The sequence below is a fragment of the Zea mays genome, chromosome 2 (genome assembly GCF_902167145.1).
Source record: "Zea mays cultivar B73 chromosome 2, Zm-B73-REFERENCE-NAM-5.0, whole genome shotgun sequence".
NCBI lineage: Eukaryota > Viridiplantae > Streptophyta > Magnoliopsida > Poales > Poaceae > Zea > Zea mays.
The window spans coordinates 18733270-18805358 of record NC_050097.1 but is presented as its reverse complement, the minus strand read 5'-3'; the positions used below and the strand labels follow the sequence as shown (position 1 = coordinate 18805358).

Sequence of the window (72089 nt, the reverse complement as noted above, 5' to 3'; positions counted from 1 at the left end):
AACCTAGTCCTCGTTGAGGTGGTCACAAAGACCGAGTCTCTTTCAACCCTTTCCCTCTCTCAAACGGTCACTTAGACCGAGTGAGCTTTCTCCTTAATTCTCACGGGTAACTTAGACTGAACTCTTCACCTTCGGGTAACCCTGGTCTGGCGCACCGGACTGTCCGGTGTGCCATCGGACAGTGTCCAGTGCACCAGGGGCCGTACAGACTGAACTCTTCACCTTCAGATTTCTCAGGCGCCACTCTGCTATAATTCACCGGACTGTCTGGTGTGCCACCGGACTGTCCGGTGTGCCAGCGGAGCAACGACTATCTGTAATACCCAATTTGTAAGAAAATATAAAAGGAGAAAAATATTCCTTCATCTATATGTGTGTGCTATCTCTATTCCCCATCACCTGTGAGCACCCCACTTAAACAAATAAATAGTTAAAAGACACTAAAATAAATTATGCATCATGCTGAAGTTTTATTTTGTGTGCATTTGGTAACAATAAATAATGTTAATAGAAATATATTAGTAGCCAATTTGGAAATAAATATCTAATTAGAAACTCTAGAATTTGAGAAAGAGAAACATTAGTTAGCACAGAATAAAATCTTAAAAATAAATAAACTCATCTCATACCATGTTTAAGTGGAAAATTAATTTGGAGACAAATTTGTCACATAATTCGAATTTAAATTCAAATTGGAGTTTGAATTGGGAAAGAAGAAAAAAGGGAAAAGAAATTAGAAAAAAAGAAAATAGTTCTCTGCTCCGGGGCCGATTTCTCCCCCTCCCTCGGCCCATCACGGCCAGTCGAACCACTGCGGCCCATCTCCGTGCCACGTCTATGACTTATGGGGCCCGCTCCCTCGGGTCTTCTCCCACCTCCCGCGATGCTCAACAGAACGCCGTGGGCGCCGTCGGGGAGTCCGCGCATGTATCGCTGGCGACCAATGGAATCCGCGATTCGACCTTCTAAGTGACCAACCGAGATCCTAGTTGCATGCCCCTATTTAAGCACCAGTCGAAGCGTTGCCCTCGCTCCATCTTCAGCCAACCAAGATTCACCGTCAAACTTGGAGCGTCTGCTCGCGCCGCCGGTGGCAGTCTCTGCGTGGGTGTCGACTAGGTCTCGGTGATGCTTGTGGGTCTTCGTCGGGACCACGGGAACTCGCGCAGGAAATTGCCTGATTTCGGGGCCATCCGGAGAACCCACCATTGCTCGCCGGTGGGCGAGCTTTGCTCTGTTATCGCCCTACGCCATGGCCGCGTCCTCTGCTGCATCGAAACACGATAAGAATTCCCTGGACCGACTCGCCCATGCGCCTGCGTCGTGTTGCACCCAGTCGATTTGGGAATCGTGTAGCCGTGCGCCGAGATAGGGTAGCTCACCGGCGTGCGCCGCCATGTGTGTGCGCTCCGCCGCCGCGTCTGGCTTTGGGGAAGGAAGCAACAGCTGGTCCGTTGGATTCATGATGTAGGGATGGGATTAGATCTAGGGAAGGAATCACCATGGTCCGTCCGATCGGAGATCAAAGGCCACGGCTGGATCTCGCCTTAATTAAATCTGGGCGGTCGATCCTGGATTGGGCGACCGTGAGCTCACTCCGTTTCGGCTTAGGTTAGTTTAATCTGGACCACTAATTTGTAATCGGGCGGCCAGCGGGCAGCGATACCCTTTCGGCTGACACTTTCACAAAAGAGCCCCTGCCCTTTTCGGTAAACAGCCCACCATCCTACGCGGTGAGGACTGGGTCTGGGATTTATTTCGAGTTAGCCCCTGTGATTTCTAATAATTATGCGCCCAGTCCAGAACTCTGTGAAAGTATGAAAAATAATTTAGAAAATGTATTTCTAGTGCCAAAATAATTCTAGAACTTAAATAATTCATAGAAAATTTATCTTAGCTCCTTTTTAATCCATTCCAGCTGCATTAAATTCATATTAATATGGTTTATCACCTAGAAACTTTATTTTGTTATGAAACCTAAACTAAAATTATATACTTAGTTTCTTTTGTACTCCACTCCTAAATCTTTTGGAAATTCATAACTCAAAATACATAACTCCAAAATTAATGATTATTTTTCCTATGATCTTATTTTAATATGTAGATTATTAATATGTATGTTGTATACATGTTTGGTCTGATGTTAATTTTGTCTATACCATGTTTGTTTGTATTGCTACGACTAGCAGTGAGGTCACGAGTAACCTGAGGATCATCCTGGTACCTGGAATCTCAAGTCCCAGGCAAGTTGTGCCCTTGACCACTTTTGACCCAATAATGTTCTTTAATACCATTTATTCATGCATAGGTTAATTTTGATGGGACCCGATAGGTCACCCTAGATTGTTTATCTCATTACCTTGTTTACCCCTGAATCCCTGGAGTAGTTTTGCTATTGCTTTACATGGTTTTGGGATAATCATTTATTATATCTATGTTCCAATTACTTTGTTATTCTATTTATGTTCATGTCAAGATCATTAATGTTAATTGGAACATAGAGCTTAACTTGAGTAACACGTGCCACCACAAGGGATTAATGGGATGCCCTTGGCTGACTAATTAGGAAAGCTAGTAGAAGACTACCTTACCCGGAAGGGGCAAGGGCAGTAGGGGAGTTGCATGCAAGAAGGTTCTCGGGTTGATTTAGCTGCGATGGCGGTCAGATGGGGGATTCTTGCAAGTGCTCTTCCCATAAACTGTAGCGGGTTTTCGGAAGCTAGTGGAACTTTGTAAAGGCCTCGTAGTGTTGCCCTACCTCGCCTCCTAGGTAGAGGTGTATGGGAGTCGCGACCCCTTGGCAGATGTGTAACATGACTTGTGGGTAAAGGGTACAACCTCTGCAGAGTGTAAAACTGGTATACTAGCCGAGCTCACGGTCATGAGCAACTCAGGACTCTCTGATGATTAATTTATGGAACTAAATTCAATTTGTCATATGCATTGCATCGCAGGTGATGTTGTTACTTTTGTTCTACTACTTAATTGGGTTGGTAATTACTTATACTTAGTAACTGCTAATAAAATTTTGACCAACTTTAAAAGCAATGCTCAGCTCTAACCATCCTCTTTGGTAAGCCTTACACTTCGTGAGCTCTCACCTTTGGTGAGTTCATGCACATTATTCCCCACAACTTGTTGAGCTATGAACATATGTGAGCTCACTCTTGCTGTCTCACACCCCCCACAGGTCAAGAACATGTACCACAGGATGAGGCGCATGGAGGATGCTGCGATATGTTCGTGAGAGGTCTAGGCCATCGTCTTCCAGTCAACTTTGGGTTGCTGGATCGTTTCCTCATATGATGTAATTATTTAATTATTTTTGTACAGAACTCCTGTTATATAGTAAAGATGTGACATTCGATCCTGTGCCACTATGCATCATATGTGTGAGACTTGGTCCCAGCACACCTGGTGTTTATGTTCGTGTCCGGGTCTTGGTGCCCCGAAACCCGGGTGTGACACTATCGAGCGCAACGGTCAACTCCAACGGTCGCCTACAAATGTGAACAGTGCGCGGACAGTTCGCACAGAGTCAGAGCAGCGCTAGAAGGCGCACCGGACAATGAATAGTACCTGTCTGATGCGGCACCGGACTGTCCAGTGCCCCAAGATGTCAGAGCTCCAACGGTCGAAACCATCACAACCCTAACGGTTGGGTGACGTGGCTGGCGCACCGGACAATGTCCGGTGACGCACCGGACTGTCCGGTGCGCCTATCGATAGACAGCCTCCCCAACGGTTGGTTTGGTGGTTGGGGCTATAAATACCCTCCAACCATCACCACTCCAAGTATCCAAGTTTTTCATACATCTCATTCAATACAAGAGCTAGTGCAATCAATACAAGACACAATTCAATAGAATCAAAGCCTCTCCATGTCCCAAATACACTCCAAACAAATAGTGACTAGAGAGAGTGTTTTGCTCGTGTACTTTGAGCTCTTGTTCTTGGATCGCTTTCTTCTTCCCCATTCTTGTTCTTCAAGCACTTGTAGTCAAAGCAAGAGACACCAAGTTGTGGTGGTCCTTGTGAGGGGTCTAAGTGACCGTTTGAGAGAGGGAAAGGGTTGAAAGAGACCCGGTCTTTTGTGACCACCTCAACGGGGATTAGGTTCTTTGGAACCGAACCTCGGTAAAACAAATCACCGTGTCATCCGCTATATTTCTTTGGTTGATTTGTTTTCTCCTCTGTTTCGGACTCAATTTTATTTTTAACGCTAACCCCGGCTTGTAGTTGTGTTTAAAGTTGTAAATTTCAGTTTTCGCTTATTCACCCCCCCCCTCAAGGCGACTTTCAATTGGTATCACAGCCCGGTACTTCATTAGAGTCTAACCACTTGAAGTGATGTCGGGAGGATCCGCCAAGAGGGAGATGGAAACGGCCACAAGCCAGGGGAAGGCTCCATCAAGGGAGTCCGACGCTAAGGGAAGGGAGGACTCACCTCCCCGTGTCAAGTCGCATCAGAGTGGCGACGAGAAGAAAAAGATGAAGAAAGTGGTCTACTACGAGACCGATTCTTCATCGCCATCCACCTCCGGCTCCGACGCTCCGTCCATCACTTCTAAGCGCCATGAGCGCAAGAAGTTTAGTAAGATCCCCCTACGTTGTCCCCGTATTTCCAAACGCACTCCTTTACTTTCTGTCCCATTCGGCAAACCACCGGTTTTTACGGTGAAGATTATTGTATGTGGAGTGACAAAATGAGGCATCACCTAACCTCACTCCACGCAAGCATATGGGATATTGTTGAGTTTGGAGTGCAGGTACCATCCGTAGGGGATGAAGGCTACGACTCGGATGAGGTCGCTCAAATCCAGCACTTCAACTTCCAAGCCACTACTATACTCCTCGCCTCTCTATGTCGAGAGGAGTATAATAAGGTGCAAGGGCTAAAGAATGCCAAAGAGATTTGGGACGTACTAAAGACCACGCATGAAGGGGATGAGGTGACAAAGATCACCAAGCGGGAGACGATCGAGGGGGAGCTCGGTCGATTCATCCTCAACCAAGGAGAGGAGCCACAAGCAATGTACAACCGGCTCAAGACCTTGGTCAACCAAGTGCGCAACCTCGGGAGCACCAAATGGGATGACCATGAAATGGTCAAGGTTATTCTAAGATCACTTGTTTTTCGTAATCCTACACAAGTTCAATTAATTCGTGGTGATCCTAGATATAAGCTAATGTCTCCCAAGGACGCACCTCCACACCTGAGGTGCAACCTGTCGCATTCAAAGTGACAGAAGAAAGCGAAGAGTCTACATCAAGTAGGCTCCCCATCGACGCCTCCAAGCTTGACAACGAGGAAATGGCGCTCATCATCAAGAGCTTCCGCTAAATCCTCAAGCAAAGGAGGGGGGAAGGATTACAAACCCTGCTCCAAGAAAGTGTGCTACAAATGTGGTAAGCCCGGTCATTTTATTGCTAAATGTCCATTATCTAGTGATAGTGACAGGGGCGACGACAAAAAGGGAAAGAGGAAGGAAAAGAAAAGATACTACAAGAAGAAGGGCGACGATGCCCATGTATGCCAGGAATGGGACTCCGATGAGAGCTCCACCAACTCCTCCACCGACGAGGACGCCGCCAACATCTCCATTAACAAGGGCCTCATGGCAAAGGACGACAAAAAGAAGAAGGTAAAATCTAGAGCCTCCACTAAATATACAACATCTAGTGATGAGGGTAGCTCTAGTGAAGATGAGGATGATTTGCTTAGTCTTTTTGCCAACCTTAACATGCAACAAAAGGAAAAAATAAATGTGATAGGAGTTATTCATGAGAAGGATGAACTCTTGGATAGCCAAGAGGAATTCCTTATTAAGGAAAACAAAAGCATGTTAAGGTGAAAAATGCTTATGCTCAGGAAATAGAGAAATGTGAAAAATTAACTAGTGAGCTTAGCATTTGCCATGACACTATCTCCAACCTTAGAATTGAAAATGCTAATTTGATCGCTAAAGTTGAAAAGAGAAATGTTTGTGATGATTCAATTGCCAATCTTAAAAATGATAATTCTAGTTTAATTGCTAAGATTGACAAATTGAATGAATCAATTTCTAGCCTTAAGATTGAGAATGATAAATTAATTTCTAAGGCTAAGGATTTAAATGTTTGTAATGTTTCTATTTCCAATCTTAGAAATGAGAACGCCATTTTGCATGTTAAGATTGGTGAATTAAAATCTTGCAAACCTTCTACATCTAGTGTTGATCATGTTTCTATTTGTACTAGATGTAGAGATATTAATGTTGATGCTATTCATGATCACCTAGCTTTAATTAAAGAACAAAATGATCACATAGCTCAACTAACCGCAAAGATTAATGAGCATGAAATTGAAAATGAAAAAAATTAAATTTGCTAGAAGCATGCTCTATAATGGGAGACGCCCTGGCATTAAGGATAGCATTGGTTTCCAACAGGGAAGCAATGTCAAAATTAACGCCCCCAAAAGATTGTCAAACTTTGTAAAGGGCAAGGCTCCCATGGCTCAGGATAACGAGGGTTATATTTTATATCTTGTTGGTTATCCCGAGCATAAAAATAGGAGAATTCATTCTAGGAAGTCTCATTCTGGTTCTCATCATGCTTTTACGTATAAGAATGAGACATCGAGTTCTAGGCATTCTACCCATGTTAAAATGCCTAAAAAGAAATCTCCTTTTGCATCAAATGAGCCTAATGTTTCATTTAAAACCTTTGATGCATCTTATGTGCTTACTAACTGAAGCGCCCCAGATCCTCTGGGACTCAAATGTGATACAATTACTAGTCCCAGGAGGCTAGTAAACACATTTATACATCAGATGATTCCAGATCTGCTTAAACGAGACAAACCTATTAAGGTGGCGACCAACTTTAATAGTTGGTCCACAACTTGGGACATATCATCAGAGTGAGGCTGAAGCAGCCCGAGATACGCAGCGAAGCAAATCAGCGGTCCAACAGCCACAGGCAAGGTTGGGAACAGTCTTAACTCTTACCTGATCTCCTTTTTCTGAAAAACAACAAATAAGCAAGGGTGAGTACAAACGTACTCAGCAGCCCACCTTCATCCGTGGAATGGGGAAATCAGATATAATGCATGGAATATGTGGAGCTCAGGATATTTTGCAGAAACAACAATATTTTATGCAGGGTTATTTTGTAAAACATTTTACATTTTATACTGGTTTTCATTTTCAAAAACAGCTACTAGACTTCCCGTCCACCATAGCTCACGACTCAACCGCCGGACCTTTTAAAAACCACTTTTCTCGAACGCACCTCTTTTTTTGAAAAAAAACACTAATTGTCATACCACACCAGACTCGTCCATTCCTGTGGACACAGACTATTCGAATAGGTTTGAACTCTGCGCAGAGGGGTACACTTTACCCACAAGTCCGGTTTCTGCGATCTCACCGTCGTGAGACCCGAATGCCGAATCTCTTTCTTACCTCGCACGTCCTTACCTTAACGGTTATACCGGAAGGAGTCATGTCACTGCCATGTCCAAACCGGACAAAACATTCCCCCTCCTTATCCTCCCGGTGCTCCCTAGCCTTCATAACCCTGGGGTTTGGACCGTACGAGTTCAAATTGAGTGACTGTCCATACAGTCTCGAGTGGTTGTACTTATCATGAGTACAGGTAGTGAAGGATGACAAACTGGTCCTTATATGAGGGAACAATCCTTCTGCTCACACCTAAACCAGCTGAGCCATCACCTTAGGCCCTCCCCTAAACCAGGGAGTCCCTGATCATCCCTACTCAAAGATGATAAGGGTGAAAACCCTTCATCATACATATTTTGAAAATCATTTTCTTTTGAAAACACACACACATTTTCTCAAATCATTTGTAAATATATAAAGGATTGATTGTGGCAAGCGACTCAGTGGCCAAAATAACTTGTCTCAAAATCATATCATGCATAAAATAACAGGCTGAGGGTTGTGGTTGAAAAATCATAGGTAATTTATGCATCAAAGGGATCCAGTGAGCTTGTTGTGCTTATCCGGCGAAGGGGGAAGGGGAGCTCGTGGAACTGGCTTCTAGCTCCACTGCATGGCGTAGACTTGCAGATCTGGCCTCCACGAGACGGCATGAACGCTCCGATAACTATGCAACATGAACAAGCAAACATACAAACCAGCAAAAATACCAACAAATATTTAGTATAGTGGTCAGAATAGCAATATATGGATGCGTAGAGTCTTGAGTAGAATCTGTGTCATGTGGTGTTGAGATACTACTAGTGGTGGAGCGAAGGTGCTTACCAGGGGGTGAACTGGAGGAGAAGCAACACTATACGTGTAGCCGGCAGAGCGGAGTAACTGAGTGGGTGGGGTGTTTGCCTTGGCTAAGGGTGTTGAGTGTGTGTGGAGAGGGAGAGGGTAGCTGGGTGTATTTATAGCTGGGTGTATGTGGTGTAGCACAGTGAAGTTTACTGTTGGTGAGAATAGTGACGAATAAATCGTCTGACTTAGTATGAACAGGAGAGTTATAGGCAGAATATGGGACAAGAGTATTTTGGGAGTTTTCTGGAACATGAACCATGCTTAAGGGATTACATGGTTGGATATGGAATAGTTTGATAAGAATTTAGAAACAAGAATTATTGGAATCGGAGTTTGGGAGCCTGGTTCGAAGGAATCTCAAAGTTAAGCGTGCTCAACTTGGAGAAACCTGGGATGGGTTACCAGATGGGAAGTTCCCTACTAGAAGGAAAATCACAGTCATTGGAGTTCGTATAACTGGAATATGGGTCTGGCTGGTCTTAGGTGGACTGGACAACATGATGGATGAGTGGTTGAAAATCGGGGTGATCGTATGATCGACGAATAGTAACGACGAAAAGTTATTATAGGTATCATCGATAAATAGTAACGATGATGAATAGTAACTGTAAATAGCAACGATGATGAATAGTGTCGGTGAATAGTACCGATGAATAGTAACAATGGTGAATAGTAACGCTAAATAGTAATGGTGAAACGATCGAATGATCGGACGAACGAACGATCAGAATTTCGGCAGCATAACGGCAGGACAAAGATTATCTGGACGAACGATGAATAGGGACTATGAACGAACGATAAACGATGAATAGGAACTATGAACGATCGAATGATCGAACGAACGATCAAAATTTCGGTAGCATAACGGCAGGAAAAAGATTATTTGGACGAACGAACGGACGAACGGTCAAACGATCGGACGAACGAACCATGAACGATCGGACGAAAGATCGAACGATCGGACGAACGAACGAACAAACTAAGAACAGGTGGACGAACGATCGAAGAACGATCGAACGATCCTTGTGCTAGTGTGTGCTTGTGTGGGAAGTGGAGTGGGCGTGTGGGGGGAGTGAGAGAGTTGCCATGAAATGGCTTGGGGTGGGATGAGAGGAGGCCCTTGCCCCTCTATTTATAGCCATGGTGAGGGGATTAGGGGGAGGGATGAGAGGATTAGTGGGAGGATGAGAGGATTAGTGGGAGTTAGCATGGATTTGTCTTATATGAGTGTAATTAGCTTGTAGAGCTCAACGTATGACACCGGAGGCATACGTATACGTATGAGCATGAGAAAAGTTATGAAGAAAATATTTGTAGGGACTTGAAAAATGTTTCTGAAGGTATTTCTCAAGAGGAAAATATCTAGAGATATATCAGTGGAATATTTGGGCAGTATTTCTGGAAAGAACTTGAAGGGGATCACTAGGGAAATATCTGGGCAGTATTTCTAGAAACAATTTGAGGGGGATCACTGGGAAATATTTGTAGGATATTTGAGGAGGATTTTGGAGAGAATATAGACCACTATATTTTATTTGCTGATATCAACTCGCAAACAAACATTTTGAAATGAATTTTGAAATTCATTTTGAATTTAGAGCGAGTTTGAGAAAATTTCAGGATTTGAATTTTTGGGATGCTACAAATCTACCCCACTTAAAATGAATCTCGTCCTCGAGATTCGGCTTAGAAGGCTTATGGGTATAGCTTTACTTGAGCTACATATCTTCACTTTGCAGACTCTTCGAGGAGATGGAACTTCAACAAAATCTTGCCTTTCAGGAGCATCCGGTTGCTGATTGCAAACGCTGATTCTGGCTACTCAAAGATCATCTTCAGGCTTCTGGCTTTCGCTTGACAGCTAGCTTATTGAGGAAGCATCGATGCCAACACACAAACTTTTCTCTTGCGAATTCCCACATGGATTCCTTCCTTGATTATTCTTCTGGTGCTTCATCAACAAAACTTGGGTGACCACTTCTCATCCAGAAACTTATATGCTTGAATGATCTGGTCCTCCACAAGCTTGCTACAGGCCTTCTTCTTTTTCTCCATAGCAGGAACCTTACTGGAACACTACCCCACTTAAAAGAATGAGGGTAGAACTCTTGAATCTTGGGGATTTGGACTCCTTGAAGTACCTCATAACAAGGGTGTTACAGGGCCTTCTTCTGCTATTGCTGCTTGAACAGGCTGCAGAGAGATGACTGACACAGGGTTGATTCTGGGAGAACCTTCTTCTTATCTTCTCTTCACTATTTTCTTTTCTCTTCTCACTTTTCACTGTCCATTTCTTTCTCTTTGCTCTTCCCACTGGAGGATTCTATCGAAGGGTATTACCATCATACATATGAGGAAACCGAAGACTATGAACCATGTACAACAGTCTTCAACCCAAGAATCACCAAGCATTGTGATCTTAGGGGCGAGGGAGTGGAAAAAGGAGTTGCTTGCGATTTGGCAGAGGGGATTTTATCGGGAGTGTTTTGCTTTGAGCGAGATGGTAGTTGAGGGAGTTGGTGCAGAAGTTTTATAGGCGAGCAGTATGCGAGGTGGTGCTCGGGTGCGGAGTGGCGGTGATGGAGTAGGTGCTACATGACAGTGGGTGTGATGGAGGGAGGGATGGTGTTGCTGGCGGTAATGGTGGTGGGTGCACTGCAAAAGGGGGCATGTGGTGGTGGTTGGAGGTGGGGCACGCGTGTGGGGGCACGAGTGAGTGGTGGGGTCAATGACCCTGATGTTTGTGGTCTCTAGTTCCAAGAATCTTTGCCTCTTTGTATGGTAATAACTCCTTCTGTCCTCTTTTCCTGTTTACTTTGACTCAAGGGCAGTGCTTTGATTCTCACGGTCGGTCCTTTTGACTGAGCGACTAGACTGGTTTCTTCTGTAGCTTATTCCAGGCTTCATGGGTGAGCTTTCCGGTTTCTTCTTGGGTAAGGTGCTTTTCTCTTGAGATGGGTTAAGATGAGAATGGAAGCATAAGGTGAGAATTAGCTCTAATTTGTGATCTATGTTTTTAGAGAAAACCTTTCTTAAAAAGAAAGAAAACACACAAGTTCAGCAATGATAAGCACAAACAAATCAAATGCTTTGAATAAGGGAAGAATAGAGTTTATCCAAAGCACAGACTACTCAGATTCGGGGGCTAAGCATAACTACTATTGCTCGGCTCCTGAATTGAGAACTATGCTAACCGGGACTTATGAGCACTAACGTTAAAGCATCACATATGCACTCAAAAGGGGAGAAAACATCAAGCGAAATTCATTTTGAAATGCTCTAGGGGGGCACACAATTTGAGTTTTGCAAAACACGAGTCTACACGACTACCTCTCATACATGTAGGGCTCTGGCCAAAGTGAAGAAAAACTTCACTACCCAATGCATGCAGAGGACTGGGCATAACTAACTCAGATCTGGTAGCTTCTCTTCTAGCGAGCCTGACACACAACTTCAATATGAGACATCTCCTGGATGGGTCAAGAGGGAGCTGATGTTGATGACTTCTTCTGGCGGCGACTGAGATGGCAAGACCAGGTCAAACTCTTCTTCAAACGGAACTGGCTCTTGTAGTTCCTTAGAGGGCGACGGTGCTGGTGGGGTGCTTGCAGCTTCTTCCTTGATCTCACGGGATGGTGTTGGAATCTTCTTCATGGTGAGGGGCTCAAACAACTCTGGCGGGGGATCTTGGGAGGACTCGGGGTGCTCTTGCTTATTCGTAGCCTGAGGGAAGACTAGAATTCCTTCCAAGACTATGGCTCCTTTTGGTAGTTCCCAAGTCTTCTTTTCTCCTCTGATAGAGACCGGGTGACCTTCAAGAATCTGAGGATCTTTAGCTCTCTTAGGTTGAACTGGGTTGGATGAAGCGGGCTCTTGGATCCGCAGGGCTCTATGTTGGTTACGGGTTACCAAGTAGGCCTCCATCAACTTCTGGACGTGCTCATCCTTGGCTTGCTTCAGGGCTTGAACAGCAATGACTTCACGACTTTCCAAGGCAGTTGTACGGGCTTGAGCTGTGGTGAGATCCACATGGAGTTGACGGTTGAGCTTCTCTGCATCTTCTGCTCGGGCAATCATCTCACGGTGGTGCCGAGCCAAGAAATCATATTGTGCATCCAGGGTGAGCAGGTATGCAGTGAGGTACACGACTATGGGGTCATCCTCAAGCAGCTGCTGCTCTTCCAATGCACGCATCCTGGCCATTCAAACTGGATGGTTTCTCTAAAAGGGTGGAAAGAATCTGAGCGGGGTGTCGGCCACTTCTTCTTCATAGATCTGACACAGGGCCCTCAATGCCTTGTGGGCGACGACTTGGCAAGTGTCTCTGAATCTGTGCCCAGCAGCAGTGACAATCCATTCCACATGGTGCGGACTGGATCCAATGTATACAGTCACGACACACTTCTATGTGCCATGCTCGACGAATTCACGACCATCATACTCTGGCTGGCTTCTAATTCCGAGGCGAATTGTGCATGCTCTCAGCAACTTGGGGAAACCATCTTCGTTCTGGCAAAAGCTGGTTTGGCAACGAACCTCCATCTGACTTCTGAGAGAAGAAAGGCGGAAAGCATTTTTGAAATGAAGGGATGAGAACAAGAATTTTTTTAAGAAAATAGTTTTGACTCAAAAACTTTTGGATCGGGCTAAGGGTTACGTCCTGCGACCAACCTAACAGCTCTGATACCACCTAAAGTGTCCCAGATCCTCTGGGACTCAAATGTGATACAATTACTAGTCCCAGGAGGCTAGTAAACACATTTATACATCAGATGATTCCAGATCTGCTTAAACGAGATAAACCTATGAAGGTGGCGACCAACTTTAAGAGTTGGTCCACAACTCGGGACATATCATCAGAGTGGGGCTGAAGCAGCCCGATATACGCAGTGAAGCAAATCAGCGGTCCAACAGCCACAGGCAAGGTTGGGAACAGTCGTAACTCTTACCCGATCTCCTTTTTCTGAAAACAACAAATAAGCAAGGGTGAGTACAAACGTACTCAGCAGCCCACCTTCACCCGCGGAATGGGGAAATCAGATATAATGCATGGAATATGTGGAGCTCAGGATATTTTGCAGAAACATCAGTATTTTATGCAGTGTTATTTTGTAAAATATTTTATATTTTTCAAAGTGCATCCTCTCCTGAAAAAGCAGGAAGTTTTTCAAAATAGAACAAAATCCCTTGGACTAAACCATCCAGATATCTCAGCAGTTTCCCACTGGTTTTCATTTTCAAAAACAGCTACTAGACTTCGCGTCCACCATAGCTCACGGCTCAACCGCCGGACCTTTTAAAAACCACTTTTCTCGAATGCACCTCTTTTTTTAAAAAACAAAACACTAATTGCCATACCACACCAGACTCGTCCATTCCTGTGGACACAGACTATTCGAATAGGTTTGAACTCTGTGCAGAGGGGTACACTTTACCCACTAGTCCGGTTTCTGCGATCTCACCGTCGTGAGACCCGAATGCTGAATCTCTTTCTTTCCTCGCATGTTCTTACCTTAACGGTTATACCGGAAGGAGTCAGGCCACCGCCATGTCCAACCCGGACAAAACATTCCCCTCCTTATCCTCCCGGTGCTCCCCAGCCTTCATAACCCTAGGGTTTGGACCAAATGAGTTCAGATTGAGTGACTGCCCATACAGTCTCGAGTGGTTGTACTTATCATGAGTACATGTAGTGAAGGATGACAAACCAGTCCTTATATGAGGGGACAATCCTTCTGCTCACACCTAAACCAGCTGAGCCATCACCTTAGCCCCCCCCTAAACCAGGGAGTCCCTGATCATCCCTACTCAAAGGTGATAAGGGTGAAAACCCTTCATCATACATATTTTGAAAAGCATTTTCTTTTGAAAACTCACACCTTTTCTCAAATCATTTGTAAATATATATAAATGATTGATTGCGGCAAGCGGCTGGGTGGCCATAATAACTTGTCTCAAAATCATATCATGCATAAAATAACAGGCTGAGGGTTGTGGTTGAAAAATCATAGGTAATTTATGCATCAAAGGGATCCAGTGAGCTTGTTGTGCTTATCCGGCGAAGGGGGAAGGGGAGCTCACGGAACTGGCTTCTAGCTCCACTGTCTGGCGTAGACTTGCAGATCTGGCCTCCACGAGACGGCACGAACGCTTCGATAACTATGCAACATGAACAAGCAAACATACAAACCAGCAAGTATACCGACAAATATTTAGTATAGTGGTCAGAATAACGATATATGGATGGGTAGAGTCTTGAGTAGAATCTGTGTCATGTGGTGTTGAGATACTACTAGTGGTGGAGCGAAGGTGCTTACCAGGGGGTGAACTGGAGGCGAAGCAACACTATGCGTGTAGCCGGCAGAGCGGAGTAACTGAGTGGGTGGGGTGTTTGCCTTGGCTAAGAGTGTTGAGTGTGTGTGGAGAGGGAGAGGGTAGCTGGGTGTATTTATAGCTGGGTGTATGTGGTGTAGCACAGTGAAGTTCACTGTTAGTGAGAATAGTGACGAATGAATCGTCTGAATTAGTATGAACAGGAGAGTTATAGGCAGAATATGGGACAAGAGTATTTTGGGAGTTTTCTGGGACATGAACCATGCTTAAGGGATGACATGATTGGATAGGGAATAGTTTGATAAGAATTTAGAAACAAGAATTATTGGAATCGGAGTTTGGGAGCCTGGTTCGAAGGAATCTCAAAGTTAAGCGTGCTCAACTTGGAGAAACCTGAGATGGGTGACCAGATGGGAAGTTCCCTACTGGAAAGAAAATCACAGTCACTAGAGTTCGTATAACTGGAATATGGGTCTGGCTGGTCTTAGGTGGACTGGACAACATGATGGATGAGTGGTTGAAATTTGGGGCGATGAATAGGAACTATGAACGAACGGACGAACGATCGAATGATCGGACGAACGAACGATCGGAATTTCGGCATCATAACGGCAGGACAAATATTATCTGGACGAACGATTAATAGGGACTATGAACGAACGATAAACGATGAATAGAAACTATGAACGAACGATGAATGATCGAATGATCGAACGAACGATCGAAATTTCGGCAGCATGACGGCAGGAAAAAGATTATTTGGACGAACGAACCTTGAACGATCGGACGAACGATCGAACGATCGGACGAACGAACGAACAAACTAAGAACAGGTGGACGAACGATCGAAGAACGACCGAACGATCCTTATGCTAGTGTGTGCTTGTGTGGGAAGTGGAGTGGGCGTGTGGGGGGGGAGTGAGAGAGTTGCCATGAAATGGCTTGGGGTGGGATGAGAGGAGGCCCTTGCCCCTCTATTTATAGCCATGGTGGGGGGATTAGGGGGAGGGATGAGAGGATTAGTGGGAGATTAGCATGGATTTGTCTTATATGAGTGTAATTAGCTTGTAGAGCTCAACGTATGACACCGGAGGCATACGTATACATATGAGCATGAGAAAAGTTATGAAGAAAATATTTGTAGGGACTTGAAAAATGTTTCTGAAGGTATTTCTCAAGAGGAAAATATCTGGAGATATATCAGTGGAATATTTGGGCAGTATTTCTGGAAAGAACTTGAAGGGGATCACTAGGGAAATATCTGCGCAGTATTTCTGGAAACAATTTGAGGGGGATCACTTGGGAAATATTTGTAGGATATTTGAGGAGGATTTTGGAGAGAATATAGACCACTATATTTTATTTGTTGATATCAACTCGCAAACAAACATTTTGAAATGAAATTTGAAATTCATTTTGAATTTAGAGCGAGTTTGAGAAAATTTCAGGATTTGAATTTTTGGGATGCTACACGCACCGGACAGTGTCCGGTGTGCCCATCGACAGACAGCCTCCTCAAAGCAAGAGACACCAAGTTGTGGTGGTCCTTGTGAGGGGTCTAAGTGAGCCGTTTGATTAAGGAGAAAGCTCACTCGGTCTAAGTGATCGTTTGAGAGAGGGAAAGGGTTGAAAGAGACCCGGTCTTTGTGACCACCTCAACGGGGATTAGGTTCTTTGGAACCAAACCTCGGTAAAGCAAATCACCGTGTCATCCGCTATATTTCTTTGGTTGATTTGTTTTCCCCTCTCTTTCGGACTCGGTTTTATTTCTAACGCTAACACTGGTTTGTAGTTGTGTTTAAAGTTGTAAATTTCAGTTTTCGCCTATCCACCCCCCCTCTAGGCGACTTTCAATAAGCTCCATCTGTCGTCCATCTCCAGAGAATGGAGTCCCTCATGCCCGACATAAGATGAATATCCTAGGTTCTGATCCAAAGGGAGACAAGCTCCTGTAACTGAGCCATAGTGGTGATTCGACCACACAGGGCATTGATCCAGTGGTTATCACGGAGCTCCTTATAGATCGATCCATTTTTTCCTCCTGGACAACGCAAAGAGACTATGTGCTAAGTGACGTGGTGCTTCTCCATGAAGCCATGTGTCATGCTAGAACCAACATTTTTGACCATCTCCAATGGTAATTTTTGTTGATGCATTAAAAAGTGCCCGATCAATGTTGTCTATCGAGGTGCCCATGCTAACCCAAGGTTTGGTATCATCCACCCATTCCTACCACAATCAGCGAAGGCGTAAAGCTCTGCCAAAATTTTCAAGGTCCAGAATCCCTAGCCCGGCTAGGTCTTTTGACCTTGTGACCATTTTCCAATTTACTAGGCAATGACCCATTAACATTTTATTCCCCCCTTCCAAAGGAAATATATTCTGATTTTGTCGATTCGCTTGCGTGCCCAGACTACGAGTGGGAACACCGTCAAATGATATGTTGGCATAGATGAGAGGACCAAAGAGACAAGAGTGAGACGACCAGCTCTATTTAGCCACTTTCCCTTCCAACCATGAAGTCTTTATGCAATTCGTTCGATGAGCGGTTGAATGTGCATTTTCCGAAGAGGGTGTTCGATGAGCGGTTGAATGTGCATTTTCCGAAGAGGGTGTAGTATGGATGTAGTATGGAGATGTAGGTCGTCAGTCCATGGTCTTAAAGATTATGGCTTATGGTTTCCAAAAGTTGGACTCCGTTCTGACATTGAAGGAGTTGTCAGATCTCCAGGAAGTGATGCGTGACAAGGAATTAAACATCCACTAATACAAACTTCATACATAGATGAGTTTGACACGGAACTCGGCCACCCGTATGACATAGCTTGATAAAAACAAAAGCTTTTATTTCACACAATTTCAGTTTGACACACAGTTTCAATTCTCCACTTGCTTCCTTTTATTTGGAGTAAGTTTCCTTTTTAGTGCAAATTTTGGGCCTTCCCCTGGGTCTGAGACAGTTGAGAAGGCTGACACACTTGTTGGGGCTACATCCAATGCACTTGTTGTTGGAGCACTTGGTGTTGCAGCACTGGAGGTGGTTGCTACATCATGGCCTATGCTACTGATACTAGCACAAGGTGGCTGCAAGGAAAAGCAGTCACTACCAAAATATATTATGCACTTTCATATGAGATGAAGCAAGCATGATTGGCCTTTCAAATAGTCGCTGAGACACATCTTGGGAAGGTTGTTGGGAAGGTTATTATGCACTTTCTATATATTCTACAAATAAGGTCCTACTTCAAACTCACGAGATAAACTTTAGCGGCTTTTTAGCTACTTTTAGCCATTTGGTGATCTAAACAAGAGAGCTAATGGTGGGGTGATAAAATTTAGCACATATTATCTCATAAGCTATTCAAGGGGTGCTAAAAGGAGCTAAACGTGGGCCAGAAAACCCATTTTCCACCCATACCCTCCAACCCCATTCTCTCTCTCCGCATTAGGGGCATGAATGTCTTTTTATTCCAATGTACTAAACTTTATTAGAGTAGTCCATGTTGGATCTTTTATGGGCCTGGCCCATTTATTGAATAAACTCTATGGTGTGTAGTGGTGGAGAATACCAATAGTACCATATTGGAAGTCCAAGGGTCTTTTGTCTTGACTTATATGGTGGGAATTATTCCACCTAACTTGAGAAGTCAAGAAACGGACAAGGGCGTGCCACACGCACGCGCGCGCGCCGCTGCCGGCCGGGCCGGGCTCGGGCCGTGGCGTGGCGAGGCAGGCAGGCGAGCGGGCATGGCGAGCGGGCGTGGTTGTGTTAATTTTTAGCACTCACTATCCGCGTAAACCTTTCAGTTGCCTGTCTCTTCGTCAGCTGCATGCGAGACACTTGTCCTTCAGTTGCCTGTCCCTTGGCGTGCAGCATGCGATCCTTCTCCTTTAGCTTTCCTCTGCGAGAGGTTAAATAGAGGAGAACCCCTGACACTTGGTACACGAGAACAGAACCATTTCAGAGTCACAACTACACGAGAACAGAACCATTTCAGAGTCATAACCCAGCCGCAAGTGAGAGTGTTCCCATCTCGTGACTCTGCGCGCACAGAGAAGCGAGAGGGCAGGTGCCTCCGGAGCCCTTGCCGTTCGAGACCTTGCACGGGGGATCGATAATTAGGTTTTTGGGGAGCGTCTACGCGACTGCCCAAAACGTCTTCTTCCTGGCGACATGACAAGGGAAGCTGGACAAGGATCTGGATCATCAGAGCGTATGGGAGGGTATGATCAGTTTTGCGTTCTTCATATTACATATGTTTCATATATTCACATTTGCTGTTTCATATGTAGTCATGTATTTATCTCATTTGTTCTGTCATTTTTTATAATATGTTATATCTGTTTGTTTTAGTTTTACAGTCATGCTGTTTATATTGCTATCTACTTATTTTTAGTTGTCCCGTAATAATTCATGAACCATGTTTACATACTTATTATATTTATATGATTCATATGCTCTATGTTCTCTTGATCCATATTGGTATGGATCAATTTGAGATCACGATTTCTATGGTTAATTATTTGTTATATGTCATCATCATAATGTTAATTTATGGAATTAAAATAATACAGAAAATGTCTATAATTCTAACATTCCAAAAAACCTAATGTTAGCCATTTTTCTGCCAGAGGTTTTGCTGTTGTGCTAAAGCCTGATCCTTTTGATGGTAAAAACTTCTTGATATGGAAAGCTAAGATGGAATTGTGGCTTACTGCAATGTCTTGTTTTCATGCCGCTGAGGGCAAGCCTGTCAACTTACCTCCTGAGAATGAGGCTAAGTTTAAGGCTGAAGACAACCTCTTTCGAGGAGCAGTAATTAGCGCACTGGATACTAAATTCCAGAAAAGCTATATCGTCCTTCCTACAGGGAAAGAGTTGTGGGATGCACTTGTTGGAAAGTTTGGAGTAACTAACGCTGGTAGCGAGCTGTATCTCATGGAGCAGCTGTATGACTACAAGATGGTTGAGAACCGATCTGTAGTGGAACAGGCTCATGAATTTCAGGCACTAGCTAAGGAACTTGAACTCTTTCCTTGTCCTTTGCCTGACAAGTTTGTGGCTGGCGGTATAATCGCCAAGTCGCCACCTTCTTGGAAGGACTTTGCTACCTCTCTCAAACATAAGAGACAAGGGTTCAATGTGGAAGAGCTCATTGGTACTCTTGATGTCGAGGAAAGGGCTAGAACAAAGGACAGTGGAAAAGGTGTTGAGACCTCTACTGCTAATGTGGTGCAGAAGAAAAACTTCCGCAAGTTTAACAAGAAGAAAAACCAGAACAAACCAGAGAACGCAAATAAACCTGTTCAAACAGCACAGTTTAAAAAGAAGAACAACAATAACAAGGGAAAGGGAGGATGCTTTGTCTGTGGCAGTGATCAACATTGGGCAAGAGAGTGCCCTGATCGCAAGTTCACTCAAGACAAGAAATCAGCTAATGTTGTAACCACTGAAACTGAAGATGGAACATCTGGGTATAGTAATTCTTTACCATTTGTTCTTTCAGTCTGTAATTCACCTGAGTGGTGGATGGACAGTGGTGCAAACATTCATGTGTGTGCTGATGCCTCTATGTTCACTTCCTACCAGGTCAGGAGGTCTGGCGCCTTGTTAATGGGAAATGGGTCGCGTGCTCATGTTCTTGGTGTTGGTACGGTCATTCTGAAGTTTACTTCGGGAAAGACGGTGCCATTGAAGAGCGTGCAGCATGTGCCCTCTATCAAGAAGAATCTCGTTAGTGCTTCGATGCTATGTCGAGATGGATACAAAGTTGTTCTTGAGTCTAATAAATGTGTTGTGTCGAAACATGGTATTTTTGTTGGTAAATGATATGACTGCGGAGGCTTGTTCCACTTATCACTGCATGATGTGTGTAATAAAATGGTGAGTTCTATTGATTTTTCTGATGAGTCAGATTTATGGCATTCACGTTTTTTGTCATGTAAGCTTTGGCTGTCTTATGCGGTTAGCAAATATAAATTTAATTCCTAAATTTAACTTGGTCAAAAAGTCTAAGTGCCATGTGTGTGTTGAATCAAAACAACCCCGCAAGCCTCACAAGGCTGCTAAGGCGAGGAGTTTGACACCTCTAGAACTTGTTCATTCTGATCTGTGTGAAATGAATGGAATTTTGACCAAAGGTGGTAAAAGATACTTTCTCACTTTTATAGATGACTCCACTAGATTCTGTTATGTGTATCTCTTAAAAACAAAAGATGAAGTGTTCAATTATTTTAAGGCCTATAAAGCTGAATTTGAGAACCAACTTGAGAGGAAAATAAAACGTTTAAGGTCCGATCGAGGTGGAGAATATTTCTCTAATGTGTTCGATGAGTTCTGCGTGGAACATGGTATTATTCATGAGAGGACACCGCCATTCTCACCACAATCCAATGGGATTGCTGAAAGGAAAAACTGCACTCTAACAGATTTGGTGAATGCCATGTTGAGTACAACGGGATTATCCAAGGCATGGTGGGGTGAGGCGATTTTGACGGCATGTCATGTCCTGAATAGAGTTCCAACAAAGAACAAAGATATCACACCATTTGAGGAATGTGAAAAGAGAAGATTAAATCTCTCATATTTACGCACTTGGGGTTGCTTGGCTAAAGTGAATGTGCCAATCAACAAAAAGCGTAAACTTGGGCCTAAAACTGTTGACTGTAAATTCCTTGGGTACTCTTTTCACAACACTGGGTATAGGTTCTTAATTATAAAATCTGATGTGCCTGATATGTATGTTGATACTATCATGGAATCAAGAGACACAACATTTTTTGAGAATGAGTTTCCCATGAAGAATACACCTAGTGATACAAGTCATGAGACTATAATTCCCCATGAGCACGAACTGTCGATTCCTATAGATCATGCTGAGGATTCTCACGTGCACATCCCTGAGAAGGATGACACTATAGTCACTTGAAAGAGCAAGAGACAGAGGGTTGCAAAATCCTTTGGTAATGACTTTATAGTGTACCTTGTGGAAGACACACCAACTACCATTAGTGAGGCATATTCCTCTCCTGATGCTGACTTATGGAAGGAAACAGTAAGGAGTGAGATGGAATGTATTATGTCTAATGGAACTTGGGAGGTCGTTGACCGTCCTTATGGTTGTCAACCTATAGGCTGCAAATGGATCTTCAAGAAAAAGCTTAGGCCTGATGGTACAATCGAGAGGTACAAGGCAAGGCTTGTGGCCAAAGGATATACCCAAAAGAAGGGTGAAGATTTCTTTGATACCTACTCACCAGTGGCTCGATTGACTACAATCCACACATTAATAGCCGTGGCAGCCTCTTATGGTCTTATCATACATCAGATGGATGTTAAGACAACTTTCCTTAATGGAGAGTTGGATGAGGAGATCTATATGGATCAACCAGAAGGGTTCATCGCGGATGGTCAAGAGAACAAGGTGTGTAGGTTGATAAAATCATTGTATGGCCTAAAACAAGCACCTAAGCAATGACATGAAAAGTTTGATAATACTCTTATAGCTGCTGGTTTTGTTGTAAATGAATCTGACACATGTGTGTATTATCAGTATGGTGGGGGTGAGTCTGTTATGCTATGCCTTTATGTTGATGACATCTTGATCTTTGGATCAAATCTCAATGTGATTGAGGAAGTTAAAAATCTTCTATCGAGCAATTTGGAAATGAAAGATTTGGGAGAAGCTGATGTCATTCTAAACATCAAGCTTGTTAGAGAAGCTGATGGTGGGGTAACTTTGTTACAATCCCATTATGTGGAAAAGGTATTGAGTCGCTTTGGTTTTAGTGACTGTGATCCTGCTCCAACACCATATGACCCTAGTGTGCTATTGAGAAAGAATCGGAGAATAGCAAGGGATCAATTGACATACTCCCAGATCATTGGCTCGCTCATGTACCTTGCAAGTGCAACAAGGCCAGACATCTCTTATGCTGTGAGTAAGCTAAGTCGGTTTGTGTCGAAACCAGGAGATGATCATTGGCGTGCTCTTGAGAGAGTGTTGCGGTATTTGAAAGGTACTATGACATACAATATTCATTATACCGGAAACCCAAAAGTGTTGGAAGGCTATTGTGATGCCAACTGGATTTCTAATGCTGATGAGCTTTATGCCACAAGCGGATATGTGTTTCTGTTTGGAGGTGGCGCTGTTTCCTGGAAGTCTTGCAAGCAGACTATCTTAACGAAGTCTACAATGGAAGCAGAACTCGCAGCATTAGACACTGCTGGGGCTGAGGCCGAGTGGCTACGTGATTTCCTATTGGATTTACCGGTAGTTGAAAAACCGATACCAGCTATTTCCATGAACTGTGACAACCAAACTGTGATTACAAAGGTTAACAGTTCTAGGAATAACATGAAGTCTACAAGGCATGTTAAGAGGAGATTGAAACCTGTCAGAAAGCTGAAAAACTCCGGAGTTATAACTGTGGATTATGTCCACACATCGAATAATCTGGCAGATCAATTCACTAAGGGTCTGTCACGCAATGTGATAGAAAGTGCATCGAGAGAAATGGGTATGAGACCCATGTGAAATCTACTGTAGTGGTAACCTGCTCTATGTGATCGAAGATCCCGTGAAGTAGAGTGGAGAAACAAGCTAGGAGTAGGTTGTGAGGAAAGATCCCTTCTTTAACTCATTTCTGATGCACATCTTTCCTATCTGTAAGGCAGGATGGTTTTTACCTTAATGTATTCCAAGAGTCCTATAAAGGTGAGATGTTGTCCTACAGAACATCTTTTGAGGAATACACCTATATGAGTCAGGCTGCTGGTCACAGTCTATGGGACTTGGGTAATCTCTAAATACTCATGAAAGGCACTGAAGTGTGACTTATATGCTTCTAAATAGCGGGAATACCCTTTTGCAGCCTAGTATCAGCAAAGGATTTGAGTGAATCTCACTTCGCACAAAACTATCAATTTAAGGCTTAGTCCATTGTTCAGTTGTGAATGGGTGAAACTCTTATTCTAGATGGATGTTCAACTTAACGGTCTCCATCAAAACACTGGTATATCAAAGGATTGTGATTCTAATACTTCATCGTTACAAACCCTAGAGTTTGGTGGGGATTGTTGGATCTTTTATGGGCCTGTCCCATTTATTGAATAAACTCTATGGTGTGTAGTGGTGGAGAATACCAATAGTACCATATTGGAAGTCCAAGGGTCTTTTGTCTTGACTTATATGGTGGGAATTATTCCACCTAACTTGAGAAGTCAAGAAACGGACAAGGGCGTGCCACACGCGCGCGCGCGCCGCCGCCGGCCCGGCCGGGCTCGAGCCGTGGCGAGGCAAGGCAGGCAGGCAGGCAGGCGTGGTTGTGTTAATTTTTAGCACTCACTATCCGCGTAAAACTTTCAGTTGCCTGTCTCTTCATCAGCTGCATGCGAGACTCTTGTCTTTCAGCTGCCTGTCCCTTGGCGTGCAGCATGTGACCCTTCTCCTTCAGCTTCCCTCTGCGAGAGGTTAAATAGAGGAGAACCCCTGGCACTTGGTACACGAGAACGGAACCATTTCAAAGTCACAACCTAGTCGCAAGTGAGAGTGTTCCCATCTCGTGACTCTGCGTGCATAGAGAAGCGAGAGGGCAGGTGCCTCCGGAGCCCTTGCCGTTCGAGACCTTGCACGGGGGATCGGCAATTAGGTTTTCGGGAAGCATCTACGCGACTGCCCAGAACGTCTTCTTCCTGGCAACATGACAAGGGAAGCTGGACAAGGATCTGGATCATAAGAGCGTATGGAAGGGTATGATCAGTTTATTTCCTTACTGTTTTGCGTTCTGCAGATTACATGTTTCATATATTCATCTCTGCTGTTTTATATGTAGTCATGTATTTATCTCATCTGTTCTGTCATTTTATAATATGTTATATCTGTTTGTTTAGTTTTACAGTCATGCTGTTTATATTGTTATCTACTTATTTTTAGTTGTCCCATAATAATTCATGAACCATATTTACATACTTATTATATTTATATGATTCATATGCTCTATGTTCTCTTGATCCATATTGGTATGGATCAATTTGAGATCACGATTCTATGGTTAATTATTTGTTATATGTTATCATCGTAATGTTAATTTATGGAATTAAAATAATACGAAAAATGCTTATAACTCTAACAGTCCAAACACCCAAAGAGCTAAACTTTATCACTTCAATTTATATGACTAAAGTTTAGCAAGAAGCTAAAGTTTATCCCGTGAGATTGAAACAGACCTTAAAGCGGTTGCTGGAAATCGACGAGGTACGCATGTCCGATTAACATTACTATATATCGAATTCACCAGACCGTCTAACTGGTAAGGAAGTCGAGCGGCTCTCATTTTGCAGAGCTGAACCGAGAAGGCCGGCACTGCGCCATGTGTTCGTTTCGTCTCACTAGAGTTGTTGTGTCTTTTTCCTTGATCATGTTCGAGATGGGTTTAGATAGATCATTAGAAAGCTAGAAAAACAAAGGCCCAACTAACACAGATTCATAGTAGCTATAGAAAGCACAGTTGCTATTTTCTTTTCCTGTATCTTTTTGTTTCTGAGTGTCTCCTTCATGGCCTATAAAATCTAAACAAAAACCGATGCCTCAGTTTCAACAGGAAACATGTAACGACCATAGTCTTTGTATTTGTCGTCGTTTTGATGTTGGCAATAATATATATCAACAATAATGTGACTATGGTTTAACTGAGTGTTGATATCTCTACAACAAAAAGTTATGTAACCTATGTTCCAAATATATCTACTAGCCTATAACCAAATTAGGAAAGGAAAGCATGTAACCAAGAAAACACAATATAATTGTGAAAGCATAAAGTGCGATAGAGATACAAACTTACATTTACATGTTAGTATTTTTACCAAGGTATCAAGAAGTGTGCAAGATTCTCCTTAATCCTCGTTGGGGCACCACTCAAGGGAATGTTCACGCGAGGACCAAGATCCTGGTAAGGTAACTTCATAGATAGGCATAGTTCTTCTCCACGTGTGAGAGGTGCTTTGGTCCTAGCCTTTCCAGAATGATCCCTATCGTCTCCACTGTCGAGTTCCTAGATGAAGCTTTGTGGGCCTCCTTCCCTCCAGTACGTGGTGGCAGCCACACCATAAATACAGTTAATGTGATATCGTAAGACTTAAAATCTCTCCTGGTATAACTATTATAATGGTGCATGCAAGAACCAAGGGGTAGAGGTGTCTATTCCTCACCTGTAAATTTGTAATCATTACACAAAATCTATATCAATCGCTAAAAATAGCGATCTAATCAACCTAAGTATTTTGTAAAGCACCTAGGTGATCACCAAGCATTTCTTTAAGCACTTCTGGGTCTATAGTTATTATGTTTGAGTCTCGACTCATTTGCTATATTTCTTAGCTCTCATACTTCTCAAATTGACAGTTTGGGGTCTATTAAGCCTAATTACTCTATAATTTACCTATATAAGATTACAGTAAACCTCTACTAATCATAAGTTAATCAGGTTTAATATATTTATTTTATTGTTTAATCTTTATCTATATAATTATATTTATACTTTATCCGTCTTAAAATATTATTTGTCTTTAGATTAGATATACGTTTATTAGTTAATATATGAATGTTTTTTTGTATCATTCCAATGAATGGAACGAAAAAAAGCTAAAAAAACTATATTTTGAAACGGAAAGTACTTGTCATTAACATCATGTGACAGGAACTGAACTTTAACCAAACACCGCCGAAGGCAACCAGCCCAACCTTCACGCACCGCATTTCCCAAGGGAACCATACCAGAGCGGCAGAGCCTTCCCCTCCGCTCCCCAGTCCCACCCGCACCCTAGCCCTCAGCAAACCCTAACCGCTCGTCGCCATGAAGGACACCTCGTAAGTTGCTTCTCCTTCCTTCTGTCGTGTCGTCTTCTGTGCAGTTCGTTTGTGGCTTGCAGGGGGTAGTGACTGTCTGACTGATTTCTATGCGTGTGGTTTTTTGTTTTTTCCGACGAAGGTTCAAGGCCACCGGCGCCAAGCGCAAGAAGGTCGGCGGCGCCAAGCGCGGGCTCACCCCCTTCTTCGCGTTTTTGTAAGCCCTACAGTCCCTCTTCCCATCCTTTCGCGTCTCCAGATCTACACCATACCTTTTCAATCTTTTTAGGATTTTGTTGAATTTTCTGTGTTGTTGTTGCTAGGGCTGAGTTTAGGCCGCAGTACCTGGAGAAGCACCCTGAGCTCAAGGGCGTAAAGGAGGTAAGTTGCTTCTTCTCACCCTAGGCATGTAGCTGGGTTTCGCTTAGGTGGCTGGTATATGCCTTTGCTCGTCGGTGACTTTGCTTATAGGTGAGCAAGGCGGCTGGGGAGAAGTGGCGCTCTATGTCGGATGAGGTATACAGATGCTTGAAATGTTTATATAGTTTCTCATATTAGTTAGTATGTATCCTTCCTGTAAAAGGGAAGACAAATATTTTTGTCTCAAGCTGTTTGTTGTTTGCCTTGTTTAGGAGAAGGCGAAGTATGGCGGTAGCAAGAAGCAGGATGGCAAAGCAAGCAAGAAGGTACTCCATCCGTTCACAAATATATGACGCCGTTGTTTTTTTTTCCCAAAACTTTAATATTTCGTCTTATTAAAAAAACCGCAAGTTATCATTTATTGTGTTGTGATTTGTTTAATCACTTGAGGTCATTTGAGCGTGACTTAAAATTTTACATATTTGAATAAGACGAGTGAACGGAAGGAATAACTTACTAGGTTTTCGCTAATTAACGGGAACATGATGTATCTTGCAAGTGGTTACCTCCTGCACCATCACATCCTTCCATGATGGAATCCGGTACTCAGATGAATTAAGGGATTGTGCATGAGCTGGCTGCTGCTGCTAACATGGCCATCTTTACATGGCCTCATCCTCCCATAATGGAATCTTAGTAGTTGGAGGCAAGACCTACACACATACTATCTGTTGCTTGTTAGTTGTCAGTTGTCACCATGTCCATTGTAATACAATATGATTTGCGGAGTTGCTTTCCTTTTCTTACCTTGTGGATTCTCACCTCCCAATTCTGGCAAATCTGCACTATTCAATGCCATTGAACCTGGATTTGGCTCCAATATCATAGGAAATTAATGTGCGTCTGTCGTTTTTCTGTTAGCAGTTATGGTGGTCATGGAGATTTAATGTACCGTTACCCCCCATCCCCCCGCCGCGCGCGCGCACTCACCCACCCACAGTGGAATTCGTGTAGTTGGGCAAAGCAACCACTCATGCATGTGCTTTTGCAAGTTTCTACTTGTTTGTTGTGTTGTTATACATTACAATTAGGGGTGTCAGTTTTTTCCTTTGATTTCGGTTCTCATATTCCAATATTCCAAATCACTGTCTGAGTACCCATGACTGCACGCTCCATCTAGTGCTGCTGCACCTGGGTTGGCTCCAATAGCATGGGACCTAACTAACGTGCATCCGTTATTTTTCTTGTTGAGTAGGTACCCCCGCACCATTGTATCCTCCCTTGATGGAATCTGAGTAGTTGGGTGAAACAACGGCATCCACGTGTTCCACTGATACTTATGATCCTAGGAGTCACTTTTCCATTTATTTCCATTTTGCGTTCACTTTTTGGAGATTTATAGCCTGCCATTCTGTGCGCTTCAATGCAGCTTGATCTGGCTCTAGTATCATGGGAACCTGGTGCTGACCGCTTAACCCTAGCTTCCCATGTTCACACATGCAAGACACCACCATGGCAAAAAATGTCTATAAGCCCAATGTTACAACCTGAAATATTTCTACTATGGAGTATTTGGTTTAAACGATAAAATTTTCCCATTTGAGGATTCTCCAAATTATTGTTTGGAACATCTCCAGCATAGTTGAAAGTCATATTTCAATTAGGTTGGAAGTTGCCTACTTGACATGTAGTTTAAAATGAGAACATTAGGAAGACATGGATAGTGTGGGAAACCCTAACCCTAACTAGGGTTGAGACTTGTATTAATAGACCAAGAGTTGTTGGGCCTGACCCATTACACAAGGGTATGACAGTATCACAATAATTACAAGGGGCTAACCCCAAAACCCTAAACGGGAAATTGATGCTGATGTCCAAATAGAAGCGCTGATTTTTTATAGCCGAGTAACTTAGGGTGTGTTTGGTTGAGGAACAGCCAGGACATGGGCGTCCTCTAGCGTCATCTCTCGTCCCTCCAATTTTGAGGGACAACTAGAGACAACACTAGGATAGTCTTGTCCCAACCCTTGACACTGAACCAAACAACCTTATTTGAGGGATTGTCCCATCCCGTCACGCCCTATCATTGCAACCAAACGCACCCTTAGACACCCCATGTTATCAGCACAACCAACAACAACAACAAACAAAGCTTTTTAGTATTTTACTGCTGTCTCTGATGGAATAAGTCTTGAGCATCTAGAGGACAACAGGACAACATGAGTTTTTTGACTGTCCTCTTTAGTCTCTTTAGCATCTAGAGGACAGCAGTAGCTTTTTGACTGTCCTCTTTAGTCTCTTTAGCATCTAGAGGACAGCAGTAGCTTTTTGACTGTCCTCTTTAGTCTCTTTTAGCTTTTAGCATCTAGAGGACAATCATGTTGTGTAATGTGTGTGAGAAAGTGTGGTAGTGCAGCCTCTAGGGCTATAAATATGTGTCTCCAACCCTTAGATGGGTATGACATTTGAGTAGTGTGTGAGAAATAAACGAAAATTGCCCCAACTTGTAGTGTCATCCTCTGGATGAGAGTTAGAGTGCCTCTACTTACAATTGGTATCGGAGCCAAACTATCCTGCAGCCTAAACATCTCTTGCTCATCTCCTTCCGCGCCTCTCCCCACACTCAGTCGACAGCAAGAGCTCCAACTGTTCCTTCCTCTTCTACTCAGACGTGCAGCCTTTCGTCTGAGACAGCCTCTTCCACACGCAGCGACCCCTCACTAGCCCACCATGTCCCTACGCTCGGTCACTTTGAGTGCGCGGCGCCAGCAGGAGGCCGAGGTCGCCGCGGCACAAGAACGCGAGCGAGCAGCGGCTGCAGCGACAGCGGCGAGGGCAGCACGGCTGGCGGCGGCGGAACTGGCAGCAGCGAGAGCGGAAGTAGAAGCAGCGGAGGCGGCAGATGCTGCACGTGCGGCGGTAGCAGAGCTTGAGGCTCTGTGCGGCAGTAGAGCCGACAACTCTGCTTCTGTCGACGACAACACCGACAAAGAGCTCAGTCTGGCGAGGGAAGCAGCGCGAGAGCAGGCGGCACAGTGGGCAGCCACACATCCCCATGGCGGCGCGCGTGGCGGCAGCCCAGATAGGCGTCGACGCGCCGACGACGCTCTGGGCTTGGGCGCACGCGGCGACAGCCCAGATGGGCGTAGACACGCCGGCGGTGCTCCCAGCGGCGGCGACCGAGTCAGCAGAGATGGTACGAGGTCTGCCGTGCCTTGACCATGTGGAGCAATTCTGCGATGTCTGCGTGTTGACAAAGCAGAGAGACGACTCCCCTTTCCCCAGCAGTCGAGCTTCGGAGCCAAGGAGAGGCTCGAGCTCGTGCATGGGGACTTGTGTGGCCCGGTGACACCAGCCACACTAGGAGGATGACACTACTTCTTGCTGCTCGTCGATGATCTCTCCCGCTACATGTGGGTGATGATCCTTGGTAGCAAGGGAGAGGCTGCGAACGCCATCAGGCGTGTGCAGGTCGCTGCGGAGGCGGAGTGCGGCCGCAAGCTGCCCGTGCTGCGCACCGACAACGGCGGCGAATTCACGTCGACTGAGTTCGCGTCGTACTGCGCGGATGAGGGCGTTCAGCGCCACTACTCCGCGCCGTACAACCCGCAGCAGAACGGCATCGTCGAGCGGCGCAACCAGACGGTTGTGGGGATGGCTCGGGCTCTCCTCAAACAGAGGGGAATGCCGACTGTCTTCTGGGAAGAGGCGGTGGTGACAGCGGTCTACACCCTCAACCGCTCGCCCACCAAGCCTCTCAACGGGATGACACCGTACGAGGCTTGGCATGGGCGCAAGCCGGCAGTCTCTCACCTACGGGTCTTCTGCTGCCTCGCGTTCACCAAGGAGCTTGGCCACATAGGCAAGCTTGACGACAGGAGCACCCCAGGGGTGTTCATTGGCTACGCGGAGGGCTCGAAGGCCTACCACATCCTTGACCCAGGAACACTGCGTGTGCGCACGGCGCGCGACGTAGTGTTCGACGAAGGGCGAGGATGGGCCTGGGACAAGGCAGTGGACGACGGCACGACTCCGACGTACGACGACTTCACTATCGAGTACGTCCACTTTGAGAGAGCCGGGGAGTAGGTGACCCTTCTTTGAGTAGGCCAATTCCAGCCCCAAAGTCTCCACCGACTACAACGCCACGCTCTCTAGCTCCGGCTACAACGAGCTCTTCGCCACCACGCCATCCAGCCACGACTCCGGCTCCAGCGAGCTCTCCGTCACCACGTACTCCAACACCGACGGTACCCTCCCCGGGAACATCCTCTCCGACGCCAGCTCGTGTTGAACATGACCCAGTGGAGCTCGTGACCCCGCTCTCCAACGACGAGGAGCGCGTCGACGCGTGCTACGACGACGAGCCGTTGCGGTATCGAAAGGTGGAGGGCCTTCTCATCGACCCGTCGGTGCCGGGCCCGACGTCTCGCATTTTGGCAGGAGAGTTGCATCTTGCATGCGACGATGGCGAGCCTCGGTCTTTCGCGGAGGCCGAGAAACACGCGGCTTGGCGTGCCGCAATGCAGTCGGAGATGGACGCGGTTGAGACGAACCGCACCTGGGAGCTCGTTGATCTCCCTCATGGTCATCGCGCGATCACCCTTAAATGGGTGTTCAAACTGAAGAGGGATGAAGTCGGCGCCATCGTTAAGCACAAGGCTCGCTTGGTGGCACGCGATTTCTTACAACAGGAGGGGATCGACTTCGACGATGCTTTCGCCCCTGTGGCACGGATGGAATCCGTGCAACTCCTCCTTGCGCTGTCAGCCTAGGAGGGCTGGCACGTTCATCACATGGACGTCAAGTCGGCGTTTCTTAACGACGACTTAAAGGAGGAGGTCTACGTACACCAGCCGCTAGGTTTTGCGATCCCTGGCAAGGAGGGCGGCGCCATCGTTAAGCACAAGGCTCGCTTGGTGGCACGCGATTTCTTACAACAGGAGGGGATCGACTTCGACGATGCTTTCACCCCTGTGGCATGGATGGAATCCGTGCGACTCCTTGCGCTGTCAGCCCAGGAGGGCTGGCACGTTCATCACATGGACGTCAAGTCGGCGTTTCTTAACGACGACTTAAAGGAGGAGGTCTACGTACACCAGCCGCTAGGTTTTGCGATCCCTGGCAAGGAGGGCAAGGTGTTGCGCCTGCGCAAGGCTCTCTATGGCCTGCGACAGGCACCGAGGGCATGGAATGCCAAGCTGGATTCCACGCTCAAAGGAATGGGCTTCACGCCAAGCCCGCACGAGGCAGCCATCTATCGGCGGGGCAATTGAGGAAGTGCCCTGCTGGTGGGTGTCTACGTCGACGACTTGGTGATCATCGGCGCCAAGGATGCAGAGGTGACAGCATTCAAGGAAGAGATGAAGGCCACCTTTCAAATGAGTGACCTGGGGCATCTCTCCTACGTGGGGATTGAGGTGCACCAGGGAGACTCCGGGATCACACTTCGCTAGACCGCCTACGCCAAGCGCATTGTTGAGCTGGCTGGGCTCACCAACTGCAACTCAGCTCTCACTCCGATGGAGGAGAGGCTGAAGCTCAGTCGCGACAACACGACGGAGGTGGATGCTACACAGTACCAGCGTCTTGTGGGGAGCCTTCGCTACCTCGTCCACACACGACCTGACTTGGCATACTCCGTCGGCTACGTTAGTCGGTTTCTGCAGCGACCGACGACGGAGCATGAGCAGGCTGTGAAGAGGATCATCCGCTATGTTGCGGGGACTCTCGACCACGGTCTCTACTACCCAAGGTGCCCTAGGGAGGCACACCTTGTCGGGTACAGCGACCACGCCGGTGACATCGACACTAGCAAGAGCACAAGCGGGATCCTCTTCTTCCTCAGCAAGTGCCTCATTAGCTGGCAGTCGGTCAAGCAGCAGGTGGTGGCCATGTCCAGCTACGAGGCCGAGTACATAGCGGCCTCCACTGCTTCGACTCAGGCGCTCTGGCTGGCTCGACTGCTCTGTGATCTCCTCGGGAGAGACACTGGAGCGGTGGAACTCAGGGTGGACAACCAGTCCGCTCTGGCATTGGCCAAGAACCCCGTGTTCAATGAATGGAGCAAGCACATCCGGGTGAGATACCTCTTCATCTGAGACTGCTTGACAGAAGGGAGCATCAAGGCGCACTACATCAGCACCAAGGATCAGCTTGTAGACCTGCTCACCAAGCTCCTTGGGAGGATCAAGTTTCTTGAGCTTTGCTCTAGGTCCGGGATGACCCAACTTTCCCACAAGACGACGCCCAAGACTTAGGAGGAGAATGATGGAATAAGTCTTGAGCATCTAGAGGACAACAAGAGCTTTTTGACTGTCATCTTTAGTCTCTTTAGCATTTAGAGTACAACAGTAGCTTTTTGATTGTCCTCTTTAGTCTCTTTAGCATCTAGAGGACAACAATAGCTTTTTGACTGTCCTCTTTAGTCTCTTTTAGCTTTTAGCATCTAGAGGATAATCATGCTGTGTAGTGTGTGTGAGAAAGCGTGGTAGTGCAGCCTCTAGGGCTATAAATATGTGTCTTCAACCCTTAGATGGATATGGCATTTGAATATTGTGTGAGAAATAAACGAAAATTGCCGTAACTCGTAGTGTCATCCTCTGGATGAGAGTTAAGTTCCTCTACTTACAGTCTCAAATTCCATAATAATGGCCTTGTAGTTCATGGGCTTTATTCTTTCTGTTTAGTGATGATGTGTTGTTGTTTTAATCAGGAGAACACTAGCTCCAAGAAGGCCAAAGCTGATGTTCGGGAGGGAGATGAAGCAGAAGGTTCTAACAAGTCAAAATCTGAGGTTGAGGATGATGAGCAGGATGGTAATGAGGTATATACAACCCATGCATCATAATAGGTGGTACAATAATGCAGATTTGCAATTGTTGCTAACATCAGCTTAATTTGTTCTTTGCAGGACGAGGATGAGTAAATAGTACGATGGGGAACAGCAGCTTTGCAATTGAGTGTTTGCTGCTTTACTTATTTTTCTATATGCTGTTCCTTTTGATGTTATATGCTGTAAGGAAAATCTGTACATGATGGTACCTTAGGGTATGGCATGCTGGAGTTCCCCTTTAACCCGAAGAGCCGGATACTTTTGCCAGCCTCGTCAGCATGTGTAAACAGTTGTTTTCTTGTTTTATCGACTTATTGGGTGACTACCCAAGAGTTGGTTTGTAGTCAATGAGGTATGCTGCCCCCTGTGGTGCTACGCAGCTGCAGCAACATCAGATGGTCAGGCTAAAATCATGTTGTGGGATCTGATTCTAATGATGCTTATTTAGTACTATTACAAATATCTATCGTTGCTTATATAAATTTGTTAAACCTTGAGATATTTTTACCAAGTTCTATATTCGTATTTCCCTCCATTCCATTGATTAAGATGTGCATGTATTTAGAAAAAGTTAACCAGATTAATAATAGTCAACAAATATATGTGCGTGATGTATATTTAGATTCATAGAAAACGTACTTTAAGATGACGGTATTTTTATATTTATTATTGATATATTTTAAAAGATATGAATGAATCAAAGTCGTAATTGATATATTTATTTTGTGCGTTTGGAAACTCTCAGCCTTAGCAGGTGAAATCGGAGCCAGAGCCCTTCAAAAAGGCATAAGCTTCTTCGTGTTACCTTTGAAAACACCTTTCTTTATAACAAATATTTGGTATCAATCCTCATTCGAGTGTAGACGGTAGAGTCGACATTGCCGCGGCAAAAAATAACTATGTGAAGTCCCTGCTGTTACCCTATACCAAGATGTAAAGGGTACTTCAGTCACTTACACTCCATTCACTATTTAGAGTCTGACAACGGGGAGGTCCAGATCGTCAGATCCACGATCCAGGGATGAAAAAAAAAGGAAAAGACGAACTATACAAAGGAGGGGAAATTGGTGTAGGTGATTATGAGGTCCCCTTCTCGTTCTTTGTTGTCCGGAGTAGCTCTTTTGCCATTGTGGAGAATGACTGGGCGCCGCTCGCCATATCGGCAGCTCGAAGGTTAATGCCCTGAAGAAAGCACACTGGTCCACGTTAACTGTCCGTCTGTTGCTTCTTTTATCAGGTGACAGTAGCAAGCATTCTATATTTCTGCAGGTTTTGTTATGGACTTTTGGTTAAACAAATACAGAACTGGTAACGAATGAGTAGCAACAAGGAGTTTAGAGACTGAAGACCCTGTTCAGAGCATCATTGTCAACAGGAACCACGGAACAATAGTAGTACATCTGATTAAGTTAAGCACCTTGAAGCCTGGTTTCCTAACCGCATGGTCTGGTTAGAGAAGCATAAGCATCTTACCTCCAACTTTTTCATGTTTTCCTGCAGCTTGTTCCCAATCATTTTTGTGACACTGGTTGAGTCCTGTTCACAAACATGAAAAGAGATTGGCAAATGGTAACCAACCAAAAGATGGCTGCTGATGAGCTTAGTTAACTTACATCATTTGTTGTATTTGCATATCCATACTTCATCTTTATCTGATCGACTTGACTCACTGATGTTTCATCTTCAGTTTTTTTGTTTCCCGAGCTTATCTTTTCTTCAGTCTTGGGCTTCAACTTTCCTGAAAGCGCATTAATTGACTTGATCATACGACACATTGTTTTTAAATATGTTTGAATCAAAACCCAATTTTACAAAGCCACACAGTGGATTACAAATTTATGAACATCTTATAAGTGTACTTTACTGACCTTTAAGGGTTTGGAGTCCCTTGCTGATTTTATCTTTGCTTAGACCAGGGAAATGTGGACCTTTTGGCTTCTGTGGGTTGTCATCAATGTCGATATCATCTTCAGACAAAAAATATATACTATAAACATAAGTATATACTGCTACACAAGTAATAGCAAAAATAATAGCATGTACCTATGTCCAGCTCGGCATTTTCATCATCTCGTAGTGAACTGTTCCTTCCCTCAGATGGCGGAGCAAAGTTAGTTGATGAAAATATTGAAGCCAGCTCTTCAGAAGTCGTTGCAATACATTGTTCGCTGCCAATTGCATCACTTTCTTTTGATTTGCTTCCTTTGTTATCTTTCATAATCATTCCAAACAGACCCTGTTGAGTTCCATACTGCCATTGTAAGAAAAGTTACGCAGATGGCTTCCAATTGTCTACTATCAATTAATTACCTTTTTCTTTTCTTTAGGAGATTTCACTACAAAAGAAGAGTCTTCCCTGGTTGAGTTCTCTTTTCTGTACACTGTACTAATGCTGTCTACGTGCCTGTATACGGACCATATTACTCAGATATCATAAGCCAATCTTGAAAATAACTAAAAGAAGCTGCATCTAGGTTTTCAGATCTAGAATTGAAATTCCTTTCTGAAATTATTAGGTTATACATTGGTAATTATGGCAATAGCTTAATCATGAACCCATGGATCTCAACCAGATAATAACAGAGCTTTCAGGACAAAAGATGAGCTTCTCAACCAGATAATAACTATAAAATACATACTAACTATGACATAGCAACATACCTGTATATCTCATCCTGGCAGAGCGTAGAGAAAAAATAGGTCTCTTCTCCATTAATCTGTAAAATTAATTCGATTATTTTATAAGACAATACATTTTTTACAACTAAAAAAATTTAAACACTGTTTCGTAGATAAAGGCTTTAAACAATGAAGAGTCTGGGAAATGGATGGGCAGGCGCAGAGCATACCAAGATGGCTTCTCCATCAGATGAACATGTTATGGAACTACTTGAATTCAAGTTTCTTGAGTACACAAAACCTCGTAAAAAGGCATCCTTCAACAAGGACAAGTCTGGCAGGGATCTGCAGTTTCAATGCACATTGACGTCACTTTAGTATCCACAGAGGCACAGACACATCGAGAAGTCTTTAAGTAAATTGTTGCCTCACCTTATTTCAAGTTTCCCATTGGAGAAGACGAGTATAAGTCCAATGTCATTAGAAGAACTATGAATAAGAGAGGCGAAACAACAACAGCTGCTCAATTTCTTCTTATTGATTATCTTCTTTGTGCCCTGAATGGAGTATAGAATCATAAGAACAACAGCAACTCATGTTAAAGAAAAAGGTGGCATATAATTAGGGATACAAATACCTGAATTGCGTGGCCCAAGGAAAACAAACGGATCGCATTTTCAGTGCAAAGTAGCAGCAATGATTCCTTCGATACTGTATCTTGGTTATCTGAAACTGCTGGTGTGTCAATGGGCGATAACTCTGTCACACAATTTTATACAAGGACTTAGAATATCAGTAGTTTATGTATACAACAAAAACTGATAAGTATGCAATGCCATAAAGCGCACCCAACATCTGCAGAAGGATGGCTTTAGAGGGTTTGTCTGTCTGAACTGGGTTGGGGTTCAAAAGTTTCCCCGTTTCTTCCTCGATAACAAAAATAGATGAATCTTCCATCGCTATTATCAAAATGTCCTTGTCATATCCATTATGGCTATAGATTTCAAATTGCAAAGAGGCGATTCCACCAGGCAGTCGACACTCAAACTGTTCTTGATATAATATTGTAGCATCTTCTACGTTGATAACTGATACCTGAAACATGGATTTTGTGACATCATAGGATTTTGTTGGCTTAGACCATTAGGATCAGATAGAGCCTAACAAATCTGAGCCACGTATAAATGAAGTAAAATCCATGAGATATATGCTTAAATATATCATTTATCTCTATGGATTCAGCAGTGACATATTGATATCCGTGATACTGATCATTGCAAGCTGTGGATGTTAATTTATTGTGGCCATCATGAGATTCCATGGTTGCTATTTTTTAAAAAAAAAGAACAATAATCTGCTAACCTTGTTTGTAACCATTTAGTTTCACTTCACTCATGTAGCATAGCAACCACATACCAATATTTGATGGTTCTGACTCTTGTTTCAGAAACTAGGACACAAAATCACAAACATGTTGGTGAGACAGAGGAGGCTGCCTTATCTATTTACATGGAACAACACATGTGGGGTTCAAGGCACTATAAAAACCCTTAAAATTTGAATATTATTAATCAAGAGAAAATAAGTTTCTGTCATCAATGCTAGAATATACGTGGATGAACTCTACTAGTCTACATTCAAACCTACGCTCTAAAATTGTGTGGGCTACTGGGTCGTCCAGCTTGTTGACCAAACAGCGCATAGGGATTACAACGGAGCCGGGCCTTAGACATGTACTTTGGTGTAGAACATACGGCAGTTTTTTCAACCCTAGCCTGAAATTTTCACGAGGAGTCGAGCTCGGGATCTAAGGAGTGCTACTCAGACCATATACCCAACTCAGCTAGATGCCCTTTCGTAGCGCATAGGGATTACACAGTCACAAAAAAAAAGAATGTTCTGTACAAACTACACAATAGATTACTTACAATTCCTTTTTCTGTCCCAACAGCAAAATGCTTTGATTTTGAGATAGAAGACATTGTGGTTACAGCACCTTTGAGCTTTATACTTCTGACATCATAGTTGTCTCCTTGCTTTGCTGTCAAATTATTTGATCATGTAAATAAATAGAACATATAAACTTGAAAACTCATGTGTTTAAAGATGTCATGAAGAAAAATATTTCGTTCATCCAAATGATAAGACAAAGAATACCAATGTTTACATAGTCTCTTATATCTGCATCTATGAATCCACTTGTAGACATCATCCAACCAACCAAAGATACACATTCTTAACCAACAACATATCATATTTCTTTTCTATTGAGGAACATATCTGCAGGAAAACCCCACACATCTCTTCTATACTAAGTTACTAATATCACTAATGTGAAAAGGATAATTATTACATTATTATATATCTTCAACACAGGGCATGAGATATCATCACCCACTCATTGTCTCACCCTATAATAAAATTGATGATGATGATTGTTAGAGTGGGCAATCCACTTATACACTTTAAAACTCCTGTAATGTGCAGCTAGAGAGGAAGGCACAAATGTGAAAATAAAGGGGTGGAGACACAAACACCCCCACTCACATGCAGCTAGAGAGGAAGGCGCAAACGTGAAAATAAAGAAGCGGAGACACAAAACTCGAGGTCTCTGGCTTTGATATCATGTTAGAGTGAACGCAGTAATCAGTTCAATCCAAAAGTTTAATCTGTTGGGAGAAGGTAGGCAAATCCACTTATACACTTCAACAATAACAATTGTCTAGAACTCTACTTTTTTTCTCGAACAAGAAGGAAAGTTAGGCAAATCCACTTATACACTTATTCACCTTCGTCACGCCGTCCTGGCAACCGGCGTCCCCATCTCCATGAGTTGCGCCGCATGCCACCTTCGTCACGCCATCCTGGCAATCGGCATCCCCATCTCCATGGGCAGCATCGCCTGCCAATTTTGTCACCACATCCTGGACGCCAGCGTGCCCATCTCCAGGGACAACACCAAATTTCGTGACATCATCTTTGTTGACAGCGTCTCCGTCCCCATGGGCGACGTCACTAGGGGCAGCCACGGCTCAACAATCACCAGCTCCATCGATGGAGGACTTGTGGACCAACATAAGGACTGATCTCGCAAAGATGCAGGCCTCGCTCCGGATGGTTGAGTAGGGGCTGCTACAAATCAAGGTAGCAGTGCAACATGAGCAGCAGCTGGCGTTGTCCACACGACTCCAGACGTCGGCGGCTGTGGGCATACAGGCTACTGCTCGTGGCTTCCTTGCACGACGGAGAGTGCGTGAGATGCCGGCAGATGCTCGAGGCAGCCTTGGTGACGGTTGACCTCGGCACATGGGGGCGCGACCTCGCCCTGTCAGCCGACCATCAGCAGCGGCACCGGGCCGCTATCTCCAACTGCGAGCATGGTATGTGTCCCGCGGGCGACGAACTTCAACTCTACGGCAGCGGCGGTAGGGAAGGCACTCCCCTCATCATCGGCAAGGGCGCACTGTTTAGCGCCACCACATTCCGCTACCGGCCGCCACGAGGGTGCCTCCGCTGGTTATGTTGCGACCTATTTCAGGTGCTCGCCCATGTGCTCCCCTTTCGTCCAGATGGAGTCCATGGGATCCAGGTGGCTGCACACGTGCAAGTCCAATGTGTGGAGGGTGCCTGCCTTATGGGGTAAAAAAATTCAGATTCGGAATAATAAGATAAGCCGAGATGTAAAAGGTTGTCTTCTAGGTGTCTGGTTTTGGGTCACGTAGACTCGGTCTTTAAGCACCCGTCATGCTGCAGCTCGAGGACGAGCTGCTTGTCCAGGAGGGGTGTAGTGTCAGGGCCTAAGGAGACCCATGGAGGGGCTGTGGTAGCAGCAGCCATGGGCCCTCCAAGGGGGATTAGATAAAGATAGTTAGAGATAAGATTATAAGATTAGTTGAGATTATCTAGGAAGGTTATCAGTTAGTAGTTTGTTGAGAGTTTTTAGGAGCTTTAAGGAGATGAGGATCTCTAGCTAGACAGGGGCGAACAGCCGGCCAGCTAGCCTATTTATGTAATCTATTAGAAATAAAGTAGGCAAGAATTAGAAGGGATAAACCCTCCTCTTGCTCAGCCGTGGGCAGAGGCCCCCGACCGACATTCTTGCCTATCGACACTTCTTTCCAATCCCTCACCGATGCAACCATAACAAACCAGCACATGGTTTAAACATTACGCCTGTTTGAAAAACTAATAAATGACCCGACCTAGAAGCATAACGACCTGGATTAGGGGCAGAGAAAACAGACATCCCCTTAGCTCCTGCCATACATTAAAGCTAGGACTCCTCCCTTAGAAATTAGGCTGGTTTAGTCTCCGGAATTACGCCTACTATCCTTTAATCTCATGTTCCACAATTTTTATTGAGCAAGTACATATCAAATTGGTAAAGGTCAACATTCTGAATGACACTATTGATGGTTGTAGTGTAATTTTCCAATGCCTAGTATCCTTTAGTCTCACGTTCCACAATTTTTACTGAGCAAGTACACATCGAACTGGTAAAGATCAACATTTTGAATGACAGTATAGATACTGCTGTAGTGTAATTTTCCATGCAAGCAACAGTAAGCACACCAAGGTAGAAGCACCAAATGTTGGGTTCAGGAACAGTGTGAGAACAGTACCATTTAAAAAGGAGAATATGTTGTCGCTGGAGTCCTTTTTGAATGTGATAATATGGACCTATAAATAAGAGGAAATAAGCTTTATTGCAGTGCAGTGCATCATACATGGAAACTAGAAGCCATGTCATGGCCATAAAATAGCTTACCATTCCACTCCTTTCTCCAGACAATAGAATGCTAGAGGACATATCAAACTGTAATGATGTGATAGGGTTACCAGTTGATGTATCGTCTTTATTCTGCACAATTATCAAAGTAGCCAATATATTAACTGGTATGCAAATGCATAATTAAGAATGCTCCAAAGTTATTGTGATTTGAAGGAACCTGCTGCTTTATCATAAAAATCTGCAGCAAATGAGGACAAGATGCATCCCAAAAGCTTATGGTTCCATCTAGATGTCCAGTTATATAGAGGTTCCGGGTCTTATGAATGTTGGTAAAACTTGTTAAAGTCTGACCTTTACCCTTCATTGAAAACAGACATGGATATTTGGTAGCTGATGAAAAATAATCCTGCACACCATTAGAAGAAGGAACGGCTTGATCAAAGAGTTCAAAGTTTTTGCAAGAAAATACCAAATATATACATGCCTCGTCCAAAGAAGCTAACGCTGCAGGGTTACTTGTATAGAACTTTGCAACACTGATGCCTGAATCACCATAAGGAAGCTTCACATATGAACAGTTTGGAAGTGTTGGAGGGGATCTAGACTGAGAGTGAAGGAGATAGCGCTCAATTTCTGAATCATCATATAAACAGATGTGACCAGATTTCAACAAGAGTGCAAGGGCACTTTGTCTGTGCTTATTTGGGTCACTAAGCCCTGTAACAAGTTCCATTCCTTGGCAAGATTCAGCGATAGGCAAAACCATCTTTACAATTCGCGACTCACTCTCTTCATTCAGAATCAGAACCTATTCATAAACACCAAGTGGAAGGTTGAACAACGATGCAGTTCTTACTGAACATAAACAATCAAGATACATCATCCATATAAGTCAACAAACTAGGAAGAAAATACAGGCTCCAACAACGTACAGAAAGGGGCAACTTTCAAATATTTCTGGGAAATAGAAACACTTTTTGGCCAGTCTACCTTGTCATTGGTGATATTTGAATTTGCAGATCAGCCAACCATAAAACCATTAATTCCGAATTGATATTATGAACCAGAATCATACAGATGATAAGGCACATTGCTATTAGAACAGAACTCCGCATGATAAGAAAAAGGTACAAGGACGGATATAACATGGCATTTGAAATTTATGGAAGTGGACAGTCTACAAACTATTATTTGAGCAACAGTTAAATAGTTATTTTGGTAAAGGTCAGTGTTTCCACCTGAAATAGGTGTCCATGATCATTGAAACCATTGATATACAAACGGCCTGCCTTTCCATCGCTAGGGATCCATTGCAAAGAGACTATTGGCAACTTGTCTAGCTTGTATCCTAGGTTAAGCCTCTGAATAGGTAGATTCTGGCCACCCATAGATGAGGAATTTTGTGTACTTGTAACCTCAGGAATGGCCCAAATGTATAAATCGCCATTATCGTATCCGATAGCAATTTTGCTTCCCTTGGCACAAACCCAGCATGCTGATGTTACATTTTTAGCCTCCTTCTGTGATTGCTGCTGCGTAGTTTTACCAGATATGGATACTGCTTTGCTAGCTTTAATATCCCACAAACTCATAACCCCATCTCTGAAGATAATGAGCACCCTGAGAAGAAGAGTGTATCTTAATGAGACTTTTCTATATTCCTACAAATAGTGGAATGCAACAGCAATAGATTGGTTATTAAGATGAAGATGTTTTTTATCGAACATGCAGGATTAACTTGTTAATCCTAGATTAGGATATATGGCTGAGCACTAGGAAGAGATTGACCTGTTCGATTCAGACAAAGGCTGGGGTGAAACAAATACTACTTCCACATCATTACCGGCACTGGTAGTGGAACCTTCAGCAAAGAAACAAAAAACCAAAAACAAAATGGGTCAAATTTTGGTGTTCCACTTCAATTACGGCAGCTCTTTTTGCAAGAACTATTCTAAAAATTAAACCAATCTCTGCTACCTTTGAATATAACCACATACTGGAAAAATACAAAAAATGAGACTGCTTGACAAAGTTGATTATGAGCAAGTTAGACAGATATTTCTAGTTTAGCAGCATCATACCATAAGATTCAGTAAAAGGAATCCAGTACGGCAGGTCAGCTAGACATCTCTGAGCCAAATCAAGCTTCAATGGGGACACACTTCCAGAACTATCTCCAACATATCTGCCAGGCACAGAATTCACATTAGAGCACTAAATCCTTTGGAGTTCACCGACTCAGAGTCGGCAACAACTATAAGTCTATGACTCACATGTAGAAGCTCTTCTGCAGCACAGAGAATGCAGTGATCGCCTTTTCAGCCGGGTGCAGATAACAGAGTTTTTTCGCATCAATGTCCCAAACCTGCACACAAGATGACAAGATCCCTTCCAGATTAACAATCGACAGCGGCAATCAAATATATTTATTATTTTTTAAAAAAAATACCTCGATCTGGTTCTGGGTATTGACATTGAGCAGAACCCCTTGGCCCTCGGCAAACTGAAACGGGACAGCTTAGAGTGAGTCGCCTCCAAGTCTCGCCACGCGACATTGGACACGCAAACTAAGCAGTGGGATTGGCGACGGGAGGGCGGCGCGGTGGTACCTGCAAGAACCTGGAAGGGAGAGGGGAGGGGGACTGGAGCAACGCCTGCGTGTTGTCGCGGCCGAACAGCTTGATCTGTCCATTCCTGAAAGCAATGGCGCATCAGCGATGTCGGAGAAAGGGGAAGTAAGCCAGAAGCGGAAGGTAGCGAGGCGGCGACCGTGTTGTTACCTGGTGGCGACGGCGAGCACGTGGAGAACGGGGTCGTAGGCAAGGAGGGCGGCGTCCGCAGGGACGCCGTAGTGGAAGGCTAGCCGCGGGCTGACGTTCTCGGGGCGAAGGGAGCTGATGCTGCCGATATGTTGCTGCCCAGAAGTGATCTTTTAATTTTTTTTTAAAAAAAAAAAGAAGAAGAAGACAGCAGCACCTGCTTCCACTTGTCTTGTTCTTGTGCTACTCTATTTCAAAATTTACTTGTTTATTTATTATATTACTAATGTATTAACATCTACAGGTTTAAACAAATGTTTTATGGAAACAAATCCCGGTAGACTATAATAAAAGTAATCTAACATCGTAATTGTTAATGTATTTTCAAATAAGCTTAATCAATTGCTGGCAACATATCTAGTATAAAAAGAGGTTTTCTCGATAAAACAAATTAATGTTTGGTTTGACTTTTGCCCTCTAGCCAAAATCTAAACCAAAGAACTGGATCTAGAAAGCAATTTTTTTCTAAAAGTCGAATTTCTTGCAGTGTAAAACTGAAACCACCTCTGAATCTGTTTTTAGCGGCTTTTGGATGGAACCGTAAAAATAGATGTGAAATATTTTTAAGTTTTTTAGTTGTTTTCACTATACAGTTTTAGCTTTTTAGCGGTTCATAGTCCACAACAGTTTTTTTTCACATCTTACAGCCCACGGTAGCTTTTTTATAGCCACAGCCTAACCAAACAGACCCTAAGACTATCTTAGGCAGACTTCTTATCTCACTCTTTATTTCAAACTCCAATTTGCACAATGCAATTTATAGTGTAAACCAATATTTTACATGACCCTTTACACGATCTGTTGGAGGTGGCCTAAGAACGAAGGTGAGACTATAATAAAAACTAATTTGACATTGTAGTTGTTAATGCATTTTATATAAGTTTAATTAATTGTTAGCAACATATCTAAGTGTCAAAGGGGGTTCATCTTGTATTCAGTAAATCTCTACTACTTATTAAGACTGAAAGGGTATTCCTACATCCATGTCAAGAAAAACATCTACTACATCTCTCCTCAAGCCACCTGCTACCCTTGCACAGTGCACAGTAGTAGATAAGTATCACTTAGATTCTTGAATTATATTTTTAGATGGAGAGAGTAGTATTTAAATAAGAGTCTTGCATGTAATTTCTTTTGTTTGAATAATGTTTTCAACTTAAATTCTTTTTTTGCATGCATGTCGTTTATTCTCTATAATATTTTTCCATATATCTAACTTGTGTGTCATTTTCACAACCAACGCCAAGGATGAATCCATGTTTCATACTTGGAAACCCCGAACAAACACCAGTAGCAAGAGTCGCTCGCGTTGGCGTCGCTCATCGACGACGAGAAGAAGCTTGTCGACTGGCAGTTCAACCTCTAAAAGCAATCCTACATGGCCACATGTGCCACCGTGGACGACAAACTCCGGCGCAGCCGTCGCTTGGACGCGGTCCAGAGCGGTTGCATCTGGCTGTCCATCGTCAAGCAGGGGACCTCATGGTCGTCGCCAACGTCGACGACTCTCGGGTTGATCTGGGCACCGCATCCGACAACGGCGCCATCACGCCGTCAAGCTCATCATCCACCTGAAGCCCAACATGTCATGTAAGTTGCTATTGACTGGTCATGAATTTTTGTGCGCTGGGACGACGGTCGTTGCTGACGCTGTGTGAGTGTTCTCGAACATGAGGTATGCAGAGGAGTAGCGCATCCGGTGGTGCAACGATCAGGCGTACTACCTCGCTGATGAGCCCGAGGTGCATTTCGTCTGGCAGCCCAGCCAAGTGTCGTCGGGACTCACCATGTCGTGCGCGTTCGACAACTGCTATATCAAGGACTATGGCGTCATCTCGGCACCGAGGTGACACAGAGGAGGACCGACAACAATGACTAGTCCGTCATACTCGCCACCGTCGGAGGTAGGTTTTGTGTCGACCTACCTTTAATTCTCTTCGCAGACACACATTTGCCTTTTTTGTTTAAGCAAGCGCATATGGTAGTGCGTGCCTGACGACTGGCGATGTACGAGGGAACTTCTTCTGGCAGGTGTGGGATATGCTCTCCAACAACGAGATAATGCAAATCGTGACATATATTAAAGTCTGCATGTTACTGATGGTTGCAATGTAATGGTGAAATAACTAGATTAAAATAACAAAATTTATGTATAGTCAGGATCATAAATAAATTATATTTTTTCTCATAACAGTATAGTACATATTTTACATATAAGTTGTTGTGATATTATATATTCTCATTGAAAGGCACGGTTATTCATCTAGCAAAATTTGACGTTAGCACGTTAGTATTTTAATCCCTCTTACAATTGATGTGTTGTGTCAATTGTTAAGACCTTGTTCGGTTAATCCCGTTACCTATGGATTGGATGGGATTGGAAAAAATTAAGAAAGGGTTTGATTTAGTTGGGATTTAAACTCATCCAATCCCACTTAATCTATGTGGATTGGCAGCTAATCGAACAAGCCCTAAATAAATTTGACTCCGAATAAAAAACGAACGGTAGTGCTAAACGATCGAGTGTCCCTAGAGTGATTTTTTGTGCAATGATTAGCAAAAGGCCCTGGGAGACCACGAGAAAGGTTACGTGGCACAACCCGCGGGTCTCGTGGACCAGTTGCTCACCGGCCTTGCAGTCCCGCACATGGCCGGTCACGTCAACCTAGCACGCACCTCCACGCATCAGTATTTTTGAGGCATTCTGAGCTCGCCAGATGTTCCGGATCGAGCCAACTCTGAAAACCGCGTCACCAACAGTCTACCTAAACGCACTCGATAAGACTATCTTTGCCACCCGACTATATCTTACTTTGTATTTTACACTTTACTGTGTAATATTTTGGCCTGGAGATGGCCTAATAAACATATTTCTCTGAGTAAATATAATTATAACTGCATTTTAACAACAGTCATCATCTCCGATTCCCCATCCCTGGAACGTGCTAGGTAATAAAACAGTTGGTATCGTTTGAGCATTTCAGGCCAGAGCCCAAAAAAAAAGCGAGGAGGCTAAACTAATCCCAATCCTCAAATGCGATGCGACTCGATGCAAAGCCGGCGTTTGATACGTTGAACCCAGCATTGCCGCATTGGAATAAACAGATCTTGTTGATATCGAAGAACCGGCCAGACATTTTAAATCTAGGATGCCATGTCGTATATATATCAACAGCCAATCCACGTACTGCTGCTGCTACTGCTATCTGACCTCGTCAATGCAAACTCTCTTATCCATCTCGACCGCTCTATCTATCTATTCCTTTCCTGTCACAGACCAGCTCCCTCCAGCCTCGCTTTTCACTTTCACCACACGTAACGTAGGGATGGTTTCTGCCTGCCTGGGAATAAACTAGTAATATGCTACTGGCTCGACATTTATGGGATCACATGGCTCTACGCGTGCCGTATTGATTTCCTGGGTGTCCTACGTACATTTTTGAAAACGATTGGAATTCGAACAGGGCTTCGATTAAAACCAATGTCTCTGTCAGAGTGTAGCGAGCCATACGGCACGGCGTCTGCGAGCGAGGACGTTCTTTTTTCTAGTTTCCAAAGGAAAAACAACGATTAAAAACGGGAAACGGGATAGTGACATTTTTTGGAGTGACGGATTTTCCGACCGAAGAATCGAGAAGGATGTGCAGATTCAACCAGCGCGGTGCAGGAGGTGGAAGAACCAAGGAACGATTCCTGTCCTGAGAGCCGGAGAGCCCGCATGGAAGTTGGATTCGCCCGCAGCCCCAAATTTCATCAGCGTATTCTACATCTAATCTGTAGTGTCTATCTATCTAATGCGTTACTCCATGGTATGTATCGCAGACCACACTGCTTCAGCCAAGAGACGGCAGGCAGAAAAACAAGAGACGACAACTGGGAGAGCGCAGGTGTGACCCGTACGTACCTTCTTGGAGGCCCTCTCCACGAGCTTCTTGACGAACATGGTGGCCGGTTGTCGATTCACGGCGCGGCGCGGCGCGCTGGAGGACCACGCGAGAGAAAAGCCCCCGCAACCGGATCAACTCGGGCCGAGATCGGCTACCCCGCCTTCCCTTCACGGGAGGAAGAAGAAGCAGGCAGCGCCCCCTCCAAGTTGCCGACGTACTGTTCAGGAGCGGGATCGAAACGAAACCGACCAAGACAACGCAAGGCAGGGCAGAGAGAGAGATGGCGTGGCGTCGAGGATGGCAGGGGAGGATGGGGGAGGGGATGAGTTGGCGTTCGGAGGGCAGTTAAGGATCAGGTTTTGGTGGCTTCCTGGCCCTTTTCTGCTCTGCGCTGCGTTGTGTTCACTGGACTGGCTACTGCGCTGGCATGGCAAGTTTGGTCTCTGGAGAATGAAAGAAAGGGAAGAAGAGCGGGCGGGCGCAGGGGGTTTAGGGCCCCTTGGCAGGGCTCTAGCTTCTCCAAAAACGGCTTTGGCTCTGCCTCACGAGGTGAAGCCACTTCTTTAGATGAGCCAAAACCATTCTAAAAAATTATTTGGCAAAACGGCTTATAGGTTGTTTTTCAGAAAGACTCTTGTATAGTTTATCTCTCCTGTACGTGGCTAAGGATTGAGGGCAGGACCAAAAAATAATAATTTGGACTGGTGGGAGGGCTATTGTGCAAAAATGACGTGAGCTGAAGCCGGGTGAGCCACTTTTTTTGGCTCATGCCCTCTAGTTCATTTTGGAAAAGCACTTCACTGGTGAAGCCATTTGAAAAAGAGATGTTTGGCACAACTTTTGCATGAGCTAGAGCCGAAACTGAAAAATAAGCCCTACTAAAGGGGCCCTTAAAAGGAAGATCACTGGGGCAGGCAGACTAGAGTCCACCGGCCACCGGCCCACCGCAACCGACAAAATAACTAGCCTCCGGTGCTCCAACGTGGGAGCCATCGACCCGACGCAATCGGGTGCCGGCACTTGGCGTCGCATCTGTCGCAGGCAGACAGAAAAAAAAAAGTGGATTATACGATGTCCATGTCAGCTCGCGCAGAGGGTAACGTGCCACCGAAGCAAATCTGCGACGTTTTCGCAGGCGTCTTCAGTGGTTGCTGGTTTTGGACGAGCGCCCGATGCAGCATTGTTTCAAGACCCATTAGGTGCTGTACATATCTACCGGCGCCAAATTTGTCAGGCACCAACTGCGGGCGCCAAGCGGATGCATGCCATGCGTCGGCAGTTTAGAAGCCGTGGGAGTGAATGGGGGACCAGAGGAATCGGATGTAAGGCTATCCGCAACCGTTCCCTCTAAATTTTTCCCCCTATATCACTTTTTTGGGTCATATCATCAACATTTCACCCCCTATTTTTTCATCTCCCGCAGCGGTTCCCCCTAAATACTCCCCCTATATCCTACTACACTATAAAATATCATTTTTTTATACATACTTTTCATCTACTATAAATTTTTTATCTACTAACAATTGAAAATGGGCCCACGTGAACAGTGTTTAGAGGGAGAGAGAGGCACACACCAGAACGAGGGGGAGAGAGAGTCTTACCTCTGCGTAGAGTGCTCGCTAGGGAGAGCCGCTGCAGCACTAGCGGCTGCCCTGTAGCCGCCGTGCAGCTACAGGCGAAGGGGAGAGGGCGTCCCGCGGCATCCGTTGCGGACAGCCTAGGGCTTTCCATGACAACGATCGTGTCTCACTCTCTCTGGTGTCACTCACTCACTCTACTTCATAGTGGACGTAACGTAGGGCACGGTGCTGCCGTCCGGGAAGGACGAGGTGGAGGACCTGCTCGAGATGGTCCACCGACGCATTCCTTTTATTTTTGCTCGGAATGACATGTTACTAGATTATTAGTTGGTATTCAGGGTTATCTTCTTTAAATATTGAGGATGAGAAAGTTAGTACTTATTGAGGCTCATATTCAGGAGGAATCATTGTGATTCAGCAACTCTTCTGTCACATATCCTATATCACCTTCTATTTCAAACTTCGTATTGTAAATAGAACCGTCTATAATACAAAAACAGTGTTTTGCACTATCATATACGCAATATACTAGATATGGCCTTTGTATCGGAGGCATGTCACAAGTTAGAGAATATATAGCTATTCGTTTCTTCACATCTACCGGATGATTCTTTTTAATTTTAGAAATTGAGTTATGAGACGGTTTTATTTTACAAACTCGTTTAGTCATTACGGCGTCTTACTTTGTACTCCCTCCGTTAATAAATATATGACACCGTTGACTTTTTTTTTTAAAAAAAAAGCTTTGATCCCTCGTCTTATTCAAAAAAATAATGAGTCATCATTTTTTGATTTGTTTTATTCCTTAAGGTAGTTTATGCTTGACTTGAAATTTTACATTTTTGAATAAATGTTTTGAATAAGACGAGTGGTCGAAATTTTCGAAAAAAACAACGAGGACATAAATCTGTGAACGGAGGTAGTAATAAGGTGGCCTCGTTCTTCTTGTACGTAGATAACGAGCCCAGGTATTTCTTCCATTGTTTAAAAGTTAGCGCTAACTGAATGATTCAAGAACAAGGCATTTCTCTGAATAATACACGTTACTAATGATCCTACACAGCTAACTGTATTCAGAGAGCTAACTAATGATCTTACTCTGAAGGATAACGGAACTAATGGTTTTGCTCTGAAGAAAGGATCTGTATCCAAGTTTAACTGGTATGATATGTGCTTACTGATAATGCCCTAAATGATGGTTATTGGATTATTAGTTAGTGTTCCTCCTCCAACACTAGTCATGAAGCGCTTGCTGATATAGGTGTGATTTACGCTTTATTGTTAAGTTAACTCTACGTAATTTCAACATTTTTGCGTCCTCATTAAGTCTTGGGCAGATTATGGCTTAATGAAAAAATGATTTCTTTCAGGTAGCCACCCTTGAGAAAATTGACCTTGATCAACCAAACATCACTGCATCAAGTGGCATTAACCGATGGCTCACGCAGGTAGGAATGATACTTCAGACCATCTATAAATCATCCGTCTCTTTTTAAATTACTAACCCGTATTTACAGAAGAAGGCCACTCATTTGGGAGCCTCGTACCGAGTCACATCAACCAATCATTATTATGCTAAACTGCTGTTAGGGTCTTGAATTCTTGATACCTGAAAAGGGAGTTTGATGATGTCAACATTCTGCACTAGTTCCACATTTAAATGAAGAGGGGTCATTTGAAGCATATGCAGCCACAAATTTAATGATCTATCATAGAAAATACAAAACCAAATAAGGACTTGTTCGATTAGTAGTAGATTGAGAGAGATTGGAGGGTTAAATTCCTTACTAGTCAAAATTGAATAGGAAATGATTTAATCACATCAATCCTCTTTGATTTTCGTACAAACGAACAAGGCCTACCTGATTTGTACACACAAGCTAAGTTTTAGGCTATAGGAATAAGAGTTGCAGTTAAAGCTCATTACTGCTATGTCTATTAGGGGGGTGTTTGGTTCTGTGGACTAAAGTTTAGCCCGGGTCACATCAAGCGTTTGACTTTCAAATAGGAGTATGAAATATAGACCCAACCAACTGTACTAGATTCGTCTCACTTTTTAATCTTCGGCTGAGAAATTAGTTTTATAATCCGACTACATTTAATACCCCGAACGGAGGTTCAAACATTCGATGTGATAGGGGCTAAATTTTAGCAGAGGCAAACCAAACACCCCCTAGATAGAGAGATGCTTCTCACTAGTCTCATGACCAAGGTCCAGTGCCTTACTTTTCTCATAGGCGTCTTGTAATTGACATTGGATTGCAATGCTTTCGAGTTGATTGGAATGGTGGAGCCAACTCTATTCAAGTTATGGATGGCTCAACCTACTCCTACTATTGTCCCCTTCCCCTCTATGGTAGTTTCACCTCCCGGGTGGCCTCCACTATCGTTCCGGGTTGCTGATTCCGGACAGTTTATCTAATCACGATCTTCTTCCACTATAACCACCACCCCCTACCCCCTTAGACTCTTCCTATCACCAGCCCGGGATAGCCGGTACGGTTGAGTATTCCGATCCCTAGCTGTTCATATGTTGTAGTTCCTCGGCAAAGGCCATTGATTTCTTTTCTTTCATCAAAAACTGTAACATTGCCCCCTAGGAACATGTGCTACACATATCAATTGAAACAAATATAAATTGTAGCACCTCTACACGTATTGAACATACTTGGTGAGTGCTCGTGCGTTGCGACGGCAAACAAATTAATAAATTATTTGATCAAATGTTAGTGCATAATAATTACATAAAAATAAACAACACATATATTATCTTCGACTACAAGCTTGCCTCTTTGCACAGACACGAAGCATGATATTAATCTCAAACAAATATGATGAATATTATATGCGGTTGTCCAGTGAGATGAGAAATGGTGGGGTTAGATGGGAGGGGAAAGCGTTAGGCCCAGTGAGATGAAAAATAGCATGACTAACAAATATTGCCTTATAGTAACACTATGTATGTGCCTGTGCGTTGCCGCGTGAGTTAAAAATTAGTATAAAATATAGATATAGAACGACAAATACAACTGTTTATTCCAGCTTGGGAGTCATTCTGCTCTAAATGAGTTACCGCGGACACCTCATCTGACTTGACTGTCTTATCATCTGATTATGCAATGCTACCTTGAGCTAAGCCACCGTGTTGAGAAAAATCTATTGCAGGAACACCAGGCATTCCCATATTATTATCAGAACACCTAGTTGACTCTTCCGAGACATCGCACGCGTCCAAGTTAACCAATCCGTTGGCTTCCCCACCATTGCAGGCGACTTCCATCAGCACACTACTTTTGCAAGCCTCAGCCTCCATAATAGCCTCACAGTGTTTCCTCTCCAAACTATCAGTTTTGCTAACGTCCACACCCACTCCACGTGCTGCCTCAGCCTCAGCTCGCAGCTTCATGGCGTCTGAAAGGGAATTAGGCTTACACATATTTCCTAAATGATTTTGGTGGTTGAATTGCCCAACACAAATAATTGGACTAACTAGTTTGCTCTAGTGTATAAGTTATACAGGTGCCAAAGGTTCACACTTAGCCAATAAAAAGACCAAGAAATGGGTTCAACAAAGAAGAGCAAGGGATAACCGAAGGCCGCCCTGGTCTGGCGCACCGGACTGTCCGGTGTGCCACCGGACAATGTTCGGTGCACCACCGGACGGTGTCCAGTGCACCAGGGAACTCGACGTCCAACTTCGCACCTTCGGGAATTTTCAGAGGCGCTTCGCTATAATTCACCGGACATGTCCGGTGCACACCGGACAGTGTCCGGTGCCCCAGAGGAGAGCGACTCTGAACTCGCCAGCTTCGGATTTCTGCTTCGCTATAATTCACCGGACATGTCTGGTGCACACCGGACTGTCCGGTGAGCCAGCGGAGCAACGGCTACTTCGCGCCAACGGTCATCTGCAATGCATTAAATGTGCGCCAGCGCGCGCAGAGGAGCAGAGCACGCGCGGGTGGCACACCGGACAGTCTACAGGACTTGTCCGGTGCACCACCGGACGGCCAGGCGGGCCCACATGTCAGAGCTCCAACGGTCGGAACCCAACGGCCAGGTGACGTGGCTGACGCACCGGACACTGTCCGGTGGCGCACCGGACTGTCCTGTGCGCCATGCGACAGCAGCCTCCACCAAACGGCTAGTTTGGTGGTTGGGGTTATAAATACCCCCAACCACCCCACATTCAAGTCATCCAAGTTTTTCACCTTCCAACCACTTACAAGAGCTAGGCATTCAATACAAGACACACCCAAATGATCAAATCCTCTCCCGATTCCACAAAAGCTTTAGTGTTAAGTGAGAGTGATTTGTTGTGTTCTTTTGAGCTCTTGCGCTTGGATTGCTTTCTTTCTCATTCTTTCTTGAGATCAAACTCACTTGTAATTGAGGCAAGAGACACCAATCGTGTGGTGGTCCTTGTGGGAACTTTGTGTTCCAAGTGATTGAGAAGAAAAGCTCACTCGGTCCAAGGGACCGTTTGAGAGAGGGAAAGGGTTGAAAGAGACCCGGTCTTTGTGACCACCTCAACGGGGAGTAGGTTTGCAAGAACCAAACCTCGGTAAAACAAATCCGTGTGTCACACTCTTTATTCGCTTGCGATTTGTTTTGCACCCTCTCTCTCGGACTCGATTATATTTCTAACGCTAACCCGGCTTGTAGTTGTGATTAATTTTGTAAATTTTAGTTTTGCCCTATTCACCCCCCCCCTCTAGGCGACTTTCAATTGGTATCAGAGGCCGGTGCTTCATTAGAGCCTAACCGCTCGAAGTGATGTCGGGAGATCACGCCAAGAAGGAGATGGAGACCGGTGACAAGCCCATCGGTGACAAGCCCACTACAAGCCACGGGAAGGCTTCATCGGAAGAGTCCCGCAAAAAGGGGAAGGGAAAGAAAGCCTCTTCCCACAAGTCGCATCGGAGTGGCGACAAGAAAAAGAAGATGAGGAAGGTGGTCTACTACGAGACCGATACTTCATCACCTTCCACCTCCGGCTCCGACGTGCCCTCCGTAACTTCTAAGCGCCATGAGCACAAGAAGTTTAGTAAGATCCCCTTACGCTATCCTCGCATTCCTAAACATACGCCTTTACTTTCCGTCCCATTAGGCAAACCACCAACTTTTGATGGTGAAGATTATGCAAGGTGGAGTGATTTAATGCGATTTCATCTAACCACACTCCACAAAAGTATATGGGATGTCGTTGAGTTTGGTGTGCAGGTACCATCCGTAGGGGATGAAGATTATGATGAGGACGAGGTGGCCCAAATCTAGCACTTCAACTCCCAAGCCACAACAATACTCCTCGCCTCTCTAAGTAGAGAGGAGTACAACAAGGTGCAAGGATTAAAGAGCGCCAAGTAAGTTTGGGATGTGCTCAAAACCGCGCATGAGGGAGATGAGCTAACCAAGATCACCAAGCGGGAGACGATCAAGGGGGAGCTCGGTCGCTTCCGGCTTCGCAAAGGAGAAGAGCCACAAGACATGTACAACCGGCTCAAAACCTTGGTGAACCAAGTGCGCAACCTCGGGAGCAAAAAGTGGGATGACCACGAGATGGTTAAGGTTATTCTTAGATCACTTATTTTCCTTAACCCTACTCAAGTTCAATTAATTCGTGGCAATCCTAGATATACACTAATGACTCCCGAGGAAGTAATCGGGAATTTTGTGAGCTTTGAGTATATGATCAAGGGCTCAAAGAAGATCAACGAGCTGGATGATCCCTCCACGTCCGAAGCACAATCGGTGGCATTTAAGGCGACGGAGGAGAAGAACGAGGAGTCTACACCGAGTAAACAACCGATCGACGCCTCAAAGCTCGACAACGAGGAAATGGCGCTCGTCATCAAGAGCTTCCGCCAAATCCTCAAGCAAAGGAGAGGGAAAGATTACAAGCCCCGCTCCAAGAAGGTTTGCTACAAGTGTGGTAAGCCCGGTCACTTTATAGCAAAATGTCCTATTTCTAGTGACAGTGACAGGGGCGACGACAACAAGGGGAGAAGAAAGGAGAAGAAGAAATACTACAAGAAGAAGGGTGGCGACGCCCATGTGAGAGCACCTAGAGGGGGGGTGAATAGGTGATCCTGTAAAACTTGAAACTTAAGCCACAAAAACTTGGTTAAGTGTTAGTCCAATAATTGCCAAGTGGCTAGAGAGGAGTCAAAACACAATAACCACAAGAAATCAATCACAGAGATGGCACAGTGGTTATCCCGTGGTTCGGCCAAGACCAACGCTTGCCTACTCCACGTTGTGGCGTCCCAACGGACGAGGGTTGCAATCAACCCCTCTCAAGTGGTCCAAAGACCAACTTGAATACCACGGTGTTTTGCTTGCTTTTCTCAATCCCGTTTGCGAGGAATCTCCACAACTTGGAGTCTCTCGCCCTTACACTTGAAATTCACAAAGAAGCACAGAGCAAGGGAGGATTAGCAACGCACACAAGACACAAGAATCAGAGTGTCAACACGCACACAAGTCACAACAAGAGCTCGCAACACAACTCAATGAGTTCACAACTCCACTAGAGCTCTATATGCTATCATAATGAAACAAATGCGCGGAATCGATGTCTTGGTGCTTAGGAATGTTGTAGGAATGCTTGGTGTACTCCTCCATGCGCCTAGGGGTTCCTTTTATAGCCCCAAGGCAGCTAGGAGCCGTTGAGAGCAATCTAAGAAGGCTGATCTTGCCTTCTGTCGACTGGCGCACCGGACAGTCCGGTGCACACCGGACATGTCCGGTGCCCGATTTCCTTCCATAAACGGCGCAGTCGACCGTTGGTAGCCTGAGAGCCGTTGGCGCACCGGACATGACCGGTGCATGTCACACCCGGTTTTAGAAGGCAAACCGAATGCGAACCATGTACGTGCCAGGATCAGCAATTCACGTACACAGCAGTTACATAACATGGACATCATCACACAGTGCTCAAATAGTATTAAAAAGGGAAATAGTCGATTACATTATATGTCTGAGACATCCACATAGTCTTTACAATAATCAAAGTGCGAAAACGAAACGTAGATAAACGCGGCCTTCACAGGCAGCCGACTGGGGGTTACCGCTAACCCACGCCTAAAACTCATCATAATCTTGGAACTCCTGGTGGTCTCCTTCCACAGCTTCATCTTCTCCTGAGCAGTGGTTGCAATGCTGACAACCTGGGGATGGGGGGGGTTTGGTGTGTAGAGCAAGGGTGAGTACACATCAACATACTCAGCAAGTATCCTGTTTAGCTGTAGTGGACTAGCTTTATGTGGGGATAAGTCAAGCACTTGCTTTTAGTTGGTCAGATTATTATTACTAGTAGAGAAAGCCAAGTTTTAGAATTAACCCACGTTATTAACCCAAACGTACTCCTTTCCAAACGGAAAGAGTACCACTTACCATTACCAGAGTTAATACCAAAACCAACCTTCTCAACACCATCTGGAATCCGAACATCTCTGATCAAGTACCACTAATCAATGGAGCTCCCTTGGCCGCTCATAACCGCGAGCACGGCTGATATATCAGTTTCATAACACTCTGCAGAGGTTGCACACTTTACCCACAAGCCGTGATTCCCTCTTGCCTCGGGCCGATCAAACCCTTAAACACTACCAAGGTGAATAGGCAGGGTCTCACTACGTAGCCTTTACAAAGATTCCCCGGGGTTGTAGCCGCCCGTTAGGTTTCCTAAATGCACCGCACTCCTCCCCAAGGGGCGAACCAAACTTGGCAGAGCGAGCCGCATACACCGAGCCCCATTAACGGCACGACAGCTAAGCGAACTACACCCCGGTTCCTCTAATTATTCAGCTAAGGGCATCTCATTCCACCCTCATGGTTGCACTGTTTTCCCGGGCGGTCATCCAACGAACAGGTCCTTACGGAGAGGCACTCGAGAAACCGCTCGAGCCCCCTAAAGTATCACCAGTCCAACATCATAATCATAGTGATAACATCGTATCATAAGTGTTCACATCATGTTCATTGATTAAAGTAAAGCGATAGCATGAATCTAACCATAGTAGCTCAAAAGGTAATCAAGGACCAGGTAAATAGAAAGCTAGTCAATCCTTAGGTTGTTCATAGTATGCGGGACAGTGAATTATAAAGTAAATGGGACATAATGGGTCAGATGACACTTGCCTTCACCAAACAGATGCTCAGGGTCTTCAGCTTCGTAGAACTCGAAGAGCTGGGTCATTTGGTCACCGAAGCTTGTCCGTCGATTCCTCGAAGCTCAGAAACGAATCGCGATCTAATCGCAACGCGAAGCGAAGACGAACAGGCACAAGCAAACAAACATATACATATGCATAAGAACATTACACCATACAAGATAAAATGTTATAAAGCGAGCAATAAAAAATAGAGAGCGCTTCTACGGTTACGCGAGAAAAAGAACCATGATAGACGAAGCTATGGTCGAGGGGTTAGCACGTTTACGTTAAACAAGTACTAATTAGAACATCCAATTCAACATAATTATATTAATTGATATTAATCAAATGTAAATTAATACTACTACTTAGTTTTGACTAACTTACTATTTTAATAGTTGACAGTTAAGCAAGTAACTTAATGAATATGAGCGATTCTAAGCGAGACGAATTAACGACGCACGACGTGCAAACACGATGTGCGCAACGCGCGGACACAAACGACTTAGCGCGCGGACAACGCGTGATACGCGCGAACGGCACGCGGCAAGGCGCGCGACACACGCGAACGGCACACGACAACGCGTGCGAACAACACGCGCGACACTCGCGAACGACACGCGACGACGTGCGCGAAACAGCACCGCAGCACGCGCGGACCGACATGCGAAACTAATAAATAAACAACGTGATTAAACTAAATAATTACTAATAAATAACATTTCAGTTAAGGTTAATTATATTGGTGACTAATTATAAATGCGCAAATCGAATTCCTAAATTAGGTTTTTAAATTGAAACGTCGTTCTAGTAGCCACTGGTTAAACAAACGTTTAACTAAATTAAATAAAATATGCAAAAATTGGGATAAATATTTATAAATTAAGATAATTTTAATACGAATCTAACGCAACTTCAATGGATCGAATCGGGTTTAAAACGCAAAAGTTATGAATGTTTTAAATCATACTGTAATTCGCGCGTCCTAATTTACAGAACTGTCATCTTCTTTTTCCTCTCTGAAAGGGAATTAGGCTTACACCTAGTTCCTATATAATTTTGGTGGTTGAATTGCCCAACACAAATCTTTGGACTAACTTGTTTGCCCAAGTGTATAGATGATACAGGTGTAAAAGGTTCACACTCAGCCAATAAAAAGACCAAGCTTTGGATTCAACAAAGGAGCAAATGGGCAACCGAAGGCATCCCTGGTGTGGCGCACCGGACTGTCCGGTGTGCCACCGGACATGTCCGGTGCACCAGGGGGACTCAGACTCGAACTCACCACCTTCGGGAATTTCTGGAGGCGACTCGGCTATAATTCACCGGACTGTCCGGTGTACACCGGACAGTGTCCGGTGCGCCAAGGGAGGTCGACCTCAGGAACTCGCCAGCTTCGGGAAAAGCCAACGGCTCGTCCACTATAATTCACCGGACTGTCCGGTGTGCACCGGACTGTCCGGTGCGACTCCAGAGCAACGGCTATCTACGCGCCAACGGCTCTCTGCCGCGCATTTAATGCGGGCTCTGCGTGCGCAGATGGCAGGCACGCCCATGCTGGCACACCGGACAGCAAACAGTACCTGTCCGGTGTGCACCGGACACCCAGGCGGGCCCACAAGTCAGAAGCTCCAACGGTCAGAATCCAACGGCAGTGATGACGTGGCAGGGGGCACCGGACTGTCCGGTGTGCACCGGACTGTCCGATGCGCCATCGAACAGACAACCCAGCCAACGGTCAAGTTTGGTGGTTGGGGCTATAAATACCCCAACCACCCCACCATTCATTGCATCCAAGTTTTCCACTTCCCAACTACTACAAGAGCTCTAGCATTCAATTCTAGACACACCAAAGAGATCAAATCCTCTCCAAATTCCACACAACACAATAGTGACTAGAGAGAGTGATTTGCTTGTGTTCTTTCGAGCTCTTGCGCTTGGATTGCTTTCTTCATTCTTGATTCTTTCATAGCGATCAAACTCACTTGTAATTGAGACAAGAGACACCAAACTTGTGGTGGTCCTTGTGGGAACTTTGTGTTCCAAGTGATTGAGAAGAGAAAGCTCACTCGGTCCGTGGGATCGTTTGAGAGAGGGAAGGGTTGAAGGAGACCCGGCCTTTGTGGCCTCCTCAACGGGGAGTAGGTTTGCAAGAACCGAACCTCGGTAAAACAAATCTCCGTGTCTCACTTGCTTATTCGCTTGGGATTTGTTTTGCGCCCTCTCTCGCGGACTCATTTCCTTATTACTAACGCTAACCCGGCTTGTAGTTGTGTTTATATTTGTAAATTTCAGTTTCGCCCTATTCACCCCCCCCCCCTCTAGGCAACTATCAATTGGTATCAAAGCCCGGTGCTTCATTAGAGCCTAACCGCTCGAAGTGATGTCGGGAGATCACGCCAAGAAGGAGATGGAGACCGGCGAAAAGCCCACTACAAGCCACGGGAGCACTTCATCGGAAGAGTCCCGCACCAAGAGGAAGGAGAAGAAGAAGGACTCCTCCAAACGGAAGGAGAAAAAGTCTTCCTCTTCTCACCACAAAGAGAAGAAGGAAAAATCTTCTTCCTACAAGCCGCATCGGAAAGGCGACAAGCACAAGAGGATGAGGAAAGTGGTCTACTACGAGACCGACACTTCATCAACATCGACCTCCGACTCCGATGCGCCCTCCGTCACTTCCAAGCGCCAAGAGCGCAAGAAGTATAGTAAGATCCCCCTACGATACCCTCGCATTTCCAAACATACACCTTTACTTTCCGTCCCATTAGGCAAACCACCAACTTTTGATGGTGAAGATTACGCTAGGTGGAGCGATTTAATGCGATTTCATCTAATCTCGCTCCACAAAAGTATATGGGATGTTGTTGAGTTTGGTGCACAGGTACCGTCGGTAGGGGATGAGAACTATGATGAGGATGAGGTGGCCCAAATCGAGCACTTCAACTCTCAAGCAACAACAATACTCCTCGCCTCTCTAAGTAGAGAGGAGTATAACAAAGTACAAGGGTTGAAGAGCGCCAAGGAGGTTTGGGATGTGCTCAAAACCGCGCACGAAGGAGATGAGCTCACCAAGATCACCAAGCGGGAAACGATCGAGGGGGAGCTCGGTCGGTTCCGGCTTCGCAAAGGGGAAGAGCCGCAACACATGTACAACCGGCTCAAGACCTTGGTGAACCAAGTGCGCAACCTCGGGAGCGTAAAGTGGGATGACCACGAAATGGTTAAGGTTATTCTAAGATCTCTTATTTTCCTTAACCCTACTCAAGTTCAATTAATTCGTGGTAATCGTAGATATACTAAAATGACCCCCGAGGAAGTAATCGGGCATTTTGTAAGTTTTGAGTGCATGATCGAAGGCTCGAGGAAGATCAACGAGCTTGATGATCCATCTACATCCGAGGCTCAACCCGTCGCATTCAAGGCGACGGAAGAAAAGAAGGAGGAGTCTACACCAAGTCGACAACCAATAGACGCCTCCAAGCTCGACAATGAGGAAATGGCGCTCGTCATCAAGAGCTTCCGCCAAATCCTCAAGCAAAGGAGGGGGAAGGATTACAAGTCCCGCTCCAAGAAGGTTTGCTACAAGTGTGGTAAGCCCGGTCATTTTATTGCTAAATGTCCTATATCTAGTGACAGTGACCGAGGCGACGACAAGAAGGGGAGGCGAAAGGAGAAGAAGAGGTACTACAAGAAGAAGGGCGGTGATGCCCATGTTTGTCGGGAGTGGGACTCCGACGAAAGCTCAAGCGACTCCTCCGACGACGAGGACGCCGCCAACATCGCCGTCACCAAGGGACTCCTCTTCCCCAACGTCGGCCACAAGTGTCTCATGGCAAAGGACGGCAAAAAGAAGAAGGTCAAATCCAACTCCTCCACTAAATATGAGTCTTCCAGTGATGATAATGCTAGTGGTGAGGAAGATAATTTGCGTACTCTTTTTGCCAACCTTAACATGGAACAAAAGGAGAAATTAAATGAACTAATAAGTGCCATCCATGAGAAGGATGATCTCTTGGACTCCCAAGAGGATTTCCTAATCAAGGAAAATAAAAAACATGTTAAGGTTAAAAATGCTTACGCTCTACAAGTTGAAAAATGTGAAAAATTGTCTAGTGAGCTAAGCACTTGTCGTGAGATGATTGACAACCTTAGAAATGAAAATGCTAGTTTAAATGCTAAGGTTGATTCTCATGTTTGTAATGTTTCAATTCCCAATCCTAGAGATAATAATGATGATTTGCTTGCTAGGATTTAAGAATTAAACATTTCTCTTACTAGCCTTAGATTAGAGAATGAAAATTTGATTGCTAAGGCTAAAGATTTTGATGTTTGCAAAGTTACAATTGCCAATCTTAGAGATAAAAATGATATTCTTCATGCTAAGATTGTTGAACTTAATTCTTGCAAACCCTCTACATCTATTGTTGAGCATGTATCTATTTGTACTAGATGTAGAGATGTTGATATTAATGCTATTCATGATCATATGGCTTTAATTAAACAACAAAATGATCATATAGCAAAACTAGATGCTAAAATTGCCGAGCACAACTTGGAAAATGAAAAATTTAAATTTGCTCGTAGCATGCTTTATAATGGGAGACGCCCGGGCATGAAGGATGGCATTGGCTTCCAAAGGGGAGACAATGTCAAAATTAGTGCCCCTCCTAAGAGATTGTCCAACTTTGTTAAGGGCAAGGCTCCCATGCCTCAGGATAACGAGGGTTACATTTTATACCCTGCCGGTTATCCCGAGAGAAAAATTAGGAGAATTCATTCTAGGAAGTCTCACTCTGGCCCTAATCATGCTTTCATGTATAAGGGTGAGACATCTAGTTCCAGGCAACCAACCCGTGCTAAGTTGCCTAAGAAAACTCCTAGTGCATCAAATGATCATAACATTTCATTTAAAACTTTTGATGCATCTTATGTGTTGACTAACAAATCCGGCAAAGTAGTTGCAAAATTTGTTGGGGGCAAACACAAGGGGTCAAAGACTTGTGTTTGGGTACCCAAAGTTCTTGTTTCTAATGTCAAAGGACCCAAAACAGTTTGGGTACCTAAAGTCAAGAACTAAATTTGTTTTGTAGGTTTATGCATCCGGGGGCTCAAGTTGGATACTCGACAGTGGGTGCACAAACCACATGACAGGGGAGAAGAAGATGTTCTCCTCATATGAGAAAAACCAAGATCCCCAACGAGCTATCACATTCGGGGATGGAAATCAAGGTTTGGTCAAAGGATTGGGTAAAATTGCTATATCACCTGACCATACCATTTCCAATGTTTTTCTTGTAGATTCTTTAGATTACAACTTGCTTTCTGTATCTCAATTATGTCAAATGGGCTACAACTGTCTATTCACTGATGTAGGTGTCACTGTCTTTAGAAGAAGTGATGATTCAATAGCATTTAAGGGAGTGTTAGAGGGTCAGCTATACTTGGTAGATTTTGATAGAGCTGAACTCGACACTTGCTTAATTGCTAAGACTAACATGGGCTGGCTCTGGCATCGCCGACTAGCACATGTTGGGATGAAGAATCTTCACAAGCTTCTAAAGGGAGAACACATTTTAGGATTAACAAATGTTCATTTTGAGAAAGACAGGATCTGTAGCGCATGCCAGGCAGGAAAGCAAGTTGGAGCTCATCATCCACACAAGAACATAATGACGACCGACAGGCCACTGGAGCTCCTACACATGGATCTATTCGGCCCGATCGCTTACATAAGCATCGGCGGGAGTAAGTACTGTCTAGTTATTGTGGATGATTATTCTCGCTTCACTTGGGTATTCTTTTTACAGGAAAAATCTCAAACCCAAGAGACCTTAAAGGGATTCTTGAGACGGGCTCAAAATGAGTTCGGCTTAAGGATCAAGAAAATAAGAAGCGACAACGGGACGGAGTTCAAGAACTCTCAAATCGAAGGTTTTCTTGAGGAAGAGGGCATCAAGCATGAGTTCTCTTCTCCCTACACACCTCAACAAAATGGTGTAGTGGAGAGGAAGAATCGAACTCTATTGGACATGGCAAGGACCATGCTTGATGAATATAAGACTTCGGATCGGTTTTGGGCCGAGGCAGTCAACACCGCCTGCTACGCCATCAACCGATTATATCTACACCGAATCCTCAAGAAGACATCATATGAACTCCTAATCGGTAAAAAGCCCAACATCTCATATTTTAGAGTCTTTGGTAGCAAATGCTTTATTCTTGTTAAAAGAGGTAGAAAATCTAAATTTGCTCCTAAGACTGTAGAAGGCTTTTTACTTGGTTATGACTCAAACACAAGGGCATATAGGGTCTTTAACAAGTCCACTGGACTAGTTGAAGTCTCATGTGACGTTGTGTTTGATGAAACTAACGGCTCTCAAGTAGAGCAAGTTGATCTTGATGAGATAGGTGATGAAGAGGCTCCATGCATAGCGCTAAGGAACATGTCCATTGGGGATGTGTGTCCTAAGGAATCCGAAGAGTCTCCAAATACACAAGATCAACCATCCTCCTCCATGCAAGCATCTCCACCAACTCAAAATGAGGATGAAGCTCAAGATGATGAAGAAGAAGATCAATCAAATGAGCCACCTCAAGATGATGGCAATGATCAAGGGGGAGATGCAAATAAGGAAGATAAGGAGGATGAAGAGCAAAGGCCGCCACACCCAAGAGTCCACCAAGCAATCCAACGAGATCACTCCGTCGACACCATCCTCGACGACATTCATAAGGGGGTAACTACAAGATCTCGGGTTGCACATTTTTGTGAACATTACTCGTTTGTTTCCTCTATTGAGCCATACAGGATAGAGGAAGCACTCCAAGATTCGGATTGGGTGGTGGCAATGCAAGAGGAGCTCAACAACTTCACTAGAAATGAGGTATGGCATTTAGTTCCACGTCCTAATCAAAATGTTGTAGGAACCAAATGGGTCTTCCGCAACAAGCAAGACGAGCATGGTGTGGTGACAAGGAACAAAGCTCGACTTGTGGCCAAGGGATACTCCCAAGTCGAAGGTTTGGATTTCGGTGAAACCTATGCACCCGTAGCTAGGCTTGAGTCAATTCGCATATTATTAGCCTATGCTACTTACCATGGCTTTAAGCTTTATCAAATGGACGTGAAAAGTGCCTTCCTCAATGGACCAATCAAGGAAGAGGTCTATGTTGAGCAACCTCCCGGCTTTGAAGACAGTAAGTATCCTAATCATGTCTATAAGCTCTCTAAGGCGCTTTATGGGCTCAAGCAAGCCCCAAGAGCATGGTATGAATGCCTTAGAGATTTTCTTATTGCAAATGGATTCAAAGTCGGTAAAGTCGATCCTACACTCTTTACTAAAACTCTTGAAAATGACTTGTTTGTATGCCAAATTTATGTTGATGATATTATATTTGGGTCTACTAACGAGTCTACATGTGAAGAGTTTAGTAGGATCATGACATAGAAGTTTGAGATGTCTATGACGGGGGAGTTGAAGTATTTTCTAGGATTCCAAGTGAAGCAACTCCAAGAGGGCACCTTCATCAGCCAAACAAAGTACACTCAAGACATTCTAACCAAGTTTGGGATGAAGGATGCCAAACCCATCAAGACACCCATGGGAACTAATGGGCATCTCGACCTCGACACGGGAGGTAAGTCCGTAGATCAAAAGGTATACCGGTCGATGATAGGTTCTTTACTCTATTTATGTGCATCTCGACCAGATATTATGCTTTCCGTATGCATGTGTGCAAGATTCCAAGCCGACCCTAAGGAAGCTCACCTTACGGCCATGAAACGAATCTTGAGATATTTGGCTTATACTTCTAAGTTTGGGCTTTGGTATCCTAGGGGATCCACATTTGATTTAATTGGTTATTCGGATGCCGATTGCGATTGGGCAGGGTGCAAAATCAATAGGAAGAGCACATCGGGGACTTGCCAGTTCTTGGGAAGATCCTTGGTGTCTTGGGCTTCAAAGAAGCAAAATTCGGTCGCTCTTTCCACCGCCGAAGCCGAGTATATTGCCGCAGGTCATTGTTGCGCGCAATTGCTTTGGATGAGGCAAACCCTGCGGGACTACGGTTACAAATTAACCAAAGTCCCTTTGCTATGTGACAATGAGAGTGCAATCAAAATGGCTGACAATCCCGTCGAGCATAGTTGCACTAAACACATAGCCATTCGGTATCACTTTTTAAGGGATCACCAACAAAAGGGGGATATCGAGATTTCTTATATTAACACTAAAGATCAATTAGCCGATATCTTTACCAAGCCTCTTGATGAACAATCTTTTAACAAACTTAGGCATGAGCTCAATATTCTTGATTCACGCAATTTCTTTTGCTAGATTGCACACATAGCTCTTTTACATACCTTTGATCATGTCTCTCTCATATGCTATGACTAATGTGTTTTCAAGTCTATCTCAAACCAAGTCATAGGTATATCGAAAGGGAATTGGAGTCTTCGGCGAAGACAAAAAGGCTTCCACTCCGTAACTCAACCTTCGCCGTCGCTACATACCACTCTCCATCCTTGGGGGAGAAAGCAAAAGGACTTCGTCTTTGGTATAATCTTAACTCATTTGTTTATGACCAAAGGGGAAGAAACTACTTCGCGGGCTCTAATGATTCCGTTTTTGGCGATTCATGCCAAAAAGGGGGAGAAAGGAGCCCAAAGCAAAAGGACCGCACCACCACCGATTTCAAAAACTTAGTGTTGAATATTTATCAATCGATTTTCCTATTGTGTTCAAAAAGGGGAGAAAGTAGTATTTCAAAATGATATATCAAAACCCTCTTGAACACTAAGAGGAGGATCTCCTTTAGGGGGAGTTTTGTTTAGTCAAAAGAAAAGCATTTGAAACAGGGGGAGAAAATTTCAAATCTTGAAAATGCTTTGCAAAAATCTTATTCATTTACCTTTGACTATTTGCAAAAGAACTTTGAAAATGATTTACAAAACAGTTTGCAAAAACAAAACATGTGGTGCAAGCGTGGTCCAAAATGTTATAAATAAGAAACAATCCATGCATATCTTGTAAGTAATAATATTGGCTAAATTCCAAGCAACCTTTACACTTACATCATGCAAACTAGTTCAATTATGCACTTCTATATTTGCTTTGGTTTGTGTTGGCATCAATCACCAAAAAGGGGGAGATTGAAAGGGAATTAGGCTTACACCTAGTTCCTATATAATTTTGGTGGTTGAATTGCCCAACACAAATCTTTGGACTAACTTGTTTGCCCAAGTGTATAGATGATACAGGTGTAAAAGGTTCACACTCAGCCAATAAAAAGACCAAGCTTTGGATTCAACAAAGGAGCAAAGGGGCAACCGAAGGCACCCCTGGTGTGGCGCACCGGACTGTCCGGTGCACCAGGGGGACTCAGACTCGAACTCACCACCTTCGGGAATTTCTGGAGGCGACTCGGCTATAATTCACCGGACTGTCCGGTGTACACCGGACAGTGTCCGGTGCGCCAAGGGAGGTCGACCTCAGGAACTCGCCAGCTTCGGGAAAAGCCAACGGCTCGTCCACTATAATTCACCGGACTGTCCGGTGTGCACCGGACTGTCCGGTGCGACTCCAGAGCAACGGCTATCTTCGCGCCAACGGCTCTCTGCCGCGCATTTAATGCGGGCTCTGCGTGCGCAGATGGCAGGCACGCCCATGCTGGCACACCGGACAGCAAACAGTACCTGTCCGGTGTGCACCGGACACCCAGGCGGGCCCACAAGTCAGAAGCTCCAACGGTCAGAATCCAACGGCAGTGATGACGTGGCAGGGGGCACCGGACTGTCCGGTGGGCACCGGACTGTCCGGTGCGCCATCGAACAGACAACCCAGCCAACGGTCAAGTTTGGTGGTTGGGGCTATAAATACCCCAACCACCCCACCATTCATTGCATCCAAGTTTTCCACTTCCCAACTACTACAAGAGCTCTAGCATTCAATTCTAGACACACCAAAGAGATCAAATCCTCTCCAAATTCCACACAACACAATAGTGACTAGAGAGAGTGATTTGCTTGTGTTCTTTCGAGCTCTTGCGCTTGGATTGCTTTCTTCGTTCTTGATTCTTTCATAGCGATCAAACTCACTTGTAATTGAGACAAGAGACACCAAACTTGTGGTGGTCCTTGTGGGAACTTTGTGTTCCAAGTGATTGAGAAGAGAAAGCTCACTCGGTCCGTGGGATCGTTTGAGAGAGGGAAGGGTTGAAAGAGACCCGGCCTTTGTGGCCTCCTCAACGGGGAGTAGGTTTGCAAGAACCGAACCTCGGTAAAACAAATCTCCGTGTCTCACTTGCTTATTCGCTTGGGATTTGTTTTGCGCCCTCTCTCGCGGACTCGTTTCCTTATTACTAACTCTAACCCGGCTTGTAGTTGTGTTTATATTTGTAAATTTCAGTTTCGCCCTATTCACCCCCCCCTCTAGGCAACTATCACTCTCCTCATCTTCTTTCTCCCATCCATGGAAGAGAGAGGAGGGGAAGGGGGCTGCGCAGGGGAGGACGAGACCGGGCCGGCCGGGGCGGGCGCGGCCACACCGGGCGCGCGGGGCACGACCACAGCCGCCGAGGAGAGGCGCGCGAGCGCGGGAGCACGGGAACGCGGGCGCCACCGCCGACCGCCGCTGCCGCCGCCGTCGGGGAGGGGGAAAGGGGCGCCGCCGGGGAGGGGAAACGGAGGGGGGAGGGGTGCCGCCGCCGGAGAAGGTGAGGGGAGAGTGGGAGAGGCTCTGCACGGACGAGAAAACGAAGAAACGAAGAAAACCTAGGTGCAACAATGGAGGTTTCTCACCGGGGAAGAAGACCCTTGCCGGAGCCGAGAGAAAATCCGTCGATTGCCGAAGATTCGGGGATCCAATCGATGAACCGAACACGCTGCGACGAAGCCCTCGACGAGACGAACGCAGCGGTACCCTCGGATTCGGCAGACGATGCACGGATTGGAAGTAATTGCTCGCCGGAGTTGTCGCCGGAGTTGGAACCGCCCCGAACTTCGGCGAGCAATACCGGGAGCTAGCGATCAGATTTGGGGAAAACGTTTCGTGTTCTGAAACGGGCTCGACGAGATGAAGCCGGACATGTATATATACCTAGGGTTTGGACGAGATAAAAATTCGGTTAAAATTCGGATTTTACTATTTTTAAAATTCGAAAAAGCCTAGAAATCCATATTTTGTGCTCAAAATATTATAGATAGTTTCAAAAATTCCAGAAAAATTCCTATAAATGTTTTGGCACCTAATGAACTCAAAAAACATAATTAGAATTTCTAAAAACATTTTTAAGTTCCACAAATAAATAGATTTTGGTTTTCGGAAAATAGAAAAATATTCCGAAAATTATGAAAATTTACCGAGCGCTTCTATAAGATATGTTAACATGTTTCAAACACATTTTACACTTAGAAACACCATGCAACGGCATGAATGCAACAACCAAAGTGCCTCTCGGACTCATTCCACTAGGTTTACGCTAATATAAAACAAAATAATTCTCCATTTTTAGGGAAAAGAGAAAGGAAAGCGAAGAACTGAGAGAGTAACACCTGAATTTGGTGGATATTAGAAAAGAAATTTTATACCCCCAAATTCAGGGTGTTACAAATCTAACCCCCTTAACAGAATCTCGCCCTCGAGATTCAAGAAGAGGCTAGCAAGAAAATGAGATTGGTTCATTAGTCTTTCATAGCTTTTTCTAACTCAACTTTGCCTCCACCGGCTTGACTTGTGAATTGGTTGCTTTGACCATCAGATGCTTGATACCGATTGATGCAATTCTTGAGGATCTCCTGGACCTGTGGGTTAGGACCCACACACGCTTTCGTTGCGCCACTCTGGTCTTGTTGGTTGATGTTGATTGCATTGTCTTCATTGGGGTTAGCGGCTAACCCCCTTAACAAGAGCATTGATACACACTTGATGAAGATGTTACCGACTCTGATCTTGACTTGTTTGGAGGAGTTGGAGGTTGCCAAAAGGACAGGTGTAAGAGGAAAGAATAACGAGAAAAGGTAAGTATAGACGGATTAGAGAGCGCAGGGGGAGAACCCAACTACTTAACTCTATGGCACTCACCTAGTAAACAGATTCCATTGTGGTCCAAGGGCCACAACACATCAACACTCATTCCAAAGAAGCAAATCAGCCATAGCAGAAGGACAAACATCATGAGCACACATCAACAAACATCTCGTTGCTATACGTTCCTTTTAATTAAATGGTGGTCTTTCCTCTAAGGCCAACAAAAGGCAAGGGGAATAATAAGACATGGAGGGTAGGGGCATGAGCATAATAAAGGATGGAGCTAAAGCAATGATTGTAACCGACAAGGGAGAGAATGCAACCAAGGTCAGGATAGGTAAAACACCATTCTCAAATCGAGATGGAAAAGATGATATTTCAAAAGGTAGGCATAAGATGAGCATCATGGAAAGATCCAGTGATTACAAAGGTATAGGAGGTAACAAGGAAAAGCACACCAACAGATCGAGTTAAAACAAGACTTGCAACACGATAAAGGAATAGGGAACAAACAAGAGCGGGGAGGGGTAAGACAACACTCTTGAACTGAAATGGGAGAGGGGGCTTTAAAATACGGATACATGATAGGCATCAAGGTAAAGATCGAGGAATGACAAGGGTTAAGGTGATAACAGACAAACACTCATGAAGGGGTGTACTTCAGACAAAACTTGCAAGGTGTCAAAGAAGGGGGAGCAATCAATGAAGTGGGTGAGGCATTACCCTCGAATAGGGACAGAAAAGAGGAGGCTTTAAAGGGTAGGTTCAAAAGTAATCATGTGGGCAAGGGCATAGGTATCACGAGGGTTTAAAGGTGATAACAGACAAGGATGTAGGAGAGGAGGTAAATGTGCATAAGAACCAAGAATATAAATACCACAAAGGATGGAGTTAAGACAAGACCTGCAATTGAAAAATAAGGAGGTACGTCCAAGGGCCAGATAGGTAAACGACCACTCTCCAATTGAGGTGGAAGAGAGGAGATTTTAAAGAGCCTGAATAAAGATGAGTATCAAGGCAAGATCGATGGATGACAAGGAGGTGGTGATAGCAAATAAAAACACAGCAAGTGATGTAATTGGGACAAAACATGTAAGGTAACAAGGAGTGAAAAGAAATCAAGGGAGAGGTAGGTAACTCGCAACTCTCAAATTAGGTTGAAAGAAAGGGGAGGATTTAAAGGATAAGTTTAAGGTAAGCATTTAGGTAGAAGACATAAATATCGCAAGGGCCAAAGGCGATAACGGACAAAGGTGTAAGAGAAAAGATAAAGGCATAGAAGAGCAAGTGGTACAAATACAATAACGAATGGAGTTAAGTCTAGGCCTACACGCGGTAAAGAAGAGGATATAGTCAAGGGTGAGATAAGTAAAACATATCTCTCGAATTGAGATAGAAAAGAGGGGATTTCAACAAGCAGACCTAAGATAAGTATCACGGCAAGATCTATAGATTACAAAGGTAAGGATGATATCAAACAAAAGCTCAACAAAGGATGAAGTTAAGGTAAGACAAGACTTGCAAAGCGACAAAGGGAAAGGAAACGAACAAGAGCAGGATAGGGAAAATAACACTCTCGGATTGAAACGGAATAAGTGAGGCTAAGAAATAGGTAAACATCTTGGTAAATATGGAGAGAGGTCAAGGGTCAAAGGTGATAATAGGCAAGGATATAAAGGAAGAGGTAAATGTGCATAAAAAACCAGGAATCTAGGTACAATCAAGAATAGAGATAAGATAAGTCTTGCAAGAGGTAAAGTATAGGATATAACCACGGGTGAGATAAGTAAGAGACCACACTTGAACTAAGGTGGGAGATTGGAGGTTTTAGATAACGAACATAGCGTAATCACCAAGGTAAGATTGAGAGATGAGAAGGGTAAAGGCAATAAGAAGCAAAAGCACAACAAAGGATGAGGTTACAAACTCGCGAGCCAAAGAAGAGGATACGACCAAGAGAAAGAAGGTATGAGACAGAAGAGGGGCGATTTTAAAAGGCAGGTATGAGACAAACATCAATGTAGGATATAGAGGTGTCAAGGGTGCATATGATAATAATTAAAAAGCATAACAAAGGATATAGTTAAGACAAGACTTGCGAAACGACAAAGTGGAGAAAACAATCAAGGGTAAGATCAGTAAGGTTCCAATAGAAGGGTTGAAGTAAATATTCATTACCGAGTGGAGTTACAAGGAGACAACGGGATCACCAAGGATATGCAAAGTAGAATGACCGCTCATGGATCCTTAAGAAACAAGGGTGGTCAAGGGCACGTTAACTGAAATGTTTTAAACATATATTGGGATATAAAGGTAAGCACATATAAAAATAAGAGTAGGCAAGATTCCAATGGTACGAGCATACCAAGACCAAGAAAGTACAAATTGCCAAAAAGATAGCGACTTATCAATAGAATAGGAAAGGGTCTCAAAAGACAGTAAGATCATGGACATATAAACTGAAATGTTTAAATAGGTAGTAGAGGTACAAGGGTAAGTGCTTTAGATTAAGGGATAAGGGTATTAAAAATGCAAGGATACGAGCATGTCAATAACAAAATGGAATAAAGATGGTCAAATAGTAGCAATTTAATAATGG

At 44.5% G+C, this 72089-nt stretch overlaps 2 protein-coding genes across 4 annotated transcripts; one reads left to right on the top strand and one right to left on the bottom strand.

Moving 5' to 3' along the window:
- The first annotated feature begins 26358 nt into the window (after positions 1-26358).
- On the top strand, positions 26359-34132 carry LOC541987 (nucleosome/chromatin assembly factor D). Its single transcript, NM_001111638.2, has 7 exons — positions 26359-26494; positions 26616-26690; positions 26797-26854; positions 26945-26989; positions 27106-27159; positions 33549-33659; positions 33747-34132. The coding sequence occupies exons 1-7, from the start codon at positions 26481-26483 to the stop codon at positions 33759-33761; spliced, it is 372 nt and encodes a 123-aa protein (NP_001105108.2). The 5' UTR covers positions 26359-26480; the 3' UTR covers positions 33762-34132.
- Positions 34133-34443: 311 nt separating this feature from the next.
- LOC103646073 (uncharacterized) lies at positions 34444-48183 on the bottom strand. Of its 3 annotated transcripts, none has more exons than XM_008670801.4 (24): positions 47743-48183; positions 43800-43933; positions 43629-43713; positions 43469-43522; positions 43293-43384; positions 43101-43204; positions 42808-42880; positions 42258-42639; positions 41504-41827; positions 41237-41425; positions 41056-41148; positions 40910-40967; positions 38216-38328; positions 37136-37382; positions 36925-37046; positions 36720-36844; positions 36518-36632; positions 36330-36385; positions 35979-36072; positions 35712-35904; positions 35537-35635; positions 35282-35406; positions 35142-35204; positions 34444-34931 (listed from the first exon to the last, which is right to left on the bottom strand). In XM_008670801.4, the coding sequence occupies exons 1-24, from the start codon at positions 47779-47781 to the stop codon at positions 34902-34904; spliced, it is 3009 nt and encodes a 1002-aa protein (XP_008669023.2). In that variant the 5' UTR covers positions 47782-48183; the 3' UTR covers positions 34444-34901. The 3 variants fall into 3 exon arrangements, with proteins under 3 accessions (XP_008669023.2, XP_020403774.1, NP_001337803.1); XM_020548185.3 differs by having other exon boundaries at positions 34470-34850; positions 43800-45409; NM_001350874.1 differs by having other exon boundaries at positions 34552-34850; positions 47743-47995.
- Between the last annotated feature and the right edge of the window lie 23906 nt (positions 48184-72089).

Coding starts and splice junctions, on each gene's coding strand:
- LOC541987 (NM_001111638.2), top strand. Junction 26,855..26,944: donor AGCTCAAGGGCGTAAAGGAG/GTAAGTTGCTTC, acceptor CTTTGCTTATAG/GTGAGCAAGGCGGCTGGGGA. Junction 27,160..33,548: donor ATGGCAAAGCAAGCAAGAAG/GTACTCCATCCG, acceptor TGTTTTAATCAG/GAGAACACTAGCTCCAAGAA.
- LOC103646073 (NM_001350874.1), bottom strand. CDS start 47,781: ATGTTCGTCAAGAAGCTCGTGGAGAGGGCCTCCAAGAAG. Junction 43,205..43,292: donor CTGCAGAAGAGCTTCTACAT/GTGAGTCATAGA, acceptor TGTGCCTGGCAG/ATATGTTGGAGATAGTTCTG. Junction 42,881..43,100: donor TCCTTTTACTGAATCTTATG/GTATGATGCTGC, acceptor TCTTTGCTGAAG/GTTCCACTACCAGTGCCGGT.